We start from the raw sequence: 52,132 nt of genomic DNA, 5'->3' as shown, positions 1-52,132 counted from the left end.
TGCCCACATCCCTGGCCCAAGAGGAAACTGTATACGGTCTCTGGGTTCCCTTGGGGGAGGGCCCAGGAGCGGCAGGACCCCTGCACCTGAGACACCGCCGGAACCTGAAGGGAAAGACCAGATAAACAGTTCTCTGCACCCAAATCCCGTGGGAGGGAGAGCTAAAACTATAGAGAGGCAGACACTCCTAGGAAACCAAAAGAGACTACATTCTGCACACATCTCTGACTCCAGAGGAAAACACCAAACGCCATCTGGGACCCTGGTGCACGGAGGCTCCCGGAAACAGCGGCGCAGATCTTCCTGGTTGCTGCCGCCACACAGAGCTCATAGGCAGCACCCCGTGAGCAAACTTGAGCCTCGGGACCACAGGTAAGACCAACTTGTATGCTACAAGTGACCTGCCTGGTGAACAACAGACACAGGCCCACAGGAACAGCTGAAGACCTGTAGATAGGAAAAACTACACGCCCGAAAGCAGAACACTCTGTCCCCATAACTGGCTGAAAGAAAACAGGAAAACAGGTCTACAGCACTCCTGACACACAGGCTTATAGGACTGTTTAGCCACTGTCAGAAATAGCACAACAAAGTAACACTAGACATAATCTGATGGCGAGAGGCAAGCACAGAAAGCCAAGCAACAGAAACCAAGACTACATTGCATCATCGGAGCCCAATTCTCCCACCAAAGCAAACACGGAATATCCAAACACACCAGAAAAGCAAGATCTAGTTTCAAAATCATATTTGATCAGGATGCTGGAGGACTTCAAGAAAGACGTGAAGAACTCCCTTAGAGAACAAGTAGAAGCCTATGGAGAGGAATCGCAAAAATGCCTGAAAGAATTCCAGGAAATCATAAATAAACAAGTAGAAGCCCATAGAGAGGAGTCACAAAAATCCCTGAAAGAATTCCAGGAAAACACAATCAAACAGTTGAAGGAATTAAAAATGGAAATAGAAGCAATCAAGAAAGAACACATGGAAACAACCCTGGATATAGAAAACCAAAAGAAGAGACAAGGAGCTGTAGATATGAGCTTCACCAACAGAATACAAGAGATGGAAGAGAGAATCTCAGGAGCAGAAGATTCCATAGAAATCATTGACTCAACTGTCAAAGATAATGTAAAGCGGAAAAAGCTACTGGTCCAAAACATACAGGAAATCTAGGACTCAATGAGAAGATCAAACCTAAGGATAATAGGTATAGAAGAGAGTGAAGACTCCCAGCTCAAAGGACCGGTAAATATCTTCAACAAAATCATAGAAGAAAACTTCTGTAACCTAAAAAAAGAGATATCCAGAGGCATACAAGAAGCCTACAGAACGCCAAATAGATTGGACCAGAAAAGAAACACCTCCCGTCACATAATAGTCAAAACACCAAAAGCACAAAATAAAGAAAGAATATTAAAATCAGTAAGGGAAAAAGGTCAAGTAACATATAAAGGCAGACCTATCAGAATTACACCAGACTTTTTGCCAGAAACTATGAAGGCCAGAAGATCCTGGATAGATGTCATACAGACCCAAAGAGAACACAAATGCCAGGCCAGGTTACTGTATCCTGCAAAACTCTCAATTAACATAGATGGAGAAACCAAGATATTCCATGACAAAACCAAATTTATACAATATCTTTCTACAAATCCAGCACTACAAAGGATAATAAATGGTAAAGCCCAACATAAGGAGGCAAGCTAAACCATAGAAGAAACAAGAACCTAATCGTCTTGGCAACAAAACAAAGAGAAGAAAAGCACACAAACATAACCTCACATCCAAATATGAATATAACAGGAAACAATAATCACTATTCCTTAATATCTCTCAACATCAATGGCCTCAACTCCCCAATAAAAAGACATAGATTAACAAACTGGATACGCAATGAGGACCCTGCATTCTGCTGCCTACAGGAAACACACCTCAGAGACAAAGACAGACACTACCTCAGAGTGAAAGGCTGGAAAACAACTTTCCAAGCAAATGGTCAGAAGAAGCCAGCTGGAGTAGCCATTCTAATATCAAATAAAATCAATTTTCAACTAAAATTCATCAAAAAAGATAAGGAAGGACACTTCATAATCATCAAAGGAAAAATCCACCAAGATGAACTCTCAATCCTAAATATCTATGCCCCAAATACAAGGACACCTACATACGTAAAAGAAACCTTATTAAAGCTCAAAACACACATTGCACAATAATAGTAGGAGACTTCAACACCCCACTCTCATCAATGGACCGATCATGGAAACAGAAATTAAACAGAGACGTAGACAGACTAAGAGAAGTCATGAGCCAAATGGACTTAACAGATATTTATAGAAGATTCTGCCCTAAAGCAAAAGGATATACCTTCTTCTCAGCTCCTCATGGTACTTTCTCCAAAATTGACCATATAATTGGTCAAAAAACGGGTCTCAAAAGGTACAGAAAGATAGAAATAATCCCATGCGTGCTATCGGGCCACCACGGCCTAAAACTGGTCTTCAATCACAATAAGGGAAGAATGCCCACATATACGTGGAAATTGAACAATGCTCTACTCAATGATAACCTGGTCAAGGAAGAAATAAAGAAAGAAATTAAAGACTTTTTAGAATTTAATGAAAATGAAGGTAAAACATACCCAAACTTATGGGACACAGTAAAAGCTGTGCTAAGAGGAAAACTCATAGCGCTGAGTGCCTGCAGAAAGAAACAGGAAAGAGCATATGTCAGCAGCTTGACAGCACACCTAAAAGCTCTAGAGCAAAAAGAAGCAAATACACCCAGGAGGAGTAGAAGGCAGGAAATAATCAAACTCAGAGCTGAAATCAACCAAGTAGAAACAAAAAGGACCATAGAAAGAATCAACAGAACCAAAAGTTGGTTCTTTGAGAAAATCAACAAGATAGATAAACCCTTAGCCAGACTAACGAGAGGACATAGAGCGTATGTCCAAATTAACAAAATCAGACATGAAAAGGGAGACATAACTACAGATTCAGAGGAAATTCAAAAAATCATCAGATCTTACTACAAAAGCCTATATTCAACAAAACTTGAAAATCTGCAGGAAATGGACAATTTCCTAGACAGATACCAGGTACCGAAGTTAAATCAGGAACAGGTAAACCAGTTAAATAACCCCATACCTCCTAAGGAAATAGAAGCAGTCATTAAAGGTCTCCCAACCAAAAAGAGCCCAGGTCCAGACGGGTTTAGTGCAGAATTCTATCAGACCTTCATAGAAGACCTCGTACCAATATTATCCAAACTATTCCACACAATTGAAACAGATGGATCAGTACCGAATTCCTTCTATGAAGCCACAATTACTCTTATACCTAAACCACACAAAGACCCAACAAAGAAAGAGAACTTCAGACCAATTTCCCTTATGAATATCGACGCAAAAATACTCAATAAAATTCTGGCAAACCGAATTCAAGAGCACATCAAAACAATCATCCACCATGATCAAGTAGGCTTCATCCCAGGCATGCAGGATGGTTTAATATATGGAAAACCATCAACGTGATCCATTATATAAACAAACTGAAAAAACAAAACCACATGATCATTTCATTAGATGCTGAGAAAGCATTTGACAAAATTCATCACCCCTTCATGATAAAAGTCCTGGAAAGAATAGGAATTCAAGGCCCATACCTAAACATAGTAAAAGCCATATACAGCAAACCAGTTGTTAACATTAAACTAAATGGAGAGAAACTTGAAGCAATCCCACTAAAATCAGGGAGTAGACAAGGCTGCCCACTCTCTCCCTACTTATTCAATATAATTCTTGAAGTTCTAGCCAGAGCAATCAGACAACAAAAGGAGGTCAAGGGGATACAGATTGGAAAAGAAGAAGTCAAAATATCACTATTTGCAGATGATATGATAGTATATTTAAGTGATCCCAAAAGTTCCACCAGAGAACTACTAAAGCTGATAAACAACTTCAGCAAAGTGGCTTGGTATAAAATTAACTCAAATAAATCAGTAGCCTTCCTCTACACAAAAGAGAAACAAGCCGAGAAAGAAATTAGGGAAACGACACCCTTCATAATAGACCCAAATAATATAAAGTACCTCGGTGTGACTTTAACCAAGCAAGTAAACGATCTGTACAATAAGAACTTCAAGACACTGAAGAAAGAAATTGAAGAAGACCTCAGAAGATGGAAAGATCTCCCATGCTCATGGATTGGCAGGATTAATATAGTAAAAATGGCCATTTTACCAAAAGCGATCTACAGATTCAATGCAATCCCCATCAAAATACCAATCCAATTCTTCAAAGAGTTAGACCGAACAATTTGCAAATTCATCTGGAATAGCAAAAAACCTAGGATAGCTAAAACTATCCTCAACAATAAAAGGACTTCAGGGGGAATCACTATCCCTGAACTCAAGCAGTATTACAGAGCAATAGTGATAAAAACTGCATGGTATTGGTACAGAGACAGACAAATAGACCAATGGAAGAGAATTGAAGACCCAGAAATGAACCCACACACCTATGGGCACTTGATTTTTGACAAAGGAACCAAAACCATCAAATGGAAAAAAGATAGCTTTTTCAGCAAATGGTGCTGGTTCAACTGGAAGTCAACATGTAGAAGAATGCAGATCGATCCATGCTTATCACCCTGTACAAAGCTTAAGTCCAAGTGGATCAAGGACCTCCACATGAAACCAGATACACTCAAACTAATAGAAGATAAACTAGGGAAGCATCTGGAACGCATGGGCACTGGAAAAAATTTCCTGAACAAAACACCAATGGCATATGCTCTAAGATCAAGAATCGACAAATGGGATCTCATAAAACTGCAAAGCTTCTGTAAGGCAAAGGACACTGTGGTTAGGACAAAACGGCAACCAACAGATTGGGAAAAGATCTTTACCAATCCTACAACAGATAGAGGCCTTATATCCAAAATATACAAAGAACTCAAGAAGTTAGACCGCAGGGAGACAAATAACCCTATTAAAAATGGGGTTCAGAGCTAAACAAAGAATTCACAGCTGAGGAATGCCAAATGGCTGAGAAACACCTAAAGAAATGTTCAACAACTTTAGTCATAAGGGAAATCCAAATCAAAACAACCCTGAGATTTCACCTCACACCAGTGAGAATGGCTAAGATCAAAAACTCAGGTGACAGCAGATCCTGGCGAGGATGCGGAGAAAGAGGAACACTCCTCCATTGTTGGTGGGATTGCAGACTGGTACAACCATTCTGGAAATCAGTCTGGAGGTTCCTCAGAAAATTGGACATTGAACTGCCTGAGGATCCAGCTATACCTCTCTTGGGCACATACCCAAAAGATGCCCCAACATATAAAAAAGACACGTGCTCCACTATGTTCATCGCAGCCTTATTTATAATAGGCAAAAGCTGGAAAGAACCCAGATGCCCTTCAACAGAGGAATGGATACAGAAAATGTGGTACATCTACACAATGGAATATTACTCAGCTACCAAATACAATGACTTTATGGGATTCGTAGGCAAATGTATGGAACTGGAAAGTATCATCCTGAGTGAGGTAACCCAATCACAGAAAAACACACATGTTATGCACTCATTGATAAGTGGCTATTAGCCCAAATGCTTGAATTACCCTAGATGCCTAGAACAAATGAAACTCAAGACGGATGATCAAAATGTGAATGCTTCACTCCTTCTTTAAAAGGGGAACAAGAATACCCTTGGCAGGGAAGAGAGAGGCAAAGATTAAAACAGAGACTGAAGGAACACCCATTCAGAGCCTGCCCCACATGTGGCCCATACATATACAGCCACCCAATTAGACAAGATGAATGCAGCAAAGAAGTGCAGGCCGACAGGAGCCGGATGTAGATCGCTCCTGAGAGACACAGCCAGAATACAGCAAATACAGAGGCGAATGCCAGCAGCAAACCACTGAACTGAGAATAGGACCCCCGTTGAAGGAATCAGAGAAAGAACTGGAAGAGCTTAAAGGGGCTCGAGACCCCATATGTACAACAATGCCAAGCAACCAGAGCTTCCAGGGACTAAGCCACTACCTAAAGACTATCCATGGACTGACCCTGGACTCTGACCTCACAGGTAGCAATGAATAGCCTAGTAAGAGCACCAGAGGAAGGGGAAGCCCTGGGTCCTGCTAAGAGTGAACCCCCAGTGAACTAGACTGGTGGGGGGAGGGCGGCAATGGGGGGAGGGTTGGGAGGGGAACACCCATAAGGAAGGGGAGGGGGGAGGGAGATCTTTGCCCGGATACCGGGAAAGGGAATAACACTCGAAATGTATATAAGAAATACTCAAGTTAATAAAGAAAAATAAAATGAAAAAAAAAAGAAATACTCAAGTTAATAAAAAAATAAAAGAAAAAAAAGAAATTGAGGATGATGTCGGAAAATGGAAAAATCTCCCATGCTCAGGATCAGTAGAATTAACAGTGGAAATGGCATCTTACCAAAAGCAATCTACAGATTCAATGCAACCTCCATCAAATTCCAAGACAATTTTTATAGACCTTAAAAGAGCAATTCTAATTTCATATGGAAAAACAAAAACCCAGGGAGAAACTATGGAGAAATCACCAGCCCTGATCTCAAGCTGTACTAAGGAGCAATAATGATAAAATCTGCATAATATTGGTACATAAACAGACACTTTGAAATCTTTTGCAAAGGTGAAGTAGGGGGTGGGATGGGGGAAGATCTGATTGAGGGTATATTGGAAGAGGGTGTGTAATAATCAGATTGTACAGTGACTATATACATTTAATAAAAATAAACAATAAAAAAAAATTTGGAGATGGGTGGGTGACTCCATCCCCCAACCGGGAGCCTTGCCTAACCTCTGGATATGGTCTCTAAAGGTTCTCCCTTCTCTTTGTTGGGCATCAGCTAGTCTCAGCCCTACTGGGTCCTGGGAGCCTCTTGTTTTCCTGGCATCTGGGACTTGCTGGTGAAAGATTTACTTTTTATGTGTATAAATGTTTAGCTTACGTGTGTGTAGGTGTACCTCATACATGCCTATAGCCTACAGAAGTGAGAAGAGGGAGTCAGATCTTCTAGAACTGAAGTCACAAATTCTTATGAGCCATAATGTGGATGCTGAGAACCAACCCTAAGTGGTCTTTTGCAAGTTCAGCAATTGGTATCAACTAAGCTATCTCTTCTGACCCCAGCCTGCTATAATTTGAAAAACAACTTTATAACCAATATTATTTAATTTAACCTGCATTAAAGTATTTGTGATTAGAACTTCACTGCCCCTAAATGGCTGAGATTTGGCCAATGATTAATTTGACAAAACTTTTAAAGAAATAGTGGCAAAAAAATTAGGAACTGGGTTTTCTGTTTCCAGACACTCTTTAGAACAAACTGCCTATAAGTTCACAGACTCCATACTAGTCTTCTTCCACCTGGTACTTAACTATAATATAACCCAAGATATTATATTCCGCCCCGACCTTTGTCCTCTACCTCTGTATCTCCAACAGCAGCTCTTTTGTATAATCTCCTGAATAACTCACGAACAGCAGGACTCATTTCTGCAATTGGCATCCTTTCTATGTCACTCTTACCTTGCTGTATATAATTCCACTTTGTTACTGGTCTCATGATGCCCCTGGAGGCAACGTCTGGGCCCATAGTCACATCCCAGTCAGGATTTATGCTGATGACTGAGGCCTTCACTACCACCAAAGGCCATGCAGAGATCCCTGGTTTGGGCTGTTGCCTGAAGCCATGTTCATGTCTGACCCTTGTTCTGAGCTGGCCCCATTCCATGTCTTCCTCTCTCTTTACCCCCACCCCAGCCACCTGAGGTCCCAGGGGCATGACAGTAGAAGAGCTGGCCCTACCCCTCACTGACTGCAGCACTTGAAAGTACAGCACCACCTCATATCCCCTGGGCAACACAAGGGAGCACAGTTGACCTGGTTACCCCTCATCTGCCATATGGGGGTACAGGTGGAAGCATAGAAGAGATGCTAACATTGAGTTCATTTTGTGGTGGCCATCTACTTCTAAGTGCAGGTAAGAGACCCAGTGAGACTAAACTGTCTTTCATCCCACTGCATTCAAATACAAATTATGTCATCATCAAGAAATTTCAATCTATTTTCCATGTCAGTTATTTTCTTTTGGTACTATATTGGCGAGGGTCATAAATACTTCACCAATAAGTATTCTTTATACAGATTTATTCACATGTTCATCTTGAATCTTCACAAGGGTGCCCCAGATTTACCCCTCAAATATGACATTTGTTGTGGAATGTAGGCATATGTTTTATGAAATTAAAAGGCCCTGTTTCTATCTTTCTATTCATTCTCATCATTTCTCTCATGTACGTCATCTTCTCTCTCACATTTCCTGAGGTTGAGCCTTGCCTACATTCCTGGCAAAGTGACAAGTGGTTTTTAAAACAATTGTTTACCAAACACTGGAGGATAGAAAGATGGCTCATCAGTTAAGAGCACTTACTGCTCTTGCAGAGAACCCAGGTTCAATGTCCAACACCCATGGGGGGGTATCTGTAAACCCCACTAGCAGGAAGAGTAACAACCCATGTGAAGTAAGAAGAAAATCAAATTCAACATGACTTAGCTGATGCTAGTTCAAATCTAGAGGTGCCTAGACAGTTTATTTTAGGCATATGTAGTACCATATAATTTGGGAAAATGTTTTCTTGTCTAACACAATCTCCCAGGCACAAGGAGACAAAGCTTCTTCCATGAAGATGGGCTCTAGAGATAGGCTATGTGTGTATCCTAAGGGCCTAGGGGGAGGGTCTGGTGTGTTCTTGCTCATTCAGATAAGGCACAGGTCATCTAGTCTATAAGTCACCTCGGGTCCTAGAAGTGGGAGCTTGGAAGCTCCTGACCATACAGATAACACATAGGTCACCTACACTATTAGCTCCCTCTGGTCCTGGTTTTGAGAGCTTGCTATGGCCTGACCCTGCAGATAGTTCAGATCACCAGGTTATTAACCATTTCCATTCTCAGCCTTCAGGGTTGAAATCCAAATGATACATATTTTTTTCATTTTCTTTCTTTCGTTTTCTTTTTCCTTTTTTTTCAATACATCCTGAGTCCAGTTTCCATTCTCACCACTCCTCCCAGCCTCCCCACTACTCCCAGTCATGCCCCACCTCTACTCACCCCTCCCATAGATCCACTCCTCTTCAACTTTCCCTTAGAATAGAACAGCCCTTTCAAGGATATGAATGGAACATTGCATAATAAGTCACAATACGACAAGGAACAAACCCTCATATTAAGACTAGACAAGGCAATCCAGTAAGAAAAAAGAGGTCTCAAGAACAAATAAAAGAATTAGAGATACTCCCACTCCCACTGTTAATGATCCCACAAAAATATGAGGCTAACAATGACAACTGATATGCTGAGGACCTATGGAGGAGTCATACAGGCTTCATGATTGCCACATCAGTCTCTGTGAGCCCCTATGAGCCCTGCTTAGTTGATTCTGTGGGCTGTGTTTTTGTGGTGTGCTCAACCCCTCTGGCTCCTACCGTTCTTCCTCCCCATGTTCCTTTGCGTACATCTGTTTCTTTGAAAAGACAACCCTGCACGCTTAACATTCCTGGTTGTCCTAGTGCTATTTGTGAGTGGAAAGAGCTTTGTGTTCCTCGCACATATGGTAGATTATAACCATCTCTAACTCCAGTTCCAAAGGACCAATTCCTCTTCTGGCCTTCACATATAACAGGCATGCATGAGGTGCACAGACATACATGCAGACAAAATATTCATATACCAAAATGAATTAATAGATGTTTTTAAATAAAAATTAAAAACACTGAATTTGCTTAATATTAATGTTTTATTATTAAATATAAGAAATTATTTAAAGGTATTTGTAGATACAGTAAAAACATCTGAAATTAAATGCTGATTTTTCCCAAAAAGAAATAAAAGAACTGAATGCAGTTAATGATCATGAATGACATTAACATCGAAAAGGTCATCTTTTGTCCTCAGTGCTTCCAATATAAATGAATTTTACAGGTAGATTTTTATCTTCATTTGAAAGGACGCATAATCCCCAAATAATTCAAATGAAATTCCAAAAAGTGGACAATTATAATAAACTTGAAAGTATGCCATAAATCTAAATTATGCAAAATGCACACATTAAATAGGTTGAGCAATTTTTTTGCATTTACATTGAAAGCAGTCAGGACAAAGGATGGCCTTCTAGATGTTAATGTTCAACTCCTCTATTTCTTTTTGGGCAAGTCAGCTTTTATTAACTTTTACATAGTTTTTAAATTTATTTTTTAATCTCCTTTATGCCTATTTTAATTCTGTATTTGTCTGTTTATACAGTTTTTCCTGCTTGTGAATTATTTTCTTAGAAATTTTAGAGAATCCTTATATTAGTCACCTTCCTATTCTGTGATAAAACCTCATGACCAAGGCAACTTAAGAAAGAGTTTATCTCCTCTTATATTACAGAGGAACGAGAATTCATTGTGGTAAAGGAGACAGCATCCAGCTGCAGGCATGACAGCAGGAGCAGGAAGCTATCACAAGTGCAAGGCCGAGACCATGAACAGGAACAGGAAGTGTGTAAGGTCAGCATTACCAGACCTTTAAAAGCCCGTCCCAGTGATGTACTTCCTCCAGCCACAAGGCTGCACCATCTACAAAGTAGGTGTCTCCAAAGGGTACCACCTACTGGGTGTTCAGCAACTCTTAACTGTGGAGAACATTTCTCATTCAAACCATGACAATCCCTTAAAGGCTTAACATGAGTCTCCATGGTGACCTGTCTCTATGTCATTGATTTCCTTATTCAATTTGTTTTTAATAACTTAGGTTTATTCTGTTTATTTTTCTCCTAAAATCAATATTCCCATAAATAATGGAGCATCTTCTTAGCTCATCCAGTTCATTAGAAAGCATATCCACCTTCTCCCCAGAAGCAGGGCCCCAGCAAGCTATCTGGTGACAAATGGCTAATGAATGTGGGAATGATGATGTCAGTCAGGATCCCCAGCTTTTGTTTAAACACAGCTCTCACATGACCCCTTGTCTGAGAAAACTCACAACAGTCCCAGAAAGCTGGATAACAGCACCACCAGTCTGAGGAATGCCAGGACCCAAGAAGAGATATGCATTTGTTGACACTAAGTCTTCAAAAGAAGTCAGCCTGCAGTCAAATAGAACATTATATAGAAGAACCCAAACTCCTGTTATTAATAAACTTTGCTTTCGCTCAAGACTTAATACATCTTAAAATTTATATCCAAGACTCATTTGGCTCCATTTCTAAAATTCAGAAGCATAATTATGTTGCTATTTGTGAATGAAATCCTTCTGTGACTCCTAACTACTAGGGAAGCTGGTCCAGACTGTCCCAGCCCAGTCGCTTCTCACTTTACAGAAAACTGTGTGGAGAAAGACTGAGAATAAGGGCAACTTCTGAAAATTTAATGCCTAGGAAGAGTGGATGGAGGAAACTCAGACTAAAAAATACAACGATGGTGTCTGTGCATCACGACCATAATTGTGTGATTTGTGTGGCGTTTTAGACTTTACAAAGTGTTCATGTAAACAAGATCTCATTTACAAATCTGAGAGCTTTAGACACAAATTATATTCACTTGTTTTAGCCATTCCAATCAGGGCCTATGAGTTACATACAGGGCCTGGGATGATGGCTCAGCTACCAAAACAATTGCTGTGCAAACATGAGAACCTATGTTCAGATCCACAGCAACATGAAAATATAGGTGCCGCTTACAATACCGAGGTTGGAGGGGCAGAGAGAGGCAAGGAAGTCCCTGGAGTTCACTGGCCAGCCTGTCTAGCTAGTTGGGGATATGTGAGAGTCGCTGTCTCAAAAAAACTACGTGGCAATTAAGAAAGATACCTAATGCCAACCTCTTCCACATGCAAGCATAACCATGTGCAAATGCACGCTTACGCAAAAGAAGCAATGCATAGAGTCCATGTAGCCAAAACATTGTCAAATTTTGGGATAGGAACCAGGAACTTCAGAAGCCACCATTTTTATTTTCAAATGTTTCTCCATTAAGGGCCTTTTGGTGTGCCCTCACATCACACCGGGTGGAAGAGGGAGATGTGCTCATATACTCTTATCCAATCTGACACAAGACCTTTCCATACTAACTGGGTAGGGACTGACGCCATTGCTTATTGTCAACAGAGGAAGTCATACTAATGTAGTATAGAATCATCTATATTTTATAACTATGTAAATGTGAAGACTGGGAGTTATGTAGAAGAGAAACAAATGGTCTCAAATAAAACCCAGCACATAGACTCTCACTCAGACTTCTATTCTGGTCTCTTCTTGACTTGGTAAACTAACATTTGAGTGTACCAGGATTCAAATTCCCATCAGTTTAATGGCAATAACTGCTGACCACACTTATACCTCTCTCATAAGGTAAATGGCAAACTTCACATTGACTAGCTGTCTGGCAGGGGTTTGAAACTTAGTATATCCTGACTGAAATGCCTGATTGAGTTTCTAAACCTTTGTCCATGTGGAGCTTCCTACTCTCAGGTAACCATACCTCCTCTTTTTCCCCCAACCCATATCCAGCCCATTAGGAAACCATGATTGCTCTGAATTTAAAATATATCCTAATCCAATGTTTTTCATCAATCTACTGCTAATCTGATCCAAGTCATTTTTCTACCAATATATATGTAACAGAATTTCCTAACCTCTCTCCCCTGAGTTCTTCCCTGGTCCCCTACAATCAACTCTAAACACAGCAGAGGAAAGGAAACTTGAATAATATTTCAGCCCTCAGTCTTCACACAAAAACCTCTCACAAGGTACTTCTTACTGGCTTCTTACCACCCTCTTGCCCTTCCTTGTGCTACTCTTCGGAAACACTGGTTTTATCACAGTGACACAAGCATATCAGGCCTATTCCCCACTACACAGCCTCAGCAGAGGCCTTTCTCACATGTTCCCCCATGCCCACATGGTTCACTTCTCTACATCAAATAAAACTTCACCTCAACCCCTTTAAAGTTCCACATACCAGCTCCCACATTTTCTTTCCGCTTCTACTTTTTCCTATTAGCTTTATTAGTTTCGAATACAGTATACAATTACCTTAATGTAATTATTGTATATTTCTTTTTCCTAGAATGTAAGTTGTATACAGGCAAGAATGTTTAACAATTTTGTTGTCTGGTCACCATCACCCAAGTTTTAAGTCAATACCTGGAAGCACATATTACCTTTCAATAAACATTTGCTAGCCTAATAAATAAGAGATTGATTGAGATAATTAATTAAAACCAGTCAGCTCTTAAGAAATATGATTCTGGTGCACATATGGTCATGAAAGATAATGACAAAGCCATCAAGAGCATGTATTCAGTTCTGTTTTTTTAGGGTTCCCTGCCTGAACTGTCTCACTCACATAGCAGGGTCAAAAGAATTGCTTAGATTAGGATTTTCACGGCTCTTTTCTGGGGACCTTGTACATGTGTGGGAGCTAGGGGATTCATTCAGACATCCTAATCCTAGTTCTCATTGCTGAAACTGCTAGAATGTTGTCATCTTGGACCTCCCCAGTGCCTGACTTTCTGCAGCACAGTCTGAGCTGCTGCTTGGAGTAGCATGGACACATCAGAGAGGAATTGCCATGATGATAGAGAAGAAAGAAACACTCTGGGGAAAGTGTGATGCCAAAGGGGAGGACCAGGCTCTGGGCAGATGGGCAGCTCAAAATAGGAAGTCATTTCTCTCTGGACGACTACAGAGTTGTACCTTTGCCAAGCTCCACCCTGGTCTCCAACCTTGAGAAGAGACTTTGTGGGGATAATTAATCACAGAATATTTTTGCTCTTGCCTTCCCATTGGAATGGACTAGTGTACTCCGTTTTTCCCCATCACCTCAACTCTCCAGGGACATAAAACAAGCTAAGATTATAGCTCCAACCAGACACAATTCATCGGAAACACCTGGGACAATCCTCCATCCGGGTTTGCTGTCTCCCCACTTCTCATTTTTTCTCATCCCCATCAGCATCACCATCTCTTGTCAGTCTCCCTGTGTTTCTCCCTTTCTTTCCATACTTACCCACTGCAGCATCTGCTTGCCATTTTACCCAGGATCTTGCCAGCCTCTAGAGACCATGACCTGAGTCACTTCTTCAACATTCCCAAGCCATCCTGCTCTGAATTCAGGTAAGCAGAAGACTGGTGATGGATTTCATAAACAAACAACAAACAGAGAGAGAGAGAGAGAGAGAGAGAGAGAGAGAGAGAGAGAGAGAGAGACAGAGACAGAGAGAGAGAGAGAGACAGAGAGAGACAGAGAGAGAGAGACAGATACAGAGACAGAGACAGACAGAGAAAAGAAGAGAGAAAAGAAGAGAGAGACCATAGGAATAACAAAGTAAAATATGTTCTCATTGAGTGTGCACTATAAAGATAGCACTGATGAAGTAGGTATCCATTCCATTACCCCATCTTCTCTCTCTGTCAGATCTAATAGCTCTCTCCTCAGGATGTTACACAGTGCACATGTTCAGTGTGCTCTCATCTGCAGAGCTCTGCCTTTCTGAGTACACTGAGGTATAGTATGAAGCAACCATAGGCGCCAGGACTATGCAGTTTCTTTCATTTTATTTATTACTTTGATTATGTGCTGACCCTCTTGTCTCTGCTTCCCCATTCACAAGTAGGAGATTTTTGTGTCCCTGTGTAAACAGAGGCTTTCATGAAGAGGGGAATCCAAAAATGCATGGGTCCCATAAGATAATTTGTAAGAAGACAAAGAAGGAACCATGCTTCAGTTTTTAGAGACAGAAGAGAGAGTATTCAGGATGACCAGGTCTAAGGTCATTGTTCAGCTTTATGGAAGTCGAAACTTTACCACTGACAAGAACAAAACAGGAAAGACTCCATTTATCCCTTCTGTTTTGGAATGAAGTCCTCAGGTCCTGGGACCACACCTATCATAGGTCTTTCCACTGTGGAGAATATAGGTCCCTGTCCAAGGCTGGCTGCAGCAGGTTGAACAGCCTGCATTGATCTTATTTAATCTAATTGTTTACTGTCTTCTCGTAAACTTGGGGGTCAAATTCAGACTGGAAGGAAGTAGAAAAATGGAAAGTAAGGAAGAAAAATATGATGCATTCATGGTCACAAAACAGCCAGATGATTCCAGGAAGCCACTTCCCTCAGAAAAACACTTATCACAGAAATAAGCACTTTTTTCCCCATAAGGGCTGACCTTTTTATTTGTCTGTTTTCATCTCAGTGAACATGTTCTAGCAATATTGAAATAGTGTTGGTTTCCCTCCCTATGCATCTATATTACCCACCATTTACCTCTAACTCTGTGGCCAGCAAGGAAGAAGAACCCATCTTTTAGAAGGAGAGCCTTTCAGTCTTACAAGGTAGCCCCTCTTGCTGTCTTGTAGCATGACAAAAAAAAAAATCTAAATCAGGAGTATTTTCAAAAATCACCTTCATAAAAAACAGTAATTGATTTAAAAATAAATTTTGTAAATGAACCAATTTTCTAACAGAGCAAAGATATTGATACTTTCCAGTAAAGTAAGTGATCCCTGGACCTAAGATACTTTTCAAAATCTAACAACACAGTGATCACTCATTTCCTGTCATAGGGTTGACCTTCACAGTGTCAGAACTGGGGCAGTCTCTGCACCAGACAGTTTTTATGTAGAACATTAAAGTGCTTGGTTTTGAAGCTTATCTATCTGCCTCTGGAGGAAGCCTGTGTTAAAGACATTCATTAAAATGGCTGCTGTTTCATTCAGGGAGAGAATCTCTTTCAACACATCAAAGGCAGCGAGCCAGCTCTACAATCAGTAGGGCTCCTAGATTTCCATGGTTCAAAGTTCCTATCCAATTGAAGGTAAGGGAGAGCAGGATGCCTGGAAAATATCCTCTTCCGAAAGTCCTAATCCCACACAATTGATTTTTGGAAAAGGAGAACAAAGCATGCAAAGTATCCAGAGTGCTTTAAACAGATACACTCAGTACTGTATCCTCTAAACAGATGAACTCAGTAATGTTGGGCCTGCTCCCTTTGAATCATCAGGAAGCATTAAGTCTGGGAAATATTAGTCAATGTCCATGGTAGCATGTTGACCCAGAGCTGGACAAAGGTCACCTATGTGGCTACCATTTTAAGAACTCATGGGTAGCCACAAAAACTGTCAAGATCACCTCATCTGTATAAAATGTAGGATCTTTAAATACTTCAAAAATGCAATAATGGGAAGAAAGCAAGAATGTCTGTGTAAAACAAAAATTTCTCTGTTAATTCGCTTAGCTGCTCTTAGGGAATAAACATGACACCAAGAAACTAACAAGAGTTCTTACACTGAGACTCACAAAAAGCCTTTGACAAGGTCTCATGTCGTCCTCAGGAAGGATTTAGCAAGCTACTTTATCTTGTAAAAGAAACAAAGCCAGTGGATAAAAATGCCACACAGGCAAATAATACATCTCCCAGGAATCAAAGCTGAGATCATAAATAGCTGGAAAAAAAAGAGTACACAATGTAATCACTAAATCGAGATGTGACTCAGCAACCCTGAGTAAATAAACTGTCACACTGATGGAAAGACACCACAGGGAATGTTCGCATTAGTAAAATATACCAACACGAAAAGCTTAAATTCAAGGGACTTTATTCCACAATGTTTAATTGAAATATATAATAACATAAACATATAAAATTAATGCATTTCAAGACATCTGACATAAAACAAGGTGAAGGACTAGAAAAAGCAGCTACTACAGTCACTTTTCAGGCAGAGCCCAAAGGCTAAGACATCAATGTAGAAGCGAAAGTTACATCTCAATATGTGAGTTACTTTCTTTGTGGTAGCCACTGTGCTGTGGCTTTTCCTTTTACTATTCCTAATCTCTGTAATGACTCTAGGTAGCTAATGTCATCACCTTCATTCATATAAAGAGGTGAAGCATCAGAGAAATTGAGGACCTTGCCCAAAATTAGTACAGCTGGCAAGTAGTTAAGATGATATTTCAACTGAGAAATATATATAGCTGGTGCAGTGGCATAAAGATAATTACAAACCCAGGAGAAAAATAGTAGCATAAAGATATTGTGGTAGGTAGATGCTAGCTAGAAAGAAAGAAGAAAGAGGGAGGGAAAAGGAGGGGTGGAAAGAGAAAAGAAAGGTGGGGTAGGAGAGAGGGAGGGGAAGCAGGGAGAGGGTACATAGATAGTAAAGACAGAAAATGTAAACAGACAGACAGATGATAGGTAGATAGATAAAGAGAAAGAGAGAGAGAGGAGAAAGAAAGAAAGAAAGAAAGAAAGAAAGAAAGAAAGAAAGAAAGAAAGAAAGAAAGGAAGGAAGGAAGGAAGGAAGGAAGGAAGAAAGGAAGGCAGGCAGGCAGGCAGGCAGGCAGGCAGGCAGACAGACAGACAGACAGACAGACAGACAGCAGAGATCTATAGATTGTGGATAAAGTAATCTGTAGCTATATCTATTTATACCCACCCAGCATACAATGTACACTGGGACCTCAGGAAGATAGCAAGCACACAGGCCAAAGAACTTGAAGTATCGGACTAGTCAAGGGGTGAATTTTCCAGGAAAGAAAGATGAATACTAAAAGGATAATAAACCTAAGGCTTCCAAGTAAGAAAGCATAAGAGTAAGACTACCCACAGTGTGCCTGTATGCCTACTGTGTGCCAAATCTGTTCTAGAAGTGTCTCCACATTCTCTGTGGAGTCCTCATCAAATTTCTCTTTTGTTGTTCCACAGTGAAGCACCAAGCCTGTAAGAGTTAGTTCATTTGCCCCCTCCTTTCCAACTCAGGCATCCAGAAAACAAAGTACCCCTAAACTGTGAGTGTTCCTTGTCCTTCAGCAAAAATTAAGGGGGAAAATAAAACATATTTTGAATATATGTTATTTCTTTAAAAAAAAACACCAAATAAATTATTTCACTATCATTTATAGAAAGTCTTAGATCAGAGGCTGAGTCCATTCAGGATATCCAGGTTTATTCATAAGTTGTGAAACTTGATTTGTTTTAGGACAAAGACTTCTGCTATGGCATATTTCTTATTAGTTCTTTTGTAAGTTAGGATGCTAGCTTACAAAAAGGATAGACAAGTGAGTTTCAGTCTAAACTGTAAGGCAATTATTACACACACACACACACACACACACACACACACACACACACACACACACACACTAGAACTATTCTGTCAAAAGTACTGGGACCAGTCCAGTTCTGCCCACAGCCATTATTGAAGCTCCAGAGTGGGTAGCTGCCTCTCTGAGACTCACATGAGTTTACTAAGGTGTGGAATCTACCTTGACTAACCCTTAATCTAACTTGATTAACCCTTAATGCTGGAGAGCTTAGCATGTATGGAACTCTCAAATGCTGGAGGAGTCTGACTTGTCTGTCTCTCCTATCTCCTCTTCTACTCATTATACAACTGTGCTTAGCAGTGCTTTGATTGGCTATTGAAATGGCCAATAAGAAACATTATTATAACAGATCATTTTTATTGCTCTATGCAGCAAAAATTGAATCCAAGGTCAGAATCCCTAACCCAGAAAACCTTCCAACCACATCCAGATGTCCCGGGCCACCAGCCAGCCATGACTCTGTGGGTGTTTTGTGAAGCCTTACACAATTAGAAACAAGAATCTGCTAGAACAATAACAAGACCAATGATGAATGTCAAAACTAAAGAGAAATTATTTTTAGGTTTGCTCTCTTAAATTATCTGCATTACTGTTCACATCCACTGTCCTCAAGAGAAATGTCAGTGAAGATAAATCTGAGGACAAAAATGTCTGAGAGTCTGGGAGTCGTTTCTAGTCTGCAGGAAACCATAGAAAAGAGATAGCATATACCTCTTGTGTGCAGGCCATCTGAGGCAGCATTTAAATGAGAAGGGCCACATAAAGTTATGATGTTCGTTACGTATATAAATTGTGTTATTTGAGTTCACTGAGAAGCTGGCTCGTGGAGCAGGACTGCCCCTATCCCATTTCAGAACCACAAGCTTACTTGTCTCAGCATGTCCTCTAAGGTCCCTTGTCTTAGATGGGATATGTCTCCTAATTGTGTGAGAGAGAGGGAAAACAGCTAGAAGATGAACTGTCTGCCACAGAGGTTGCTATTGTTTATCACATGATGTAAAAGTGCCTATAGGGATAGAAAAGAAGCCAAAAATTCAGCCATGGAAAATTCACCATTCAGGAACAGTCAGCTGGCTGGCTCAGCTCCCTGAGTTGGTTTCTGTTGGGTGTTTTGAATGCCTGATTTGTTGACCTTGTCTGTATCTGGGGCTGGTTTTCCTTTGACTTGGAAGCCTCTGCAGAGAAGGCACTCTGCTCTTCCTGAAATCTATGAGCAATTGTATCTGGCTGTCTCAAAGGGGCTACTGCAGTCAGTCTTTGCTTTCTGTGTCTTGATTTGATTATGTTATATCTGCTGTTATTTGCTCTTTTATGTGGAAGCCTCACTCAAGGAGATGTTGCACTATTCAGACCTCTCTCTAGTCAGAACATGGGCTGGCTGCCTCAAAATACCTACTACCAGCCATTTCTGCTGATTGTTTTTTATTAATACTGGAGTTCTTTTTAAGAAATCTTTAAAGATTTATTAACTTTTATTTTATGCATATGCATCTTTCCTTTATGTATGTCTGTGTATCACATGCCTGCCTCATGCCTACAGAGAACTGAAGAGGGCATTAGGTTCCTTGGAACTGGAGTTATAGTTTTGAACCACCATATGCATGCTGGGAGCCAAGCCCTGTGGCCTTTGCAAAGACAGAGGTGTTCTTAACCATTGAACCATCTTTCCAGCTACTTCTGCTGCATGTTTTGAGCACCTAATTTATCAGTGGTGTTATAGCTGTTTTGTTACTTATTCTTTTACTTTGCCTTGATAGATACTTAATCAAGTAATTCAAAACCAAAAGTATAGCCATCACAGACCATTGTCTAGACTATGCAGAACAAATGTATAAAACCAAAAGTTATCCGGTGCTAAGATGCTTGGGTGCAAATTTTGATCTAGCATTAGCTAGTTAGCCATAAGACATTCGGTTTCCTCACCTATAAAGTGAGTGTGGAGAAAACTCCCACTGGGTTGTTCTTAGGTTAAACGGGTTATGCTTCAAGTCCTCATGATCACTTTCCTAGAACCCTCTTAAGTGTTCATTACTCTTGTTGGTGTTATTAATTCCCCAGAAAAGTGAAATTTTCCACCTTCATCTTTATGAGAGAAGGTGGCACAGGCATCTTCCTCCTCCTCCTCTTCCTCCTCCTCCTCCTTCTCCTCCTCCTCCTCTTCCTCCTCTTCCTCCTCCTCCTCCTCCTCCTCCTTCTCCTCCTCCTCCTCCTCTTCCTCCTCTTCCTCCTCCTCCTTCTCCTCCTCCTGCCTCTCTCTCTCATTCTCTCTCTCTCATCCTCTCTCTCTCTCTCTCTCTCTCTCTCTCTCTCTCTCTCTCTCTCTCTTCCCCTCTAGGTTGGAACCACTGAAGCTTTGGAAGAGTCTGTGCCACCTGCCTCTGTGCTAGAATTAAAGTTGAGCACCACCATGCCCAGTTTCATTTTCATTTTCTTAGTCTACTACAGTAGCTTACAATCCTGGGGTTTATATCAATCCCTCCTGAAGAGCTAAGCAAAGCAGAAATAACCCCCATTGGTCATGTTCAATGAGTTGACCCATTTGGTTTGTTTTAGACAGTCTCACTTTGAAATGTGTTTCTTCTTGAGCAACTTAATGCAGGTTCTTGATCCATCACCCAGTGCTTATTGTCGTTGGTCTGGTTTACATCATGAAAATGGAAGAAATTAAAAGAGATTGTATCTGTCTCTCCTTCCAGAGCCCACTCCACTCTCTTCTCTTCAGAGATGAAAAGGAAGTGGTAAGGAGGCCAGCAGAGGCAGCTCAAGAGCTGTCTCTGTCTTGAGCACTCCAGAAGGTTTATCTGCCTAAAACCTGAAGACACCAATTCTGTCTCTCTGAACTTCATTCCTAATGCTACAACATCTGGCTGAGAACGAGCACAGGACTCAGGTTTGTTGAATGTGTTCAACAGATGGAAAAACCCATCTGCCCCCCCAAAGGAGGGAAGGGTTTAAACTCCACGGGAAGTGAGTCTCAAGACTATTCCTGCCCCACCCACCTCCACTAGACTAAAATGTGTTAACAAATGTTCCCACCAAGCACTACAAAGAAAGAGCATAGGATGACACCCATAAATCAAAACTCTCTAAAAGGTGCACTCAATAGCAAAAGCCATTCTCCTTGCAGTTCTTTCATTCAACAATACGTGGCTGTTTTCACCTGACTTCACCACTCATGCACCCTGACATGAGGCCTATGAACAAATTACACAGTCCATGTTGATTAGAACATTGAATGGCTGGAATCAAAGTTTAGAGCAGCAACTGAAGGAATGGCCATTCAGAGCCTGACCCACATGTGGCATATATATATATATATATATATATATATATATATATATATATATATATATATATATATATATATCCACCAAAACTAGATAAGATTGATGAAGCTAAAACGTGCATGCTGAAAGGGCCATATAGATCTCTCCTGAGAGACACATCCATAGCATGTCCAATACAGAGGTCAATGCTATCAGCAAACCACTGAACTGAGAACATGACCCCCTTGGGGGAAATTAGAGGAAGGATTGAAAGAGTTGAAGGAGCTTGCAACTCCATAAGAACAACAATGCTAACCAACCAGAGCTTCCAGGGATTAAACCACTACCCAAAGACTATACATGGACTGACCCTGGGCTCCAACTGCATATGTAGCAGAGAATGGCCTTGTTGGGGCACCAGTGGAAGGGGAAGCCCTTGGTCCTGCCAAGGCTGGACACCCAGTGCAGAGGAATATGGGGGTGGGGTTGGCAGTAAGGGGGATGGATGGGGGAAATACCTGTATGGGGGAGGGGGAGATGAGGGGCACTTGGGGACAGGGGAGCCAGGAAAGGGTATAACATTTGAAATGTAAGTAAAGAAATATATCTAATAAAAAAAAAGGAACATTGAATGGATGAGTCTGGAATTAAATGTTTAAAGGACATAACGAAATTGTGATTAACATCTGTTAAAAGGTCAAACATCCTCCTGCAGGCCACACAGCCTTCATTACACCCTGCATCTGTTTCATTCAGAAGACTCTGAGCAGCGTAGTAGACCTTCACAATGATAACGTTTCCCAACTGTTACTTATAGCTGAGACAGCAGTAGTAGACCTTCACAATGATAACGTTTCCCAACTGTTACTTATAGCTGAGACAGCAGATAGAGAGAAACTGGGGTCTGATGACGACTGTGGACGGCACTGATCACTTTGAGAGTTGAGCCAGCAAGACATGCACCACTTTTCCTCGAGTATCAGTCACAATGTGTGGTGAATTTGGATCCTGACAAGTCCAACAAGGCCCTCTTATAGAGCATCCTTGCTCCCCAAATGTCTATTCCAGTGTGTACCATGGAAATGGGTTTCTGCTGAACTAATATATATTATCTGATTGAGTCCAGTGACCTCCTTCCAGAACATTATATGGGCTGTGGGGACTTCCAGATTCTGTCTCAGAAATTCATTTTCTTTCTTTCTTTTCTGTCTTTCTTCCTTTCTTTCATTGTTTCTTTTTATTAATTTCTCTGAGAAGACAAAGCCTTTATATCCAGCCCCAACCCCAGCTCAGTTATGTTTCCCTTTAAAAATAAGAAGCTGCATGAGATGATGATCTGGAAGACCTGTATATATGTTGTACTCTGTGACTCCATGACATACCTCAGAAGGCAGTTCAGAGTGATAGTTAACTAAAGAAGAGGATGGAGAAGTAGAGAGGAGAGAGACATTTCCTGCTTTGGGATACCTTGAAGTCTAAAACCTATGATCATATAGAACCCGTAAAATAACTCAAATGTGGCTGGTGCTTGATTCTTTGTGTGGAGGTTAGGAGTGATGTGACCAAAGTCTCCTCTGGAAAGCAGAACTCCTCTGGAAACTGCGATTTGAGAAAGCAGTTACTTCAATTCTAGTGTGGAAGGCAGGAAAAGCCGCAGTATTTAGTAAAGTGTCCCTCTGGAGATGTGGTAGGGAAGAGGGACCAGTAATGAACCGTGGACCATTTCTATAGCCACCGCTCCCTAGTGTTCTAACTCCCAAATAACCCTTTCTCAGCCGTCAGAAAGGCCACCCCCACAGGCTCACCCTTCCTCTGCTTCTCTCCCACAGGTGCCGCCTGACTCCAGTGCATGGACAGCCCCAGCAATAGCACCATATCCCGTGGCTTTCTCCTTCAAGGCTTTTTTGAGTTTCCGCATCTGAGGCCCCTTCTCTTCCTGGTGCTGCTGGCTGTGCACCTGGCCACTTTGAGTGGTAACCTGCTCATCCTGGTGGCTGTGGTCTCAGTGCCCAGCAGGCCACCCATGCTGCTCTTCCTTTGTCAGTTGTCAGCCATTGAACTCTGTTACACGCTAGTGGTGGTGCCCCGATCTCTAGCCGACCTGAGCATGCCTGGCCATGGCAGGGGCAGCCCCATCTCCTTCCTGGGCTGTGCTGTCCAGATGCAGATGTTTGTGGCACTGGGTGGGGCTGAGTGCTTCTTGTTGGCAGCCATGGCCTATGACCGCTACGTGGCCATCTGCCACCCACTGCGCTATGCATCCATTGTGACCCCAGGTCTATGTGCACGACTGGCCCTGGCCTGCTGCCTTGGCGGACTAGCTGTATCCGTGGGACTAACGGTGGCAGTGTTCCACCTCCCTTTCTGTGGCTCCCGCCTGCTGGTGCATTTCTTCTGCGACATCACCGCCCTGCTGCACTTGGCCTGCACACGGAGCTACATAGATGAGCTGCCCTTGCTAGGAGCCTGCCTGGTGCTGCTGTTGCTGCCCTCAATGCTCATCCTGACCTCCTATGGGGCCATTGCCTCTGCCCTGCGCCGCCTGCACGGTGGTGGAGGCAGACGCAAGGCTGCCTCGACCTGTGCTTCACACCTGGCTGTCACCTTCTTGCATTACGGCTGTGCCACCTTCATGTACGTGCGGCCCAAGTCCAGTTACTCCCCGCGACTGGATCGCACACTAGCGCTGGTTTATACCAACGTCACACCACTTCTATATCCTCTCATCTACAGCCTGCGCAACCGGGAGATCACTTCTGCCATTCACAGAGTCCTGGGGCTCCGTGGATCAGGGTCTATGTGAGCCCTGATAACTGGCAGAGGCCAAGACAGAGAGGGGAGCTCCCACATGCTGAAGTGTCCCCTAGTGTAAGACTCCTGGGAACTCAAGGGTGCGATTCAGGAATAAGAATTTGGAAACTGCCTGAGAAGAGACACAGGGGGTAACTGTGTCCTTCATTCCATCCTGGAGGAATATCAAGAAGTGGAGAAACCTTGATCTACATTGAAGACATCCTTTGATCCCTGTCAAGTTTCCCCCATAATTCCCAGGCCTGTGCAAGCCAGTGACTGACTTAGACTCTGCCTGTGTTTGGAAGGACAGATGTGACGAGTAACAGCATACGGAGAGAGTAGCTTGGAGACCACTTAATCATGCTAGACTTGTCAAGGCTGGGGAGAGTTGTTACAGAAGGCGTCTTGGGGCAATAGGTGGCTACTTGGAATACTAGAGGATAAGTAGGTGTTAGCCAGAAGAGAAGGATGGAGAAGGCACCAAGCAAAACTGGTTAGCAAAGGCTGAAGCAAACTGAAAAGGATCTCAGCAATGGTCGGAGGATCTGCACTGTGAGCTGCTGTCCTCCCCTGCCCTTTGTGCGATAGCTTGGATGCAGTGAGACAGACATAATTGGGAATCAGTTTCCACCTCCTGTGTGGGAGGCAATGGAAACCGGTTCAGAGTTCCTGCATAGAAAATTAGATATTTCTAGAAGAGTAAGAGATGAAGAAGTAGAACATCAAAATCTGGGCAGAAACGGGCTTGGGGACCATTTCTAACCCAGGTCATTTGCTTAATGGTGTGCTATTGCTGAAATGAGAGCCCAGGCACAGAAGCCATGGAGGAAAGACCTTGTCACTCTGTTTTGGTATGTGGCTGGGACAAACATGGAAGATCACGATAGAGCAGAAAAGACACACACCAAAGGTTCAGGATGCAGGCTCAAGAAGATGAATCAATTGGGGATTGTAGGTGGCTGTTGAGACTATGGGTGTGGCGGGTACTAGACAGGGAACATAGATAAATGGAAAAGAAGAGGTTGAGCCAGTACCCAGAGGCAGATACATGCACAGAGATAGAGGTAAGGAGCAGTCAGCAGACTAGAGGGTTGCTCCCTGGGCCTGCGTCTTCCCTCTACCTTTCCAGACTCAGTTGTCTCAGGGCAAAGTCTAACTGATCCACATGACCAGACACAGGTAGCAGTCATGAGAGGTGCCTGATGGATATTAAGCTATCTAAAACAGCTTTTGGAGAAGTGATTGAGTCACCTGGAAGTCCACTGACAGCCACACATGCCCTACTTGTTAACTTGATTCTCCTTAACCCCCACTGTGAATGCCTACAGGAGCAGGAGGTGGTAGGAAGAAAAGCACATGCTGTTACAGGCCCTTTCTCCCATAAGCAGCAGAGTCTTAGGACATTACATGTGTTTTCTAAAGACCATGCGTGCATAGACTTGCTGTCAGAATGACTGATCATTATCTCAGGGTGACTGCTGCGGTAACCATCATCCAGCGTTTTTGAAGGAAACTAGCATAGGGGTCTCAATGACACATTTGGCATTCACTTTTGAGTATGTGGGGGTATGTATATGGTACAAAAACACTTGTACATTAAGGAAGTGACTGAGCAATATGACAAGGAGAAAGAGGTGACAAGTGGGGGTCTGTAGCAATAATCCATAGAAGAGGGCATAATGGTCTGAACTAGTGATGCAGTGGGGATGTGGAAAGACAGGAAGAGATAAGGTAAAATGTAGTAAAGAGAGCATACAGCACTGTGGGAAGGTAAAAATAGCTGGGTACAATAGCTGGGTACAATAAATAATAAGGTTTACACATTCAAGCACACAGGAGGAGAAGAAAGATTTAAGATTTAAATCTGAAATACACAACCATAAAATGTGCTGGAAAATTACAACAAAAATAAAAATACCAGCTACTTAGGTATTTACCCAAAACTCCAGTGTCTTCCTAAACTCCTAAGTAAACCCAATGCCAGCCTGAGCAACTCAGTGAGACCAATACCCTCTAAAAGTTAATAAGGAAAAGGAGGGTTAAAGACATAACTCAGAGAAAGAACACTTCTCTGGTATGTGTGAAGCTCTGCGTTCAGCCAATAGACAAGCAAACAAAGCTTCTCCAACAAAAAGAAAAGTACAAATAGAGTTCCCAGTTGACATATTAAAGTCTGTGTCTATTAATTTGATATAATGTGTATATATGTATGCTTATGTATATGTAAATATAAATCAAATAAAAATATGGAATTTCAACAAATAAATAGCTAATAATAATTCTTACCCACACAATTGTTTCCTACTCCTCTAAATAAGAAATAAAGACAAATACTCAATTCAGAAGGTTACTTTATGAAAGTATTTTTTCTTAAATTCCAACTTAGCTAGCAACAAAACCTTTTTAACAATAAAATTTCACTTGATTACTCTTAAATGTTTTCTTCAGCAATTCTATCTCAGTGTAGTTTCACCTCCTACATCCTCGTTTCTGGCAATATTTCTCTTCTTTGACCCATTAATTTCACTTCTTTTTTTAAAAAATTATTGAAAACAGATCTGTCTTTCATACAATACATCCTAACCAAACTTTCCCCTCCCTCTACTCCTCTCAACTCCCCTAATCTCCCCTTCCACTCAGATCCACTTCCCCTGTTTCTCTTCAGAAAAGACTGTAGGAAAACAGGACAGAACAAGATACAATTAAGACAAGGCAAAAGCCTTCAAGCCACCGGGGCTGGACAAGGCAGCCCAATAGGAGGAAAAGAGTCCCAAGAACAGGCAAACACACACACACACACACACACACACACACACACAAGCTAACAGCTATAACATACATATATGGAGGACCTGGTGCAGATCCATTCAGGCCCCATGTTTGCCTCTTCAGTCTCTGTGAGTTCATATGCACCATGCTAGCTGTTTCAATGGACCATGTTCTATATCCTCTCTGATTTCTACAACCTTTTCATACCTTCTTCTACTTGGTTTTCCATTCTCCTAGGTGAGGGATCCAGTGAAGACCTACAATTTAGAGTCTCTCTCTCTCTCTCTGCATAAAGTTCAAATGTAAGTCTCTAAACTCACTCCCATCTGCTGCTGGAGGAAGCTTCTATGTTAAGACTGGTCAAGGCATCAATCTATGAGAATAGCAGAGTATCATTAGGAATCATTTCATGGACTTATTTTTTCTGGTCAAGCTTGGTTCTACCCTAGGTCTTCATGTTTTCAAATATTTCTTTACACAAAGACTGAAATGAAGTAATCCACTTTAAGGGAAGTAGAGTATGATCAAGCAGATGTTTATATTCCCATCACTTACATGTAATTTGAAGAAGGAAAAATACCACAGCTGGTTGCCATGAGGATTAAATGATTCAGTATTGGTGATGCACTTAGAAGAGGGTCTGTTGTTATTATCAAAAAATTACTGGCAAACAGAAAAAAGAAGCAACACCTCAAAAAAATATTGCACAAGTGTAATCCATGAGCAGATGACCTGCAAAATCATTCTCTTTGTGGAATGACTGACTTTCTGAATGTTTAAGACTTTGTTCGTAGACTAATAAAGATGCTACCTATAGCTTCTCTATCCTTCCAAAGAGTAAGAATACAGTTTAGACTTCTATCCATGAGACCTTTCAGCTATTCAGTCAGCTAGTATAAAGATATGTTGAGCCATTTGGCCACATTTAACTTTATTTTTTGGAGGATTTAATGATGTTTAGACAATTATAGAGAAAGCAAAATGTGATGTTTTGTATAAGTATGGCTCTCATAGAATCATGTATTTGAATGCTTGCTCACAGGGAGTGGTAATATTATAAGATATGGTCTTGTTGGATGAGGTATGGCCTTGTCGGAGGAAGTGCATCACTGTGGGAGCAGGCCTTGAGTTCTCCTATGCTAAAGCTCTGCCTAGTGTGGAATCCAGTCTTCTTTTGCTGCCTGTGGTTCAAGATGTAGAACTCTCAGCTCCTTCCACTCTATGTCTGCCTGCATGATGACATGCTTCTCACCATGATGATCATGGACTAAACCTCTGTGACTATAAACCAGCCCCAATTAATTTTTTTAAATAAGAGTTGCTTTGGTCATAGTGTTTTTTCACAGCAATAAAGCGCTAAGACAGAAGTTGGTGTCTGGGACTGGGGTATTGCTGTGATGGGCTTGAATATGTTTTATTTGGAGGAATGTGGAGTTTGAGACTGTGGATTAGAAGAGCAGTTGAAAGCATTAAGTTGGACAAAGTTGGCCATTCTAGTAAGAACATAGAAGACAATGGTGCTAAGGGTGACTTCAACTGTGGGGGCCTGGATCAAGATGTTTCAGAAAAGAACTTTTGTACTCCTAGAGAGTATTCTTGTGATATTTTGTTGAAGAATGTGGCTGCTTTGTGCCCTTGTATGGAACGTCTGCCAGAGGCTAAGGTGAAGAGATTTAGATTAGTTTCATTAGCAATGGAAATCTTAAAACAACCTAGCATAGAGAGTCCTAAGGTTAACTCTTGTAAAGAACATTTTGATGAAATGCAGCAAGCTGTAGAAAAAAAATACAAAATTTTTGGTTCAATGATTAAAGACATACTACCAGGAAGTGGTAAGAAGCTAAAGCCCGGGCTTAAGGAGATGAACAGATTAAAGATATTAAACGGAATTAAGGGAGTGGCCACCTAAGGACAAGATCCCACCCAGCTAACCTTCCATCTTGTGAAAAGAAATTAAAGTTTAGATCCAGGCATAGTGGTACACACCTTTAATCCCAGCACTCACATGACAGAGACATGCATATTTCTTAGTTCAAGATCAGCTTAATCAACAGAGGAAGTTCCAGGATGACCAAGTTTAGGCAGTGAAGGAAACTATGGAAAACAGAAAGCTGGTGAAGATGTAACTGAATGATGGGCCATGTTCCAGACCCAGCAAGCAGTGGAACCTGGCAGCTTTGACCATATGGTTCTGGCTTTGCAATCAAGGATGGAAGAAAGGGGTTATGGAGTCTCCTCCCATGACTAAGGAAAGCTGCTGAGGCTACACATGTGTCAATGGTATCCCTGAATGGAGGCCTAGAAAGGCCGTTACATGAAGCTATCAAGGTGAAGCCCAGAAGGTCTTGGAAACCCCAAGACGTTAGAAATGCCAGAGTCATGGTATACCTGCTGAGGAAAGCTGCTAGCAGCCCAAAGGGAAGAAGTGTCTTGCAGTCAACAAAGCTGAAAGGAGCTGGAGATTTGAAGAGCATTTTGACATCAGACACGGAGACCCAGAATTTGCAGTTTGCCCAGCTGATTTTTGGTCTTGCTTTGGTCCAGTATTTCATCATTATGTCCTCTTCCCTATCTTTTCGAATGGTAATGTATATCCTATAGAATGATATGTAGGAAGAATGGGATCTGCATTCTTATTTGATTTTATGGGAGATTACAGTTAAGAGATTGCATGAATCTCAAAAGATACTTCTAAGTTTGGACTTTTAAATATCATTGAGACTGTGATAGACTATAGAGACTTTTGAAGTCAGACTAAATGCATTTCGCATTGTGTTATGTCTACAAGCCTATGGAGACCAGGGAGTGGAATGTAGTTGTACAAATAGGTATGGCCATGTAGGCTCAAGTGTTTGAATGCTTGGTCCTAGGGAGTGGCACTCTTAGGAGGTGGTTTTGTTGGAGTAGGTGTGGCCTTGTACAATGCTATACTAGGCCATGTGTGAGACTTATTAGTAGCAAGAGTTGAGCTAAAGCAGCATGTAATTAATTATTGACATTGCTATCTCTGAATTATTTATTTTTTAATAAATAATTTTAAGAAAATATTTTTATCTATTGAAAAAATATATAGTTTGATCTTATCCAGATCTTCCCATCTCCCTACTTACCAACTTTCATAGTTTCTCTCTATTCCTCCCTTCCTCTCCCTTCCTCTCCCTTCCTCTCCCTTCCTCTCTGTCTCTCTGTCTCTCTCTGTGTATCTGTCACTCTCTGTCTCTGTCTCTCTGACTCTCTCTCTCTCTCTCTCTCTCTCTCTCTCTCTCTCAACAAAAAGACATACAATCAAATATCTGCACAAGTCCAAAGCATACAAATTCCCCAAATCCCAGCATGGAGAAGGGGAAATGGATACAAAGTACCCTCTTAGCCATGAAAATATTTACAACTGATACCTCTAATGGGGTGTCATTGGATATGTCAACCACACTCCAAGACAGGCCTCAAACTGGAAAGTAGTTGGCAAACACAAAAGGAACTCAATGGGGTTTGTTTGTTCGTATATTTGTGGGCTTTTTGTTTCATTTCATTTTGTTTTTGGTCAAATCTTTTAAACAGTAAGCTATTGACTGTTTCCCTTTATTTTATTTGTTATTGTCTATCAATTTTCCCATAATAATTATATATACTTAAGTATGCACACACAAACAAAAATACACAGCTGAGTGTGCACACATGCGTGCACAGTCTTCACCTACAATCATATAATAAGGAGAAGAAAGCCTGGTTCCAGCTCTATCAGGAAGGGTATAATGGTCCAGAAGTAGATGAAAAGCTATATTTATGTAGTATGAGGATTGGTATCAGTCAGCAATTCAAAAGAAATATTGTCATTAATAAAGGCAAAGATATGGGAATGAAAAAATATAATCTACATTGCTTTATGACAGATGACTAGTGAAAATAAAGTTCCTTGATATGACTCTCTCTATATTGCTTCAATGTGTCCTAATTTATTAAAGAACATAAATGGGCACAAATTTAAATATATGCAGTCTAGAAAATATCCAAACATTTTTATCCACCCAAATGTGCAACCCATAACTGTTTATGGTGTCCCATGCCAAGAACTGAACAACTGTGGACTCAACAATAATCAAAATGTTAATGTACCCATAGCATCTGTCCTGATAATTAGAGAAATAAACTTTGGACTTGAAAGGAATTTAAAATCTACACTGCTCAACAGAAAAAAAGAAAAAAAAGATATTGCAAACTGCATATATATTACACTGGGTGGAAAATACAAGATTCTGTAAGAAAAAGAGCTAGACTTTGAGTAGTACAAGTCTTGGGTTATGATAACTTATCACATAAATAATGTGTAAGACCTAAAGCCAAAAGGTATAGCCAGAGACAGGCAGAAGAGAAATGAGAGTCCAGGTAGAAGGAATAGCATGTATAAGCTCCAGGGCCAAACACTCCATGGTGTCTTAGTCAGAGTTTGCATTGCTACACAAAACATCATGGCCAAGAAGCAAGTTAGGCAGGAAAGGGTTTATTCGGCTTACACTTCCACATTGCTGTCCATTATTAAAGGAAGTCAGGACTGGAACTCACACAGGGAAGGAACTTGGAGGCAGGAGCTGATGCAGATGCCATGGAGGGGTGCTGCTTACTGGCTTGCTTCCCCTGGTTTGCTCAGCTTTCTTTCTTAAAGAACCCAGAACTACCAGTTCAGGGATGGCCCCATCCACAGTGGGCCCTTCCTCCCTTGATCACTAATTGAGAAAATGTCTTACAGCTGGATCTCATGGAGGCACTTCCTGTTTCTCTGTAATAATGCCAGCTTGGGTCAAGTTGACACACAAAACGAGCCAGCACAACTGACTCCTTGTCAACTTGACACACAAACACATCACTATTAAGCCTCAACCCTTACTTTCTTATTCATCACCAAGATTTAAATAACTTTAGGAATCCCACAGTCTTTACCTCTTACATATTAAATTTTCAATTCCATTAAAATATTCATTTTTTTAATTCAAAGTCTTTTTACAATTTACAGTCTCTTAACTGTGGGCTCCACTAAAATACTTTCTTACTTCAAGAGGGAAAAATATCAGGGCACAGTCACAATCAAAAGCAAAATCAGATTCTAACAGTCCAATGTCTGGGATCCACTCATGATCTTCTGGGCTCCTACAAGGGCTTGGGTCACTTCTCCAACTCTGCCCTTTGTAGCACACATCTTCTAGGCTCCAGCTACCTATACCCCACTGCTGCTGCTGTTCTTGGTGGTCATCTCATGGTACTGGAATCTCAGAAATATTGCTGTCTTCTGCTGCAACTGGACTGCACTTTCACAAGTAGCCTCTCAAAGGCTCTTTTCATGAGGCTAAGCTTCAACTTCCCTGGATGACCCCTTCAGTCCTAGGCCTTCAACTACCACTGAGGCTGCACCTTCACCAATGTTCCTGGCCTCTCACAGTGCCAAGCATCAACTGTTGTTCCTTCATGTTTCAAAACAAGTACCTCCTGTGTGACTCAGGATGACATTACCAAATCTGGCTGCCAATGTAAGATACAACAGTGTCTGCCTCTGGAACACAGTTTCTCGTGCTCTCAGGAAACACTACCCAGAAGATTTCACCCTAGTGATGCTTGTCTCTTCTTAGCAGTTTTTTTTTCCTTTTTTTTTTCCGGAGCTGGGGACTGAACTGAGGGCCTTGCACTTCCTAGGCAAGCGCTCTACCACTGAGCTAAATCCCCAACCCCTGCTTGTCTCTTCTTAATCACTGCTAATTTCTTAGCTCCAGGTAACTAGCATCAATCAATCCAGTAATGCAAAGGTTTTGCTTCAGTAGTTCTGGTATCTTGTTAATCACAGATGATTCTTCAGCCCCAGCTAGCCAAAACCAAAGAATCTTCACAATCAAAATAGCAATGGCTCTGATAAGAGTCTTTAATCTTCCCTCTAAATTTTCACAAGCCAGGTCTCCATCATTTGCAGTTTTCAATATTACCTTCCAAGCTACCACAGAGCTCTTAACATCCCAATGGCTCTTCTAGCTCAAAGTTCCAAAGTCCTTCCATAGTCCTCCCCCAAAACATGGTCAGGCTCTCATAGGAATACCCCACTGCTGGTACCAGTTAGTCTTAGTCAGGGTTTGTATTCCTGCACAAAACACCATGACCAAGATGCAAGTTAGGGAGGAAAGAGTTTATTCAGTTTACACTTCCACATTGCTGTCCATCACCAGGAAGTCAGGACAGGAACTCACACAGGGCAGGAACTTGGTGGCAGGAGCTAATGTTGATGCCATGGAGGAATACTGCTTACTGGTTTCCTGGCTTGCTCAGCTTGCTTTCATATTGAACCATCCACAATGGGCCCTCCCCTCCTTGATCACTAGTTGACAAAATGCCTTACAGCTGCATCTCATGGAGGCATTTCCTCAAGTTCCTTGACATTACTCCAGTTTGTGTCAAGTTGACACATAAATTCAGCCAGTACACATAGGGAACTCTAAAAATTAGTCAACACGGCATATTCTTGTTAGCAATGATGGGACAAAGAGATGCCATGTGGGTTGTGCTAAGAGACTGTACTAAAGATGTGAAAGAGACTCATTTCATTATATATATATATATATACATATATATGTATACATATATATGTGTATATATATATACATGTATATATATATATGTACTCTTTCAATAAAACCGATTAATAGCCTTGAAGAAAAATGAGCAGAAGGCATAGATTATTCATAGGAAGGAAATGCAAATAGATTTTTAAACCTAGAAAACATGTCACATTCAGAAGAGAATTCCAAAGGAAAATTACACTACAGTGTTTGAAGCTGTGAAACTTAAAATACTTTAAGATGACTAGTTCAAGTCCAGAAATATGAAATACCCATTCTCATACAGGTTGACGAGGATATGTATTTATGCAACTGCCAAAAGTGGTACTGGGAAAGATTAATTAACAATGTTATGTATGCTTGGTTTCAATAATTTTATTTCAGTGGTTCAACCTTACATATTTATTTGCCTTGGGACAAAAAAGGTTATGGCAAAATATGTTCATGCCAGTATAATTTGAATTAATAACAAACTAGAAGTATGTATCTACTTTCTGTTTCAGGTGGTACTGGGGTTTAAACCCAAGGCCCCTCTTGTATGCCAGCCCAGCCCTTTCTCCCAATTAGCTACATTCTTTGTTGCAGTAAATTCTCCAACCCAAATAAACCCATGCAGTGAAAACACAACTCAATTACTATGAATACAAGTTACGAGCCTAGATGGGCAGATCTACCACTACACTACACTATTCCCTAGTTATGGGATCCCTTATAACTTTCGGTGTCTCCAGGCCATGTGCTTCAGCTCTATTTTTCTTCCACATCTTCCTCTTCCTCTTCCCCTCCTCCTCCTCCTCCTCCTCCTCCTCTTCCTCCTCCTCCTCCTCCTCCTCCTCCGTCACTTTCTCCTGCTTCTCTCTCTCCCCCAAACTCTTCAGCTCCACCTTCCCTTTCCCTGCCCAATCACTGGCTTTAGCCTTTATTTTACAAGTTAAAATGGGGAGAAGGTTCCAATGAAGTCACCTGAGTATGTGATTCACTCCTTGTCCTAGGCAGCGCCTCTTGGGGACGCATAATTAACATCAAGATACAAGCAGTACCAGAACACTCCACAATTCCCAAATGGAAATTTATTTTTACTTGGCAATGCATGGACTATAATGTAAAGAATTCACATATATATATACACATATATACACATAAAATTTTGATACATGTTTATGCAGTGATCAAACGAGAACAATTGCTATATCCATGACCTCATTTCTTACCACTACATTGTATTTAGCCATCAAACATTCTCTTTTCTACTTATTTTGAAATATATACTACATTATCATTAACACTATCCACCTCAACATGCCAGGGAATGTCAGGATTCTCTCTATCAATGTATGCTTTACCTACTGCCTAATTCCTTCCATTACTTATATATGATGAATTACTTATATATGATGAATATACATTCTGTCTCATGCTTGCTTTGTAAGCCCATGCAACAGCCAAAAAGAATGCAGCAACTTTACCTTGAGAAGCATGAAATGACAGCACTCTGGAGTACTCATCCTTGGCTCCATACTTTCCTTAATGACCCTGGCTGACTCTCTGGACGGCTCTTCCTGTCAAGCTTCCCAGGCTGCCTTCCAGTTACTCACTGGCTGCTCCAGCTTGACTCCTACCTCCTGAAAGAGCCATTCATTACCTATACCACACTGTCACTTCTGCCTCCTCCCTCACATGATCATCAATCAACTTATAACCACCTTTCATTACAGGAAATCATCTTCACTTTTCTGTTTTCCTTTGTAATTGATCTTCACAACACAATATAAACTTGATGAAACTCAGTGAAATGTGATCTCCTTTATCTCTGTACTATTTCCAGGTCCTCACGAGTGTCTTCCCCGGCGTACCTTTTCAGTAAGTTGCTGAAGGAAGAAGTGAGATGTGTAGTAGGACTCTAGTGTTTAGAATCAGAAATGGAAGAGAAAATCCAAGAGATTGTGGTGTCATGGAAACTAAAATAATTTTTGAGGAGTTACCAATAGCACTATTATTTGTAGGAAGCTATGGTTCTAAAGCTAGAAAAGACTAGACCAAAGCACCAAGTTAGCCTGTGCAAACCTAGGCATCCCATACACAGACGCTACTTTTTAGGTATCAAAGCTCACATCCAGAAAAGCTGTCCTTCCAGAGATAAACAATGACTCTAGCCCCAGCTAATGCTGATAAAACCAGAAGCGCCAGCTCAGCCCTGTTTAATCACCTGCCAGGGGAAGACGCAACCTTGGCTTTCATTGCAAGTGCTGAAATATTTAACAGTTTTAACATGTGTACCTGAGATTTGTCTCAAACAGATACTGAAGGTGACAACATAGAAATAGCAGCCCAAGTCATGTAGGGCTAAAGGATGAGGCACCTGTATGAGTCAGGAGCAGAAGAGGCAAGTATGGCCCAGAGGCTCAGTGATGGTGTTTGTGTGGAGAAATGCAAAGAGAAGCAGAAAGCTTGAGCAAGTACACTTTGGGTAGTTTTAATCATTTTTATGGGCTCTAGGCTATACATAGCTGCTAAGCAGATCAGCCAAGGTTGTTTAGGACAGAGGAAATGCTGACTTGATATGGGAAAATTAAAAAAAGGAGGCTCCTGATGGATGTGTTGTGTGGTTTATGTATTAACATTAAACTCACAGGACAACAGTTTACTCTTTCTGGGAATTGGTTAATTCTAGAAAATATTGCATTCTCCAAGTCAGCCAAAACTCCAAGAGGATGGAACATCAGTAGTGCAGAAAATGCAGACATAACATCAGAATCAGAGGAAATTCAAAAAATCATCAGATCCTACTACAAAAGCCTATATTCAACAAAACCTGAAAATCTGCAGGATATGGACAATTTCCTAAACAGATACCAGGTACCAATGTTAAATCAGGAAGAGATAAACCAGTTAAACAACCCCATAACTCCTTAAGAAATAGAAGCAGTCATTAAAGGTCTCTCAACCAAAAAGAGCTCAGGTCCAGACAGGTTTAGTGCAAAATTCTATCAGACCCTCATAGAAGACCTCATACCAATATTATCCAAACTATTCCACAAAATTGAAACAGATGGAGCCCTACCGAATTCCTTCTACAAAGCCACAATTACTTTTATACCTAAACCACACAAAGACCCAACAAAGAAAGAGAACTTCAGACCAATTTCCCTTATGAATATCGACGCAAAAATACTCAATAAAATTCTTGTAAACCAAATTCAAGAGCACATCAAAACAATCATCCACCATGATCAAGTAGGCTTCATCCCAGGCAGGCAGGGATGGTTTAATATACGGAAAATCATCAACGTAATCCACTATATAAACAAACTGAAAGATAAAAACCACATGAACATTTCATTAGATGCTGAGAAAGCATTTGACAAAATTCAACAACCCTTCCTGATAAAAGTCCTGGAAAGAATAGGAATTCAAGGCCCATACCTAAACATAGTAAAAGCCATATACAGCAAACCAGTAACTAATATTAAACTAAATGGAGAGAAACTTGAAGCAATCCAACTAAAATCAGGGACTAGACAAGGCTGCCCACTCTCTCCCTACTTATTCAATATAATTCTTGAAGTTCTAGCCAGAGCAATCAGACAAAATGAGATCAAAGGGATACAGATTGGAAAGGAAGAAGTCAAAATATCACTATTTGCAGATGATATGACAGTATATTTAAGTGATCCCAAAATTTCCACCAGAGAACTACTAAAGCTGATAAACAGCTTCAGCAAAGTGGCTGGGTATAAAATTAACTCAAATAAATCAGTAGCCTTCCTCTACACAAAAGAGAAACAAGCCGAGAAAGAAATTAGGGAAACGACACCCTTCATTATAGTCCCAAATCATATAAAATACCTTGGTGTGACTCTAACCAAGCAAGTGAAAGATCTGTGTGATAAGAACTTCAAGCCTCTGAAGAAAGAAATTGAAGAAGACCTCAGAAGATGGAGAGATCTCCCATGCTCATGGATTGGCAGGATTAATATAGTAAAAATGGCCATTTTACCAAAAGCGATCTACAGATTCAATGCAATCCCCACAAAAATACCAATCCAATTCTTCAGAGAGTTAAAAAGAACAATTTGCAAATTCATCTGGAATAACAAAAAACCCAGGATAGCTAAAACTATCCTCAACAATAAAAGGACTTCTGCGGGAACCACTATTGCAGAACTCAAGCAGTATTACAGAGCAATAGTGATAAAAACTGCATGGTATAGGTACAGAGACAGACAGATAGACCAATGGAATAGAATTGAAGACCCAGAAATGAACCCACATACCTACGGTCACTTGATTTTTGACAAAGGAGCCAAAACCATCCAATGGAAAATAGATAGCATTTTCAGCAAATGGTGCTGGTTCAATTGGAGGTCAACATGTAGAAGAATGCAGATCGATCCATGCTTATCACCCTGTACAAAGCTTAGGTCCAAGTGGATCAAGGACCTCCACATCAAACCAGATACACTCAAACTAATAGAAGAAAAACTAGGGAAGCATCTGGAACACATGGGCACTGGAAAAAATTTCCTGAACAAAACACCAATGGCTTATGCTCTAAGATCAAGAATCGACAAATGGGATCTCATAAAACTGCAAAGCTTCTGTAAGGCAAAGGACACTGTGGTTAGGACAAAACAGCAACCAACAGATTGGGGAAAGATCTTTACCAATTCTATAACTGATAGAGGGCTTATATCCAAAATATACAAAGAACTCATGAAGTTAGACTGCAGGGAGACAAATAACCAAATAACCAAAAGCTGGAAAGAACCCAGATGCCCTTCAACAGAGGAATGGATACAGAAAATGTGGTACATCTACACAATGGAATATTGCTCAACTATCAAAAACAATTACTTTATGAAATTCATAGGCAAATGGATGGAATTGGAAAATATCATCCTGAGTGAGGTAACCCAATCACAGAAAAACACACATGGTATGCACTCATTGATAAGTGGATATTAGCCCAGATGCTTGAATTACCCTAGATGCACAGAACACATGAAACTCAAGAAGGATGACCAAAATGTGAATGCTTCACTCCTTCTTTAAAAGGGGAACAAGAATACCCTTGGCAGGGAATAGGGAGGCAAAGTTTAGAACAGAGGCAGAAGGAACACCCATTCAGAGCCTGCCCCACATGTGGCCCATACATATACAGCCACCAAACTAGATAAGATGGATGAAGCGAAGAAGTGCAGGCTGACAGGAACCAGATGTAGATCTCTCCTGAGAGACACAGCCAGAAAACAGCAAATACATAGGCAAATGCCATCATTAAACCACTGAACTGAGAATAGGACCCTCGTTGAAGGAATCTTAGAAAGGACTGAAAGAGCTTGAAGGGGCTTGAGACCCCATATGAACAACAATGCCAACCAACCAGAGCTTCCAGGGACTAAGCCACTACCCAAAGACTATACATGGACTGACCCTGGACTCTGACCTCATAGGTAGCAATGAATACCCTAGTAAGGGCACCAGTGGAAGGGGAAGCCCTGGTCCTGCCAAGACTGAAGCCCCAGTGAAAGTGATTGTTGGGGGGAGGGTGGTAATTGGGAGAGGATGGGGAGGGGAACACCCTTTTAGAAGGGGAGGGGAAGGGGTTAGGTGGATGTTGGCCCGGAAACCGGCAAAGGGAATAACAATCGAAATGTAAATAAGATATACCAAGTTAATAAAGATGGGAAAAAATAAATAAATATATTCACAAGACTGGAAAGAAAGAAAGAAAGAAAGAAAGAAAGAAAGAAAGAAAGAAAGAAAGAAAGAAAGAAAGAAAGAAAGAAAGAAAATGCAGAATCTCCATGTAGTGCTTAAGACGATGTGAGTAGTATCAAATGTTTCCTTGGTTCCTCAACAGGACAATGGCCACTGCCAGATGTCTATAAACCAACACTCTTCATTGTGTCTGTGTTTTACATATCCAAAATACAAACATTTTTCCTAGTCTCCAACTCCACAAATAAGACTCTGATATTCAGAACTGATGATGTCAATTTCCCACTTTTGGTACTCCAGTCACTATTATTCACAAAACTCAAACTGAGCTGAACTTTATTCTCTGGTCTGAAACAGTAGTGTCAAGTAAACACACTGGAATTACGAGATACTTTGAAAGATGGTGGCTGCTGGACTCACAGGAGATCTTGATTTAGTGATCTTGGTGCGATTTAAGCATTGCTTCACCCCTCTCCCCTGTTGTTCTGAACTGAATCCAAGCTTGGGAACCTCTGTAAAGCTGCTCCTGCCCTAGACTGCGTATGAAGATGCCTCCTTCCAGTTTAAATGGAGGCCCTCTGCTCAGATTCCATATTTTTCTTCTCCAATTCTGAAGAGTGGTCCCCCATATACTATGAACCCAGGTACATGAAGTTTCCTCTGAGATAAAAGAAAAAAAAAAACCTTCCAGTTACTCTGCTTGCATAGGTCCTTTTCCTTAAAAGGCTAAATCCTTGCTAAGAAGATGGTTGCGGTACTAGAAACTTTTTCATTCCCAGACCGTGAATTTCTCCCCAGGCTAAGTGTGGAATGGGATACACAGATTAAAAGAGAGGCAGGACAAGGGAACTGGAACACAGTCATCCAAAAGGAGAAAGGAAAGGGGAAGTAAACACAGAAAATACTTATTAAATCCCCGATGGAGTCTGGCTACACATAAAGCATTTTCCACATCTAAGCCCTGACCTACTTGCAGAAGCAATATTTTTATAGACCTTTCATAGGCAACATTTCTCTAAGATACTAACAAAATTTAAACAGGAACTCGGTCTACTAATAAAACCCTACCTAGAACTTCAGAAATTCCAACCCCATATGTGGAAATGAAGATTTCCATGATGGAGGAAAAAGGCAAATCCTTTTTCCCACTGCATCATAAGAGACAGGAGACTTCTCTTCCAGATATCAGGAGCTCAGTCAGCTGTTCTGAGGATCTACGTTCCCTGCAGTGTCTACACCCTCCTCTGCCTGGTTTGTTCTCTTGATGCCTCAGCAAGCAGGTTCATGCTAGCTCTGGGTTTCAGGGGCTCCCTAAAAGAGATGCAGCTTTCTAGTAAAGAATTCACAGGGAGACAGGAACCCACCCTGTATTGTTACCATTAAATAGACATGAGGAAAGTAACATCATTCATCTGAATATTGCTGGAATTCAGTGCCATTCGAGAAGAGAAATCAGTGACAGTGCCCTGTTGCAGGAGCTGGAAGTCAGACTCTCTGACCCTGAGTTCTGACTATGACCTTGACCAAGTTTCAGTAACCATTTTGAGCCCTTGGGACTTCACTGAATAAGCTGAAATTGATATTAGCATTTGTCTCACAGGGACCTGGTAATTTGTGATAATACAGAAGATTAAAGATATTAAGAGATAAAATAAGGTTTGTGTTTAGAACAGAACTTTTCCCTACAAAGCAAATCACACCCAGTATGTTCAGTCCTGGATCAGGGAATGGCATGCTGCGGGTAGGGGAAGTGGGTGTAAACACAGTAAAGCATAGAGAACTTCCTGGGGAGAGTAACTTTCCACTATATGGTCTCCAATTCATGGGTAGGGTTTGAATAGGTCTCTCTCCAAATTTTGTGTTCACTGTGATTGTGTTGATTTCTCTGATCCCACAATGGTCTCTGTTTTGCTGAGCTACTCTCTGATTCTCTTTGTTGTTATATAAGGAAGTTATCATGGAAACACAAGCAAAATGCCTGGATGTAGTTTGGATGCATTTTTTTCAAATTAACCTATTCTGGCATTTAAGCAGAAAACCCATTCACAAGGAATATTAAATGCCCTTGGTGTCTATAGAACTATATAGATGTAGAAATGGACATTGATGGCAATAACTATTCATATCTCGCCACAGCGTTGCTTTAGAAAAGGCCCCATAATTCCACTGTGAAGGACAAGTCAGGCATGAGACAAGGGATGAGACACCACCTTCTCTACAGAAAATGCTGCTTGTTATTGGTAATATTTTAGGTTCTTAGATGCAGCTATGGACTGTATCGTGACATTTTCACACATACATGTAGTTTTATTTTGTTCTAAGTCACCCCACTATTCAAATGCCATCCTTGGAGCCGTCCCGCTCCTGGCAGATCCCTTTTCTTTCTCCAGATCACTCTCCCTTTCTGCTTTCGTGTCATATGTATTCCGTTACTCCTCCTTTCCCTGTCCTTCTTGTGAGATCACTTCTCCTCTCAGGAGCCCCTGTCCCCATATCTATTATTACAATCTACAAATACACACACACACACACACACATACACACACACACACACACACACACGTATACACACAAATATAATTTTGAATGTAGATTCCGTAGATGAGATGAAGTGAGGGATTTCTCTTCTGAGCATGGGTTATACCTGCTTTTTCCCATCACTGTTTCCTAAATCCAGGACTCAAACGAGTACCTTGTTGAGGAAGCCTCTATTCCAGCAGTGTAGTCACCTCTAGTCAGGCAAGGGATGTCAAGAGAGCAAAGACACTTGGATGATTTTAGACACGATTGTTAGGTGTTCTGTGAGCACAGTCTCCTTCTATGGATCCACTTCCACAGAAAGATAAATTACCTGTCATCACAACTCCCTTCCATTGCATTAGGATGTATGGTAAGGAAGATATACATCCGAGAAGACCTCATTACATGGACCCATTTCAGTCTTTTTCTTTTCAATGTTCAATATCAATGTTCAGTATTATTACTTCTCTATGAAGTCTATAGATGCATTAAAGTAGTCTTATCTTTGGTAAAAAAAAAAAAAAAGTTATGCCTACATGGCTAGCTGATCGTAAAGCTGCAGGGTAAAATGTACTCAAATATTTTAGTTTTGTGTGAAAGAATGTTGGCCTATATATATGGTTAAACACCATGTGCAAGAAGTGTCAACAGAGGTCAGAAGGAGGGGTGGATATCCTGGAACTGGAGCAAAATGTGATATAGTAGTTAGCTATCAAAAGGGTGCTTAGAAACAAAAAATAAGGCGCGTGCAAGAGCAGCAAGGACTGGCATCCCTGAGCTATCTCTCTAGGCACAACTCCCAAACTTTTAACAATCACTTTATGCATGAATCTAGAAAACTGTTATCAAGTGACAACTATATAATTATATAACTTATTGAATTTTCCTATAAGAATTAAATTATTAAAAATTAGTTTTCTGAATAAATCTTGTTCTTATATTAATTTTCTATATGGTCAAAAATGTACAAAAGAAAATGATCATGTAATTTAAAATAAAAATAAATACTTCAATGCCTGACAAAATGTGCACAGCCAGAACTTCTTTTTATTCTTTTTGTTTTTTTTATTAACTTGAGTATTTCTCTTTTTTGTAATTTTTGTGTTATTTTTTTTATTAACTTGAGTATTTCTTTCTTTTTTTTTTGATTGATAAGTTACAGTTTATTTTTTTTAATTTATTTAATACTTAATAATTCTTGGGTTTCCGGGCAAACATCCCCCTCCCCCCTCCCCTTCCTTATGGGTGTTCCCCTCCCACCCACCCCCCATTGCCATCCTCCCCCCAAAAGTCTAGTTAACTGGGGGTTCAGTCTCAGCAGGACCCAGGGCTTCCCCTTCCACTGGTGCTCTTACTAGGCTATTCATTGCTACCTATGAGGTCAGAGTCCAGGGTCAGTCCATGTATAGTCTTAAGGTAGTGGCTTAGTCCCTGGAAGCTCTGGTTGCTTGGCATTGTTGTACATATGGGGTCTCGAGCCCCTTCAAGCTCTTCCAGTTCTTTCTCTGATTCCTTCAACGGGGGTCCTATTCTCAGTTCAGTGGTTTGCTGCTGGCATTCGCCTCTGTATTTGCTGTATTCTGGTTGTGTCTCTCAGGAGCGATCTACATCCGGCTCCTGTCGGTCTGCACTTCTTTGCTTCATCCATCTTGTCTAACTGGGTGGCTGTATATGTATGGGCCACATGTGGGGCAGGCTCTGAATGGGTGTTCCTTCAGTCTCTGTTTTAATCTTTGCCTCTCTCTTCCCTGCCAAGGGTATTCTTGTTCCCCTTTTAAAGAAGGAGTGAAGCATTCACATTTTGATCATCCGTCTTGAGTTTCATTTGTTCTAGGCATCTAGGGTAATTCAAGCATTTGGGCTAATAGCCACTTATCAATGAGTGCATAACATGTGTGTTTTTCTGTGATTGGGTTACCTCACTCAGGATGATACTTTCCAGTTCCATACATTTGCCTACGAATCCCATAAAGTCATTGTTTTTGATAGCTGAGTAATATTCCATTGTGTAGATGTACCACATTTTCTGTATCCATTCCTCTGTTGAAGGGCATCTGGGTTCTTTCCAGCTTCTGGCTATTATAAATAAGGCTGCGATTAAAATAGTGGAGCACGTGACTTTTTTATATGTTGGGGCATCTTTTGGGTATATGCCCAAGAGAGGTATAGCTGGATCCTCAGGCAGTTCAATGTCCAATTTTCTGAGGAACCTCCAGACTGATTTCCAGAATGGTTGTACCAGTCTGCAATCCCACCAACAATGGAGGAGTGTTCCTCTTTCTCCGCATCCTCGCCAGCATCTGCTGTCACCTGAGTTTTTGATCTTAGCCATTCTCACTGGTGTGAGGTGAAATCTCAGGGTTGTTTTGATTTGCATTTCCCTTATGACTAAAGATGTTGAACATTTCTTTAGGTGTTTCTCAGCTATTCGGCATTCCTCAGCTGTGAATTCTTTGTTTAGCTCTGAACCCCATTTTTAACAGGGTTATTTGTCTCCCTGCAGTCTAAATTCTTGAGTTCTTTGTATATTTTGGATATAAGGCCTCTATCTGTTGTAGGATTGGTAAAGATCTTTTCCCAATCTGTTGGTTGCCGTTTTGTCCTAACCACAGTGTCCTTTGCCTTACAGAAGCTTTGCAGTTTTATGAGATCCCATTTGTCGATTCATGATCTTAGAGCATAAGCCACTGGTGTTTTCTTCAGGAAACTTTTTCTAGTGCCCATGTGTTTGAGATGCTTCCCTAGTTTTTCTTCTATTAGTTTGAGGGTATCTAGTTTGATGTGGAGGTCCTTGATCCACTTGGACTTAAGCTTTGTACAGGGTGATAAGCATGGATCGATCTGCATTCTTCTACATGTTGACCTCCAGTTGAACCAGCACCATTTGCTGAAAATGCTATCTATTTTCCGTTGGATGGTTTTAACTCCTTTGTCAAGAATCAAGTGACCATAGGTGTGTGGGTTCATTTCTGGGTCTTCAATTCTATTCCATTGGTCTATCTGTCTGTCTCTGTACCAATACCATGCAGTTTTTATCACTATTGCTCTGTAATACTGCTTGAGTTCAGGGATAGTGATTCCCCCTGAAGTCCTTTTATTGTTGAGGATAGTTTTAGCTACCTTGGTTTTTTGTTATTCCAGATGAATTTGCAAATTGTTCTGTCTAACTCTCTGAAGAATTGGATTGGTATTTTGGTGGGGATTGCATTGAAATCTGGAGATCGCTTTTGGTAAAATGGCCATTTTTAATATATTAATCCTGCCGATCCATGAGCATGGGAGATCTCTCCACCTTCTGAGGTCTTCTTCAATTTCTTTCTTCAGAGGCTTGAAGTTCTTATCACACAGATCTTTCACTTGCTTGATTAGAATCACACCGAGGTATTTTATATGATTTGGGATTATTATGAAGGGTGTCGTTTCCCTAATTTCTTTCTCGGCTTGTTTCTCTTTTGTGTAGAGGAAGGCTACTGATTTATTTGAGTTAATTTTATACCCAGCCACTTTGCTGAAGCTGTTTATCAGCTTTAGTAGTTCTCTGGTGGAAGTTTTGGAATCACTTAAATATACTGTCATATCATCTGCAAATAGTGATATTTTGACTTCTTCTTTTCCAATCTGTATCCCCTTGACCTCCTTTTTTTCTCTGATTGCTCTGGCTAGAACTTCAAGAACTATATTGAATAAGTAGGGAGAGAGGGGGCAGCCTTGTCTAGTCCCTGATTTTAGTGGGATTGCTTCAAGTTTCTCTCCATTTAGTTTAATGTTAGCAACTGGTTTGCTGTATATGGCTTTTACTATGTTTAGGTATGGGCCTTGAATTCCTATTCTTTCCAGGACTTTTATCATGAAGGGGTGTTGAATTTTGTCAAATGCTTTCTCAGCATCTAATGAAATGATCATGTGGTTTTGTTCTTTCAGTTTGTTTATATAATGGATCATGTTGATGGTTTTCCGTATATTAAACCATCCCTGCATGCCTGGGATGAAGCCTACTTGATCATGGTGGATGATTGTTTTGATGTGCTCTTGGATTCGGTTTGCCAGAATTTTATTGAGTTTTTTGCTTCGATATTCATAAGGGAAATTGGTCTGAAGTTCTCTTTCTTTGTTGGGTCTTTGTGTGGTTTAGGTATAAGAGTAATTGTGGCTTCATAGAAGGAATTCGGTAGTGCTCCATCTGTTTCAATTTTGTGGAATAGTTTGGATAATATTGGTATGAGGTCTTCTATGAAGGTCTGATAGAATTCTGCACTAAACCCGTCTGGACCTGAGCTCTTTTTGGTTGGGAGACCTTTAATGACTGCTTCTATTTCCTTAGGAGTTATGGGGTTGTTTAACTGGTTTATCTGTTCCTGATTTAACTTCGGTACCTGGTGTGTGTCTAGGAAATTGTTCATTTCCTGCAGATTTTCAAGTTTTGTTGAATATAGGCTTTTGTAGTAAGATCTGATGATTTTTTGAATTTTCTCTGAATCTGTAGTTATGTCTCCCTTTTCACTTCTGATTTTCTTTTTTTTTTTTTTTTTTTTTGGTTCTTTTTTTCGGAGCTGGGGACCGAACCCAGGGCCTTGCGCTTCCTAGGTAAGCGCTCTACCACTGAGCTAAATCCCCAGCCCCACTTCTGATTTTCTTAATTTGGACGCACTCTCTGTGTCCTCTCGTTAGTCTGGCTAAGGGTTTATCTATCTTGTTGATTTTCTCAAAGTACCAACTTTTGGTTCTGTTGATTCTTTCTATGGTCCTTTTTGTTTCTACTTGGTTGATTTCCCCTCTGAGTTTGATTATTTGATGCCTTCTACTCCACCTGGGTGTATTTGCTTCTTTTTGTTCTAGAGCTTTTAGGTGTGCTGTCAAGCTGCTGACATATGCTCTTTCCTGTTTCTTTCTGCAGGCACTCAGCGCTAGGAGTTTTCCTCTTAGCACAGCTTTCATTGTGTCCCATAAGTTTGGGTATGTTGTACCTTCATTTTCATTAAATTCTAAAAAGTCTTTAATTTCTTTCTTTATTTCTTCCTTGACCAGGTTATCACTGAGTAGAGCATTGTTCAATTTCCGCGTATATGTGGGCATTCTTCCCTTATTGTTATTGAAGACCAGTTTTAGGCCGTGGTGGTCCGATGGGACCACCCATGGGACACATGGGATTATTTCTATCTTTCTGTACCTGTTGAGGCCCGGTTTTTGACCAATTATATGGTCAATTTTGGAGAAAGTACCATGAGGAGCTGAGAAGAAGGTATATCTTTTTGCTTTAGGGTAGAATGTTCTATAAATATCTGTTCAGTCCATTTGGCTCATGAATTCTCTTAGTCTGTCTACTTCTCTGTTTAATTTCTGTTTCCATGATCTGTCCATTGATGAGAGTGGGGTGTTGAAGTCTCCTACTATTATTGTGGGAGGTGCAATGTGTGTTTTGAGCTTTAGTAAGGTTTCTTTTACATATGTAGCTGCCCTTGTATTTGGGGCATAGATATTTAGGATTGAGAGTTCATCTTGGTGGATTTTTCCTTTGATGAATATGAAGTGTCCTTCCTTATCTTTTTTGATGAATTTTAGTTGAAAATTGATTTTATTTGATATTAGAATGGCTACTCCAGCTGGCTTCTTCTGACCATTTGCTTGGAAAGTTGTTTTCCAGCCTTTCACTCTGAGGTAGTGTCTGTCTTTGTCTCTGAGGTGTGTTTCCTGTAGGCAGCAAAATGCAGGGTCCTCATTGCATATCCAGTTTGTTAATCTATGTCTTTTTATTGGGGAGTTGAGGCCATTGATGTTGAGAGATATTAAGGAATAGTGCTTATTACTTCCTGTTATATTCATATTTGGATGTGAGGTTATGTTTGTGTGCTTTTCTTCTCTTTGTTTTGTTCCCAAGACGATTAGGTTCTTGTTTCTTCTAGGGTTTAGCTTGCCTCCTTATGTTGGGCTTCACCATTTATTATCCTTTGTAGTGCTGGATTTGTAGAAAGATATTGTATAAATTTGGTTTTGTCATGGAATATCTTGGTTACTCCATCTATGTTAATTGAGAGTTTTGCAGGATACAGTAACCTGGGCTGGCATTTGTGCTCTCTTAGGGTCTGTATGACATCTGTCCAGGAACTTCTGGCCTTCATAGTTTCTGGTGAAAAGTTTGGTGTGATTCTGATAGGTCTGCCTTTATATGTTACTTGACCTTTTTCCCATACTGCTTTTAATATTCTTTCTTTATTTTGTGCGTTTGGTGTTTTGACTATTATGTGACAGGAGGTGTTTCTTTTCTGGTCCAATCTATTTGGAGTTCTGTAGGCCTCTTGTATGCCTATGGGTATCTCTTTTTTTAGGTTAGGGAAGTTTTCTTCTATGATTTTGTTGAAGATATTTACTGGTCCTTTGAGCTGGGAGTCTTCACTCTCTTCTATACCTATTATCCTTAGGTTTGATCTTCTCATTGAGTCCTGGATTTCCTGTATGTTTTGGACCAGTAGCTTTTTCCGCTTTACATTATCTTTGACAGTTGAGTCAATGATTTCTATGGAATCTTCTGCTCCTGAGATTCTCTCTTCCATCTCTTGTATTCTGTTGGTGAAGCTTGTATCTACAGCTCCTTGTCTCTTCTTTTGGTTTTCTATACTCAGGGTTGTTTCCATGTGTTCTTTCTTGATTGCTTCTATTTCCATTTTTACTTCCTTCAACTGTTTGATTGTGTTTTCCTGGAATTCTTTCAGGGATTTTTGCGATTCTTCTCTGTAGGCTTCCACTTGTTCTCCAAAGGAGTTCTTCATGTCTTTCTTGAAGTCCTCCAGCATCATGATCAAATATGATTTTGAAACTAGATCTTGCTTTTCTGGTGTGTTTGGATATTCCGTGTTTGCTTTGGTGGGAGAATTGGGCTCCAATGATGCAATGTAGTCTTGGTTTCTGTTGCTTGGTTTCCTGCGCTTGCCTCTCGCCATCAGATTATCTCTAGTGTTACTTTGTTCTGCTATTTCTGACCGTGGCTAGACTGTCCTATAAGCCTGTGTGTCAGGAGTGCTGTAGAACTGTTTTCCTGTTTTCTTTCAGCCAGTTATGGGGACAGAGTGTTCTGCTTTCTGGCGTGTAGTTTTTCCTCTCTACAGGTCTTCAGCTGTTCCTGTGGGCCTGTGTCTGGAGTTCACCAGGCAGCTCACTTGCAGCAGAAAAGTTGGTCTTACCTGTGGTCCCCAGGGTCAAGTTTGCTCGTGGGGTGTTTTCCTCTGGCGTCAGAGATGTGTGCAGAGTGCCGTCTCTTCTGGTTTCCCAGGCGTGTCTGCCTCTCTGTAGTTTTAGCTCTCCCTCCCACGGGATTTGGGTGTAGAGAACTGTTTATCCGGTCTGTCCTTTCAGGTTCAGGCGGTGTCTCAGGCACAGGGATCCTGTTGCTCCTGGGCCCTCCCCCACGGGAACCCAGAGGCCTTATACAGTTTCCTCTTGGGCCAGGTATGTGGGTAGGAGTGGGCAGTGTTGGTGGACTCTTCTGCTCTGCAGCCTCAGGAGTGCCCACTTGACCAGGCGGTGAGGTCTCTCTCCCCCGGGGTCTGGGAGCAGAGAGCTGCTGCGGGCCGGGATCCACGGGTTTGGGACTGCCGGTAAACACAAGAAGTGCCCGGTCCTAGTGGAATTTTGCCTCTGTGTGTCCTGAGTTCACCAGGCAGGTCTCTTGCAGCACAAAAGTTGGTCTTACCTGTGGTCCCGAGGCTCAAGTTTGCTCATAGGGTGCTGCCTACGAGCTCTCCTGTAGTCTTGGTTTCTGTTGCTTGGGTTCCTGCACTTGCCTCTCGCCATCAGATTATCTCTAGTGTTACTTTGTTCTGCTATTTCTGACAGTGGCTAGACTGTCCTATAAGCCTGTGTGTCAGGAGTGCTGTAGAACTGTTTTCCTGTTTTCTTTCAGCCAGTTATGGGGACAGAGTGTTCTGCTTTCGGGCGTGTAGTTTTTCCTATCTACAGGTCTTCAGCTGTTCCTGTGGGCCTGTGTCTTGAGTTCACCAGGCAGCTCACTTGCAGCAGGAAAGTTGGTCTTACCTGTGGTCCCGAGGTTCAAGTTTGCTCGTGGGGTGTTGCTTACGAGCTCTCCATGGCGGCAGCAACCAGGAAGATCTGTGCCGCCCTTTCCGGGAGCTTCTGTGCACCAGGGTTCCAGATGGCGTTTGGTGTTTTCCTCTGGCGTCAGAGATGTGTGCAGAGTGCAGTCTCTTCTGGTTTCCCAGGCGTGTCTGCCTCTCTGAAGGTTTAGCTCTCCCTCCCACAGGATTTGGGTGCAGAGAACTGTTTATCCGGTCGGTCCCTTCAGGTTCTGGCGTTGTCTCAGATGCAGTGGATCTGCTCCTCCTGGGCCCTCCTCTACAGGGACCCAGAACTTGTTTTTAAAGCCACGATCTCTATTTTAAAAAACACATACATATCACAAAAATATGAACTGAGAAAAATATCGTGCTACCTGTGGTAATAAGTTACGCTCCTATTGTTTTTCTTAGAAAAAAAATTTCAGGTAAATTTTAATAGCCTAAGGATCTAAAAATTGTTTTCCAAGAGTGCTTTAAGTAGAGATCTTTCCTCTAAATAAGGAGTATAAACATCCCTTTTATAACCACAAGGTTTCAACATCAATCCAGTGATCCAAAAGCTGGTAGAATTAGATTCTGTGTATGTTTGATGTTGGCAGTGCTAATAAAGGCTATGATTTCGCTCCCTAAATCTCTAAAAAAAAAAAAACCCTCCAATCTGATTGGACCTAGAAGTCAGGAATCCCCAGGACCCCACTACTCTACTGTGGCAACATTTGACATTAGGCCAGACTTGTGTCACCTAATTCAGCTACAATTTTCTTGTTGATGCAATTTTGTTGTCTTATTGCTTTCACAAATAGCTTCCAAACCCAATTCCATGAATAAGAACTCTGAACCCACACCTTACTTTACTTGTTTGTCTTCCAGTCTGGCTTTAGTGTCTGTGTCCACTTGACACAAAGAGATTTCCACAACTGAGATCCATGATATCATTGGGGGTATATCCCTAATGACAAGATGTCTCAAAAGACATACCAAAGTATTCTGGAGCCTAATATGAGTGACTATGGCCTAAGAATCAGAGTTTGGTTTCCCCAAATTTCATGCCACAACATGGCAATTGTTTCATGAAGATATTATAGTAACAAAACAAAGTCATAACAAATATGAAAAAAGAGCAGGTAGTAGGTTATAACTAAGTGGAGGAAATTCTGCTGTAGGCTCCAGATGATATGACATCCCTAGCTTTCTGCTTGGTGGAAGCTAGTAGTCTGCTCAATAAATAACATTCTGAAACTCACAAATAATATAAAATACCTTGGTGTGACTCTAACCAAGCGAGTGAAAGTCTGTATGACAAGATCTTCAAGTCTCTGAAGAAAGAAATCAAAGAAGATCTCAGAAAATGAAAAGATATCCCATGCTCATAGATTGGCAGGATTAATATAGTAAAAATGTCCATCTTGCCAAAAGCGACCTACACCTTCAAAACAAACCCCATCAAAATGCCAAGTCAATTCTTCATAGAGTTACAAAAAACAATTTCTCAAAACATTTGGAATAGCAAAACACCCAGGATATGGAAAAATATTCCCTAAAAAAAAGAACTTCTGGGGGAATCACCATCCCTAACCTCAAGTCGTATTATAGAGCAATAGTGATTAAAAAAATGTTTAAAAAACTGTATGATATTGGTACAGAGACAGGCAGGTAGATCGATGGAATAGAATTGAAGACCCAGAAATGAACCCACACACCTACGGTCACTAGATCTTTGACAAAGGAGCTAAAACCATCCAAGGGAAAAAAAGGTAGTATTTTCAACAAAGGGTGCTAGTTCAACTGGAGGTTAGCATGTAGAAGAATGCAGATTGATTCATTCTTACCTCCTTGTGTTGTACAAAGCTCAAGTCCAAGTGGATCAAGGGCCTCTACATAAAACCAGAGACACTCAAACTAATTGAACAGAAACTAGGGAATAGCATTGAGCACATGGGCACAGGGGAAAATTTCCTGAATAGAATACCAATGGCCTATGTTCTAAGATCAAGTATTGACAAATGGGACCTCATAAAATTGCAAAGCTTCTGTAAGGTAAAGGACACTGTCAATAGGATAAAATGGCAACAAACAGATTGGGAAAAGAACTTAACCAATCCTACATTCAATAGAGGGATAATACCTTATATATAGAAAGAACTCAAGAAGTTAGACTCCAGAGAATCAAATATCCATATTAAAAATGGGATAAAGA

General features: G+C 41.0%; 1 protein-coding gene across 1 annotated transcript; it reads left to right on the top strand.

Moving 5' to 3' along the window:
• Nucleotides 1-23,322: 23,322 nt before the first annotated feature.
• On the top strand, nt 23,323-24,276 carry Or10ac1 (olfactory receptor family 10 subfamily AC member 1). Its single transcript, NM_001000852.1, has one exon. The coding sequence runs from the start codon at nt 23,323-23,325 to the stop codon at nt 24,274-24,276; it is 954 nt and encodes a 317-aa protein (NP_001000852.1).
• Nucleotides 24,277-52,132: the final 27,856 nt, after the last annotated feature.

This window comes from Rattus norvegicus, chromosome 4, assembly GCF_036323735.1.
Source record: "Rattus norvegicus strain BN/NHsdMcwi chromosome 4, GRCr8, whole genome shotgun sequence".
In the NCBI taxonomy this organism is placed as follows: domain Eukaryota; kingdom Metazoa; phylum Chordata; class Mammalia; order Rodentia; family Muridae; genus Rattus; species Rattus norvegicus.
Note: the sequence above shows the minus strand (reverse complement) of the source record. Positions and strands in the feature narration are given on the sequence as shown.

Coding starts and splice junctions, on each gene's coding strand:
- Or10ac1 (NM_001000852.1), top strand. CDS start 23,323: ATGGACAGCCCCAGCAATAGCACCATATCCCGTGGCTTTCTCCTTCAA.